This window comes from Chaetodon auriga, chromosome 10 (genome assembly GCF_051107435.1).
Source record: "Chaetodon auriga isolate fChaAug3 chromosome 10, fChaAug3.hap1, whole genome shotgun sequence".
In the NCBI taxonomy this organism is placed as follows: Eukaryota; Metazoa; Chordata; class Actinopteri; order Chaetodontiformes; family Chaetodontidae; genus Chaetodon; species Chaetodon auriga.
In genome coordinates, this window is record NC_135083.1 from 26639466 (window position 1) to 26711554 (window position 72089).

General features: G+C 39.9%; 4 protein-coding genes across 7 annotated transcripts; 3 read left to right on the plus strand and 1 right to left on the minus strand.

The window, feature by feature from the left end:
- Positions 1-2176: 2176 nt before the first annotated feature.
- On the plus strand, positions 2177-20152 carry LOC143326725 (protein-serine O-palmitoleoyltransferase porcupine-like). Its single transcript, XM_076740550.1, has 13 exons — positions 2177-2341; positions 2925-3067; positions 3415-3607; positions 4221-4264; positions 4921-5102; positions 5190-5320; positions 7813-7938; positions 10723-10823; positions 13044-13120; positions 13529-13592; positions 13870-13955; positions 19197-19304; positions 19715-20152. The coding sequence occupies exons 2-13, from the start codon at positions 2932-2934 to the stop codon at positions 19814-19816; spliced, it is 1350 nt and encodes a 449-aa protein (XP_076596665.1). The 5' UTR covers positions 2177-2341; positions 2925-2931; the 3' UTR covers positions 19817-20152.
- Positions 20153-21901: 1749 nt separating this feature from the next.
- Positions 21902-29304, plus strand: LOC143326727 (organic solute transporter subunit alpha). Of its 2 annotated transcripts, none has more exons than XM_076740551.1 (8): positions 21902-22036; positions 22127-22224; positions 22939-23090; positions 23238-23311; positions 23413-23568; positions 24852-24963; positions 26621-26873; positions 28330-29304. In XM_076740551.1, exons 2-8 carry the CDS (start codon positions 22158-22160, stop codon positions 28755-28757), a joined length of 1242 nt encoding a protein of 413 aa, XP_076596666.1. In that variant the 5' UTR covers positions 21902-22036; positions 22127-22157; the 3' UTR covers positions 28758-29304. The 2 variants fall into 2 exon arrangements, with proteins under 2 accessions (XP_076596666.1, XP_076596667.1); XM_076740552.1 differs by having other exon boundaries at positions 21973-22036; positions 23013-23090.
- A 2916-nt stretch (positions 29305-32220) lies between these two features.
- On the plus strand, positions 32221-44564 carry suv39h1a (SUV39H1 histone lysine methyltransferase a). Its single transcript, XM_076740610.1, has 6 exons — positions 32221-32240; positions 32779-32924; positions 34659-35318; positions 37513-37659; positions 38041-38170; positions 40096-44564. The coding sequence occupies exons 1-6, from the start codon at positions 32222-32224 to the stop codon at positions 40227-40229; spliced, it is 1236 nt and encodes a 411-aa protein (XP_076596725.1). The 5' UTR covers position 32221; the 3' UTR covers positions 40230-44564.
- On the minus strand, positions 39140-55975 carry gpr173 (G protein-coupled receptor 173). Of its 3 annotated transcripts, none has more exons than XR_013077706.1 (3): positions 55054-55975; positions 44587-51201; positions 39140-44555 (listed from the first exon to the last, which is right to left on the minus strand). XR_013077706.1 is itself a non-coding variant. In XM_076740612.1 (2 exons), the coding sequence occupies exon 2, from the start codon at positions 51013-51015 to the stop codon at positions 49831-49833; it is 1185 nt and encodes a 394-aa protein (XP_076596727.1). In that variant the 5' UTR covers positions 51016-51201; positions 55054-55975; the 3' UTR covers positions 39140-49830. The 3 variants fall into 3 exon arrangements, 1 of the variants encoding a protein (XP_076596727.1); XR_013077705.1 differs by having other exon boundaries at positions 39140-40311; positions 40784-51201; XM_076740612.1 differs by having other exon boundaries at positions 39140-51201.
- Between the last annotated feature and the right edge of the window lie 16114 nt (positions 55976-72089).

The following is a 72089-nucleotide window of genomic DNA, read 5'->3' on the forward strand; positions in this document are numbered from 1 at the left end:
TAAATGTTCCAGTGGATATGGAGAAGTCACTGTTTGCAGACGACAGGGCTTTGTTGAAAAGGGAGAAATGTTTAACACATAATTAAGAAAATGCAATATTGGAGTTGAAAAGAGGGGAACAAAATAGGGACTTTAATTATCTGTGGAAGTAAAACAACAAAACTATGTTCTTTACAAGAAAGAAACTCTCTCAATCTTGCCTGAAATTGTATGGAGGTAACTAAGAAAGAGATGAGAATTTGAGGATTTTGGGAGTGTAGAGATTAATATGGAGAGGACATATTAGACATGTACTTAATAAATGTAAAAAAAAAAAGAAAAAAGTGATTAATGTCATGAGATGTCTGACAGGATTGGTATGGGGAGCTGATGTTGTATCACTGAAAAATATTTATTTAGCCTTAATGAGATTATTAACATTAGATCATGGTAGTACTAGATACAGGTCAGCAGCACAATCTGCAGACCTGCACATAATGCAAGCTCAGGCTCTAAGATTATGTTTAGGAGCAGCTAGAACTTCAGCAGTGTGTGCACTCTAAGTTGAATGCTGTTGTGGTTACATCGGAAGCAACAAGTGGCTATTTATTGGGTCAAACCCAGGGGGGCTTGGAGATAGCCATCCCACAAAATGGGTGCTACCTGTATGTTGGGTATATGAGTATATGATAAAGAGTTTGCCGCAACTGTGTTGTGGACTGTCAGACCTGTTTGGGTATTAAAAAATCTGTGCGTAGATCTGGTATTACTCAGGATTAAGCACAGTAATAAGAATGATGATTTAACCAATGAATAGTTATATAGTTTTTAGATTTTGACAGATGGGTCAAAGGATCCACAAACAGATGTCACAGATACTGCAGTTGCTGGGCCAAATTACAATGTGAGATTTAACAAGAGAACATACTTATCTCAAGAATAGCTAGATGGTGAACAATATTACTTTAATGTGGCTCAGAGCACATTGGGGTATTCTGGGAAACGAGAAAGCAGAAAAAAAGGCAAAAGAAAGGAAAAGGCGTAGTATGGAGAAAGGTTAATAAACAGTGGCAACGGCATTGGGATAACACAATTAAAGGGAGACATTTACATTCAATCCATGGCAGAGCAGGTATGTTAAGAAGAGGGGGAGCTAAGTGGAAAGTATAAGTACACTTTTCATCACAGGGAAACATTCAAGGGGTGTTTGCGATCAATGCCATGAGGCTGAAATATATAGAAGCCCATAGGGAACTATATAACAATGATCATGTAAACTTGAAAATGAAATGTAATCTTACAACAGTATTATAATTTCCCATTTATGTGTGTGTTATTTGAGTAAAACTGAAAATGCAATAATCCAATTTGCATCTGACCTCCGCATGGAAAAACAAACAAGCCAGTTTCTGGGGACTAGCTACCTTGTACTCTTTCAGTCATATCCTTCTGAGACCCAGCCTATTCATTTGTGTCCTCTGTAGTGGACATTTGGTTTTGGTCTATATCTTTTGACTCATTTCAGCTACCCTATGAAATCCTGGTGTGCTCAGTAGAGCACATCCTGGCCTTTCCAATGATATCTCATGTGTTTGGATGGGATGAGGGAACCTTTGTTTTCATGCTGAGGCAAAGTGGAGACTACTGCAAAATGCAAATGCCAGGAAAAGAGAAAAGATAAGTCAAATATTATTAAGATACTGTTTTTTGTTTTTAAAACATGGTAATCATATATTTTCTTGTTTATGAACATGTCAAGAATCATAAAATTGGAATCAGAGTTCAACTTTTTGTTAGGAAAAATAACAGCAATGTTATAAATGTTAATTAATGTCAATTTTGTTCAGTAATTCAACAAAAGATACAGGCCAAATGTTCAGTTTCATTTAAAAATGGATTGACATTCTTGTTTTCTTGTCAGCCTATTATGATTTTGTTCTGTTTAATCCACTACAGTGGACATGCTGTAAAATCTTAACTAAAAATATTTTTACAAAACCCTCAATTGTGAGTTGTTGTTTCAGCTCCAAAGAGGCAGGAAATCACAAAAAAAAAAAAGAAAAAAAAAAAAGAAATTGAAAGATACTTTTTTCCTTGGTTCTCAAGAGGATTTTAAGGATTCGGCTTTACTATTGGCTCTGACATGTCCGAAATACCACCTTAAGGTGGCAGTAGTGCAGTAATGGACGCTAACTTCCATAAAACCACGAAGAAGAAGAAGAAGAAGAAGAAGAAGAAGAAGAAGAAGAAGAAGAAGAAGAAGAAACAAAACAAAACAACAACAGTAACAACGAGAAGAAGAAGAACCCGAGATCTAGACCAGCCACACTCCTGTCTCTCTGCGGGTCTGTCCAAACAGCAGGTGAGCTCGTACTGATAGGCCCTGCCACATATCACTGAATTAGCTCTGATTTGTTTTGCAGAACTAACGCGAACTAAATTCCGCCTAAGCTCGAATAACTGACGTTATAGCTAAGCGACATTAGAAAGCTGCTCAACTAACGAGCACTGGCTAAAATGTGTAACGTTAGCTTGGCAGCGGTTTTAACGTTAGGAGACGTTAAATGAGAACATGATTATCACATTCACTGATAATGTAAACTAATGTTAGTTGCAGCCCTTATTTAAAGTAAGTGAACCTACTGTAGAGCAGTGCACTCAGTAGACTGCAGATCTTTGCCAGGTGTGTTTGGGGCATACAGGAGGGGGACAGAGAGTGCAGGGCAGGCTGGGTGTGCAGCGTTATGCCAGGTGGAGATAACAATGCTACTTTCATCATCATACTTCACATCACACTGATGTAAATATTCTTTAAATCTAACCCTGCCATATTCACTGATTTGCACAGTTTTCCATAGTTTCCACAATAGTGTGTGTGTGTGTGTGTGTGTGTGTGTGTGTGTGTGTGTGTGCGCGCGCGCGCGCGCTCATACGTGTACATGCAGCTGCAGGATGGACATATCCAGCAGGCTAGCGGTGTGGCAGCAGCTGGCTGAGAGCTGTGGTCTCAGCACAGTCCAGCAGGGCCTGCAGCAGGTCTGGAGGCTGCTGGTGCTCTGTGTGATCTGCAGACTCTGCTTCAGACTGGGTGAGCTGTGCTGACTGCATATTAACAGATAGGAGCCTTCACAGGACTGTTCATCTTAGCTACGATGTTGATATTGACTGTACTGTAGTTGGAAGTAAATTTGGATGTTGCCTGACACTGATATACTGAGATAATGTTCCTTGATTTCAATGTTATTCCCATCTAAGATTGTATTGTGTTGCTTTTGCAACCTTATCACATAAGATAGCAATGACATTGATTTTGCAAACTAGTTTGTTGGTTTTCCTTGTCATAGACATTTATTACACCTTGTTAGAATCAACACAAATTCAACCAAGAGGCCACTGGACTTATTATCCAAGTGTTTTTGTGCTTGTCTTCCTCAGGAGGGGTGTCCACTGTGAAACATGTAGCATCAGTGTTTGCTGGGATGTACGGCCTCTTCTTGTTCTTTGAGTTGCACATGCTGTGGGTGCTGTCACTCGGTGCACTCTGTTACCTCGTTCTGCTCCTCAGCCGACATTCCAGCAGCAGGGGCATCTTCCTCTCGGTTGTCATCCTCATCTACCTCCTCATTGGGTGAGAAGACACTTCAAAAATCACATAGTGTTCTAGAAACGGAAATTTATTATCACAGCTTTCAAAACAAAACAATCAAAGTCACTTGTACTGAGGGAGGATGCCTCTTGTTCCTCCGACAAATGGTGGCAACATGACCCTGTGCAGCAGCTATGTCATGTTGTAAACTCTCATACACTATTTTCAGTTTGTGAGTGCTCTGTTCAGTTTTTGTTTGGCTATTGGTGCAGAGTAAAGACCATTTTTGTTCATCTAAAGTTAACAAAAATTAGATTTAAATATGGAGCTAGCTGTGTCCCATGGACAGCAGAAACTTTATGGCCCCAAAAGTCATGAGGCTCAATGCCCAGCCGTACCGACAAACCATCCGTGTAATAAAAGTAGTAGTTAAGTAGTAATGTTGTAATATTCTTTGTGCTGGAATGGTACTATGCCATTGGATGTTGAATGATTATACTGGCAATGTCTACTCTTCCTTATATAGTTTTACAATTTCCTCTGTATCTTTGTACAAATTCCCCATTGATTTATTTCTTAAGTAATTCTGCAAACCTTGTAGTTTATGGTATAGAATTCAAGTCTTGTTATATTATTTTCTACGTCTTCATTTCAGAGAGTTGCATTTAATTGACATGGTGACCTGGCATAAAATAAGAGGTAAATATTTCATTATTTCGTCTGAGAATACCGTCATGGAAGTTTTGTTTATTTATTTATTGATTGTCTACAATACTGCAGTGTTCCCACAGCTATTACTTTATGTTAGGCATAAAGCCTCTGCGGCACTTGGTGAAAAAAGAAAAAAACATGTGTTTTGACAGGTTATTTTCATGATCTTTTTCAATTAACAGATTTTTTTAACATTACACATTGTAAGAATGTTTTCAACAAGCAGTGTGATCGCACTGTAATAAGGACAAAATTATGTCTACTCAAAAAAGTCAGTCCCTTGTTCCAGTGCCTAATATGAGTCAAGCTCCAAAACCTCCTGCAATTCACATAATGCAACTAAGTAGCTTCAGAAAGTTCCCTCCAGAGCCACAGAAGACGTTAGGACAGTTTTTGTAGACCAGGTAGAATCATTTTTCGAGGCAGGTTTTCACCTTCATTGTATTCATGAAACATGTTGCGATATAATCAGAAAGAAAGATCAGTATGGAAGTGGTTCAGGATCAAGCTGCCGTGCTCTGTGCTGTTCCAACTCAGAAAACAAGGGATTCTGCTTTATACCGTTTGTCAAGCCATGATGCTAGTTGATCTCCACTGTGTTGTGTGTGTGCATGTGTGTGTGGTTGTGTGTTTGTGTGTGTCAGGCTCTCAGATGGTGGTGGCCATGAAGGCCATCTCCCTGGCATTTGACCTGGACAGAGGAACAGTGGGCACCCTGCCCTCCCCAGTGGAGTTTGCCGGTTATGTTCTCTTTGTGGGCACTGTTGTCTTTGGCCCTTGGATCAGCTTCTCCAGTTATAAGAATGCAATTGAAGGCAGAAAACTGGTGGGTAATTGATGTTTCATGCTTCCTCTGTGTGCATGCTATGCTTCATGTGTAGTGCTGTGGAAGTAATGAGGTATTGTTCCTCAGAGCTGGTTGTGGCTGCATAGTTCCTCCCTCAGCCTCATGAAGAGTCAGATCTGTCTCCTGGTCTCCACCTGTATTGCCCCTTACCTCTTCACTTTGTTCATCCCCATCCATGGAAACACAGTCACACAGAAGTAAGACACATTTTCATTCAAATCTTTGTTCCTCTCTACTTAGTTAACTAAAGCTTTTACAATATGCTGGTTTGAGAACATACTGCCTGTCTTTCTTTCCCTGCTTCCAAGGTACATTTGAGAAAGGTAAAGCTTGTTTTCAGGGTGAGAATGAAGAGCTTTTTCCCCACAGGCTGTCATAAGTCGACTGCAGAGTGTTTAACATAAGACATGCACAGGAGAAATTTATTATTGGATCATGTCTTTAAGAAAATGCTGTTCTGCTCCCATTATCACTATAGTCATACTGCTAGAAAGCATGTCACATCTCTCCAAACACCAGTTCAACAGGACTGTCCTTTTTACCAGTGGTGTGATCAGGGGCTCAGGCCTGGGTGTGTGCCAGATTTTTTTGGAAAGAACCCGGCTGTTCTGGCTGGAACACTACTGCCTTATTTTCAAGTAATTTTCCTACATTGTATGACTACTGCAACACAAAAATAAAAAAAACACACACAAATTAAATCACATTTTATTTAAAATGTTATTTAATCATTAAGAGCTCCAGTTCTCAAATCTATGGCACCAGTGTTCAATTGGTACTTTACTACTTTTTCTGTTTTTACATTATGTGACTTCTGAAATGTTTGATACTTTGTGTTGTACAGATAAAATAAACCGGCAGCCTGATAAGATTCAATTGAATTAAAACACTTTTTTATTTGTAGAACCATTTTGGAAATATCAGTGGTTTTGACAGTCTCACTTTTCTTCAAAATGTGTCACCAGCTCCACAAGTATTGCACATCCTTTAACACGTCCTGTATGCCTACATGGTCATGTATTACCAGAAACACTGTTCACAGCTTAGCCACCTTCTCTTGCAAAAATCTCAGAATGCAACCGCAGCAGATATGTTGTTATGGTTTGTGCTATGTTAGTCAATGAACCAGTGGTTCCAGTGAACCACTGGTATAGAACAGTGATTCTCAACTGGTGGGACCCGTTTTCAGTGGGTTGCAGGCCTTTGCCTGGGAAAAATAATGTTAAGTAATAAATCCTGTGTTTTTATTTTGAAGTGGATTTTTTATGCAGGGGAGTGCCTTCTTTTTCCCTCAATTTGGGTCGCGGCTTGTCATTAAGGGGTGATGGTGGGTTCCGAAGCCAGACCAGTTGAGTACCACTGGTTTAATTAATGCACCTGGCAAGTTGCAAAAATGTTGATAATGTATGTATCAGTAAAATGTTCACTGACAAAGTATTTCATTTGTTTTCCTCCAAAATAGACAATCGTGCAATCATTTTTATGTTTATGTTTAGGCAATGGCTAGCAAAGTCCTGTGGTTAAGGTTAGGGGAAGATCTTGGTCTGTTTTCATACAGGAGGAGTAAGCAGTGACTCGATCTTTCCGTAAGGGTTAGGGTTAACCAAAGTGCTTTTGTTGCCTAAATGTAATCGCAGACAGGAGTCTGGATGTGAACTCTGGATTCTGGTGTCACGATCCTTTTTATTGTACTTTTACTCAAGTACTGTATTTTAGAGTATTAATAGTCTCCTTTTTATGCAACTTATGCACTATAATTCTACTCCACGACATCTGAGAACCAATTATTGTACTTTTTACTGCGCTACACTTGACTGACAACTTTAATTGCTCATGTAATGGTAATGTAATAGTATCATAGCATAATAAGTATGTTTACTTTTGATACTCTGAATCAAATTTTGCTGATAATACTTAAATTCTTCAGTGAGATTTTGAATGCAGGACTCTTAGTTACTACTCCAGTATTTTCATAGTGTGGTATAAGTACTTTTAATTCAGTAAAGGGTCTGAATACTTCTTCCTCCAGCATTTGTATGTCCACCACCCACCACCCAATCCCCAGAAACCTGATGCTGACGACGCTGAGGAGTGTGATGTTATAGTAACCCACTATCGGGTATTTGACAAAAACATTCTCAACTCAAGGACCACTCACTAGCTTTTTCTGGAGCTTTCAACTGCATCTCATGGCCTTCATCAATGGATGGAGTGTCCTCAATTGTAATTGAGATGTTTGAAGTGTCATCATGTGAACTGAGTATGGAACTTAAAGGACCATACTAATGGTGTAGTGTTCTCAACCTACCCACATTACTGGCTGTCATTTCTCAATTTATGCAAGTTGAGTTGTGATTTTTAAATTTGTTTTTCCTACACTAATGTATTCACATGTCTGCACTGGTTTACATCACATTTACTTGAGTTTGAATAGTATTAAAATCACAAAGTGATCTGTTAATTTTACCTGGTGGTGCATTCAGATGCTGAGGAAGGTCTGATGACAGAACTTTGCTATTCAGCAGCAACATAGCATTACATTCATGTTAGTGTTAGTTTGATGTTAGTCAACTCAACAGCGAGTACAAATAATTCTCAGATATGAATGTTGTAAAACCTTTAATGGCTGACAAAGATGATTAGTGAAAGACATTATGTGTCTTTGACTTGTATGTGGTGTGTTGCACAGGTGGTTGCATGCATATGAGAATGCAGTGTCCTTCCACTTCAGTAACTACTTCGTGGGTCACCTCAGTGAAGGTACCAGCATGCTGGCTGGAGCAGGCTTTACTGAAGAAAAAGACAACGTCAGATGGTAAGTTTAACTGAGGCTGAGCTGCTATGAGTTTGAGGATAGTGGAGATATATCCTGCAATGTGATGTAGTAATGTATGTAATAATTAATTTTATGTATGAAGCAATTTAGCAAATATTTCAGAGTTCTTTATCACAACTTAAAAGGTCTGGTCATGTATCATAATTAGCCAAGTTGGAGGAGGGTCTCAGGTCAGAGAACTAACATATCAGAACTAAAGTCTGGAGCCTATTCCGCACACTGAAGGGTCTGACTGTCCTTTGGAAGAACAGTCTGCTCTGCCCCTTCCTTAATAGGGTGTCAGTGTTATGTGTTGAGTCCATTTTTTTATTGATTTAGACCCCAAGGTACTTGTGTCAGTCCACCCTCTCTGCTTCCTCTCCTTGGATGATAACTGGGACAGGGTGCCTATTGGTTCTCTGGTAGTCCACCACCAGCTCTTTGGTCTTGCTGATATTGTCTTTCATATGATTGCTGTTGCAACATATTATGAAGTTATCTATTGGTCCTCTGTACTTCTCCTTGTTGTCTTTGCTGATGCATCCAACAAGTTTTCGTGTCAGAAAATGGAACTGGAGTTTAAATGGAAGTCTGTGGTGCAAAGAGTGAAGAGGAAAAGAGCCAATACAATTCCCTGAGGTGCGCCAGCATTGCTCATAACAACCTCAGAGACTCCTGAGGCCAGTCAGGTAGTCCATGATCCTCATTAAATCATTAAATCCTCATTTAGAATTTGATGCCAGCAAAAAAGTTGGGACAAGATCATGTTTACCACTCTGTCGCCTCACCTCTGCTTTTAACAACTTGAACTGAGTAGACCAATTGCTGTAATTCTGAAAATGGAATGTTTTCCCATTCTGGCTTGATGTGCAATTTCAGCTGCTCAACAGTTTGGGGTCTCCTTTGTTGTATTTTTTACATTTCATAATGCGGCAAACATTTTCAATGGGCGATAAGTTGGGACTGCAGGCAGGCCAGTTTAGAACAAGGACTCTTTCACTACGGAGCTGTGCTGCTGTAATACGTGCAGAATGTGGTTTGACATTGTCTCACTGCAATAAGCAAGGCCTTCCCTGAAAAAGGCGTTGTCATCTTGGCAGCATGGGTTGCTCCACGATCTATATTTATCATTGAAAGTGTTCCTAAGGCCATACAGTAATATCCACCACGGAATCATATTTTGGGGGTACACCCATAACGAGCCGCCTATTAATGACAATGCTAACAACAACAGTTAATATTGATGATTCTGAATGTGTCGGGGCAACCGGCAAGGAGACTGAACATTTTGTTAATTTATTTCAACACAGTATAACATCACACAAATCTTGTTGTTTAAAACACAGAAATAGATAACTTCCAGCTTCATAAAAATAAATACTTGCAGACTTCTAAGAACAATGTATGATGGATACTTAAAAATTATCTTGCCACAAACTGGCTCCTCTGCCGCTTCACACCTCCTCTGTTCCCTGCCTGAACCCACCTTGTCTCTTTCTCAGTTCATTGAGAGGCTGCCGAGCTCACATCCATTGCATGCTGCCCTATCTCTGTTTCTGGTGCTTATTCTGGCACAGTTCCTGGCCAATATTCCCCCACCCAGGGCTTGAAAACTTCCCACTCTCTGCAGTCTAAATGTTCTGTACTTACAGTGTAAATACAAACATTCCCCCCAGTTAGCTGCACAGCTAACTGAGCTAGCTAGCAGCTACAGTTAGCATTGCAGCCATCCCCCTGACACAGTACTGTTCCTGCTCCAATGACAAGATGAAGCTCCTGATTGGAGTGTTCACAAGACATGGCTGTGTTTAGTTTTTCTGGGGTCGGGGGCAGCCCCACAGTTTTCATATTGCTTGAACTTTGTTAGGAGAGAGAGCATGATTGAAATCCCCACTCATTATTGGTAGGGCACTGGGATGTTGTGTTTGAAGTCCTGTGATGATTGTGTGGATGGCGTCACTCGTGTTTGATGCCACAGCAGATGGTGAAGTGTAAAGAATGACACCAATGGCACGTGAGGTACTTCAGTGGTAAGGTGGTATGGTTTTGATCCTACCGCCATCAGTTCAATATCAGGAGTTCAAATCCCTTCCTTTGCAGTCACATGTCCAGACCACTTGGAGTAAACAATGACAGCAAGACCTCCTCCTCTCTTCTTAACGTACTAGCACAAAGCTGGCTTGCTACTGCAGCAAAGTAATTTCCCAAATTGGGATCAATAGAGAAGCAGTCTAAAGTCTAGTGGGTGGTCTGATGTATTCCCATTCAACCACATCTTTGTGAAACAGAGTAACCCACACTCCCTGCAGGTACACTGGTCGTTCTACACGGCGGTTAGATCATTTGCCCTGTCGATGAGTAACTCCCTGTTATTCGTTGAAAGAGAAGCTTTAATAGTATTTAACAGTGTCTCCTTATCTCATTTGGTATATATGCCAAAGGAACTCCAGCTCCCCGCCGGTAGTCAATAGCACATCATAGGTGTAAGCGACCAGTCTCCAGGTAACTTGTACGCAAGAAAGTCTTCCTAAAACCTCACATACCCACCACTAGTTACACCAGAACTAAAAAATTGCGGTAGCCCAAACAGGCTTATCTAAAGTGCTTGAGATTCAGAAACGTGTGAAGTCGACAGAAGTTCAGAAACAAGGAACAGTAATAGCTTCTGCAACAGGTTGCCTGCCGTTTGGCACCCAGAAGGAAAACGCCATCCCATTTCTTGAAATGAGTGAATCCCTAATACCATATTCCCCAGTATTATGTATCTGTGTGTTTACTGTGCAGGGATTTAAGTGTGGTGAAACCTCTCAGTGTGGAAATGCCTCGCTCCATGGTCCTGGTGGTGACATCCTGGAATATCCCCATGTCCCGATGGCTGAAAACCTGTAAGTCCCAGCCCCCACTCTGTCTGATAAAGACATAAGCATTACTAAACACTGCTGACTGAACAACAAGCCCCACAGTCTTTTTAGCCTGCTAGATTCTGGTTACTGGTCCATCCGACAATTCCTACATATATTTGAATTTCTCCTGATCTTTCCTACTACTGCCATTTTCAGACCAAATTTTTCACATATATGCAACATCTACCTTTCAAATAGTAAGGACATAATGGTAATGGTAATGATGTCGCTTCTCAGCAAAAAATATTGTGGACCTCCTCAAGCCTGGTTTGTCCTTGGGAGCAATTTCCAAACACCTGAAGGCACCTTGTTCATCTGTACAAACAATAGTACACAGGTATAAACAACAAACAATAATTGAACAGCTTGGCCATGATCATTGTTATGTGTGGAGAAAAAAGGGGGAAGGCTTGCAAGCCGAACAGCACCATCAGATCCGTGAAGCATGAGGGTAGCAGCATCATGTTGGAGGGCTGCTTTGCTGCAGGAGGAATTGATGCACTTCACAAAATAGACGGCATCATGAGAGGAGAAAATTATGTGGATATACTGAAGCAGCATCTCAAGATATCAGCCAGGAAGTTAAAGCTTGGTCACAAATGCGTCTTCCAAATTGACAGTGTTTTTAGAGTGGCCACTACAAAGCCTTGGCCTCAATCCAATGTAAATTTGTGGGTTGAACTTGGAATTCGTAGTGATAGTGATAATAATAAAAATTATAGGACTAATAATAATAATTGTAGCAGCAGGCATTGAGCAGGAACATGGAGGCAGTCGGTCGCTTGTAATCACAGATCCAGACTTCAGCTCTGGAGCCAAAAATATGTCCAGAAAGCAGCAGGAGAAGAGAAGAGAAGAGAAAGCATGAAACTACAGGAGAGAGAAGATGTGGAGTTTGTAACATGCATTAAAACTGCAGTAGGTAAGATGGAGAAGAGAGCAGACTTAACCTGAAGATTTGAACCATCACAAGTTTCACGTCACTCTCCCTCCCTCTCCGCTGCACTCACTCCCTGCCTCCATGCCCCTCCTCCCTGCGGCATCTGCGTGGCTGGCGTGACAACCAGTAACGTTAGCCTTAGCGTCGGAAACAAGCTAACTCTGCCCAGCTGCTACATCACAATCGCTAACATACTGTATGCGCTGCGGAGTGTTACTGTAACAATAACCATAATAGCTTTATGGTTATTTGTTGTCTTAGCCGTATATGCTGTTGTTGGCAGCAGCGGTATGGGCAGTTTCACCTTTGCGGGTGGCTGTTGCTCCGCCATTGCTTTCACTAGCCTCCTGACGCCACTCACAGAGCTGTTTGACTGAGCGGCAGCCGGCAGCATGAGCGGAGGGAGTGGGTGATTCACAGCGTGTGTGAGTAGTGACTGACAGATGTCAGACACTCCCTCAGACATTCCACTGGCTCTGATTGGTTGTTTTGTGTCGGGCGCGGTGGATTCTTGCAAATGGCAGTAGGAGCAGTAGGTGGCACCAATGGAGCTGTTATTTTTTTCACAGATTACACGTGTCATGTACTGCTGTCTGGGCATAGGGACAGTTTTGGCAAATGTGACAAAAAAATTACTTTTCAACAAGTTACCTACTGCAGCTTCAATGAGATAAGAATGCATACAGATCAACATTTTCTCTCACTTTTCCAGTGTTTGCTGCAAAGTTTGATGTTTCTATTTCCTGCTGCTACAATTAGCAAACTCCTTGAATTCTGTGTTGTGTTGGTTCTTTAATCTAACAATAACACATTATTGTTAGATTATTTATTGTTGTGAAAGAAGCTACTTTTCAACCGTCTCTATTCTACTTTTGTCATCCACGCTTATCCTAAAAGAACTTCAAACTACTGACATTACTTCTCCTCTACCTACCTCCTCAACTGACGAGTTAAAGCCGCATCACCGTGAAGTGGTATAAGGTGCGGTTGTATTGGAGTAGTTTTACGATTACAGTTTTTGAGTATATGAGCACAGTACTGCACCCGATATCGATATTGGTATAGGTGCATTCCTAGATGCAGAACCACTGGTATTTACACAATTTGGCTGGTATTTTGTGGTTTCAATGAGTATCAACTCATTTGGTACACTAAAAGACTGACCATTTTTATTTACAAGTTTTAATTAAAGCTCCGTTAAAAACTGTATGTATTTTCATTATGTTGTATGTTTACTGTGTTCTGTTTTCCATGTTCCTCAGATGTCTTTAAAAATGCCATGAAACTGGGGACTTTTCCTGCCATTCTGGTGACATATACAGCCAGCGCCTTACTGCATGTCAGTAAGATGATGCACATTTTAATCCAGAGCTCTTTAGAGTGTTGGTGACCATTTTATTATACAGTATACTACAATCATGTTACAGGCAGTTATTCTTTTGTTGCGAGTCCATCTTTAGTCACTTCAATATGGGAACACATGATAAGTTATCTCCTGCCACCCATTTGTGCTGTGGCTTTAACAGTTTACTGATAGAATATTGGAGTTTAACACACAGGTTTCTGTACTTTTACTTTACTTTGTGGAAAACACTATAATATTTGAATGAAGATGCTGATGTTGTAATGACAATTGCATGTGAAAATGAATTTGGTTAGTGTTGCATATTGGCAGTATGCACATTTGTAAGATGCTCAATGAGTGCCAATCACTGCTTGAAATTAGTGTGCTGGTTATTTTCTCCAGGGTCTGAGTTTTCACCTGGGAGCTGTCCTGCTGTCTTTGGGCTTCATCACATATGTTGAACATGGTATGAATAACTTTTCAGCTTGAACTTTAAAAAGTTAAACCATTGACAGGGAATAATATTCTCTTTCACAATTTACAATACAAGATACAGAAATTAGACTTTTAATTTATTTAAGTGGACTGATCCTAGTCTGCTCTAAAGCAGGTGACTCTATGCCCCTAGCATTTGTGGTGCATACTCATTAACTGTTGAACTACTGTGATAGTGTTAATAAAAGCAAGCCAGTTTGTCTTCACACCCAATGAGCAACGTTGTTGATTTTATTTCTCATCCTCAGTTCTGAGAAAGAAGCTTGCATCCATCTTCAGTGCCTGTATCCTGTCAAGGCCTTGTACCTCTGACTGCAGCCATCAGCACAAGAAGGTACAACTTCAGCTCTACTCAGCTGATACAGCAAAGTCCAGTCGGCTGTGGAAAGCAATGAAAAGCAATCAGAACACACAGACATACATTAAGATGTCGTTGGCAGCCTGTATAAAATTCTTTGCATCTGTTTGTAATGCAGTTATGGGGGGCATGAAAGAAACGCCATCATATTCATATATACTGTTTTCAGACAGAAGTTTACAGTTGACATGCTGCTGTAGGGGAAATTTGATGTGGAATTTTACTGTATGTCTTCATATTTATATCAATTCAAAGTTACAGAAAACATAAAATGAAAGCTAATAACAGAATTTGTCTGGTCTAGATACGGATGACAGAACTGTTTCTGGTAGATGCAAAAAACCAGAGACAGCAGAAACATAGCCACATGGTGCAAGCTGGCAATGCACAAATATCACATAGAGTGTAAATGTAGCAGAAGTATCTCACAGACATAAACTCTGTGTTTGAGTCAGATAAGCCCTTAATGAGCAGAACACTACAGAGCTACTTCTGCCCCACAACAAATCAGACGTAAGGTTTGTATCAATACACAGAGGACTATGTGATTATGTGGGACATATACCAACTCAACCTCAGCAACGTCATGAATGACCAACTATATTTCACTCTGTGTGTGTGTGTGTGTGTGTGTGTGTGTGTGTGTGTGTGTGCGTGTGTGTGTGTGTGTGTGCGTGTGTGTGCATGTGTGTTGCTAGGATGTTAAAAGAGAGAGAGAGAGAGAGACAGAGAGAGAGAGAGAGAGGGAGGGATGAGTTTATTTAACTGCCAATGAGCAGTTTAAGTTTACACTTGCCAACAAAGTTACAGCAGTCACAGTGAAATGTGTATAGTGCTTTTAAAAAATGTTCAGCCCCTTGGACCTTTCAAGTTAGTTTTATTTATATACAGTGGCATGCAAAAGTTTCAGCACAGTCATAATTCTTCTAACTGTGAAAATTAAGTGAGTAGAATATTGATTGATCTCCAGAAGTCATAAAGTTAAAGATGAAACATCCTCTTCAATATTTTAACTGACTGACTGAAAATACTTACAGACTGAAAAACTTAAACTTTTTGGCTGCAATGAGCAAAGTTATGCTTGGAGAAAAAAGTGCAGAATTTCATGAAAAGAACACCTCTCCAACTCTTAAGCATGGGGGTGGAGCAGGCCTTGAGCTTGTGTTGCATGTGGTGGCATGGGCAACATTTCAGGAGTAGAGGGAAGAATGGATTCAATTAAATACCAGCAAAATCTGAAAGTAAACATCACACTGTCTGTAAAAATAGTGAATGTGATAAGAATTAATAAGAATTAATCAACAACAGATTAATGATCCTAAACACACCTCAAAACCAACAGTGAACTACCCCAAGAGGCGTCAGCTGAAGGTTTTTGCCATGGCCCTCACAGTCCCCCAACCTAAACATCATTGAAAACCTGTTGACCTCAAAGAGCAGTGCATGTAAGACAGCACAAGAATCTCAGAGGAGTAGAAGCCTTTTGTAGAAGAATGAGCGAAATCACCCAAACAAGAATTAAATGACTCTTAGCTGGCTACAAAACGTTTTTAAAAGCTGTGATAGTTTGCAAAGGCAGTGTTACTTAAGATTGGCCAAGCAGAGTGCCCAAACCTTTGCTTCAGGCTGTTTTTTGAAACTGTAAAAGATGGGAAAACACACAAAACTACAAACCAAATATTGCTTAAAATATTGAAGAAATGTGTTATCTTTTACTTTGGGAAATTAGGTTATGTTTTACCTCCTTCAGCTGTTCACAGTGACAGAAATTGTGTGGCCAAACATTTTCATGTCAAATCATAACAGGTAAGCAACACAAAGCAAGTTCCAAATACAAATGCAACTGAATTGTAGTAGGGTTGTCCAAATTGGCCAAATATTATGTTTGAATATTCCTGCTTAAAAAAACACATAGGTTGCGCATTATGTCCATCAAAGGGAAAACCAGTACAATGTGTGACAAAACTACTTGTATGGATATATTTATTTACAGAACATGTCTTTTAAAAGACTTACATACCGACACACTCATTACAAAATAAACAAAAAATGTCTTTTGTTCTGTACCGTAAAACTTAATTTCTCTCTGCCCTGTGGTTGGTGGGGATGCTGTCTCTCGGGGTTAGTCAGCATTGGTAACTGATTCCAAATTGGTATGTTATTCCATAGCCTAATTTTTATATAAGTTCATACTGGATTGAATGACCAATTTCATAATATTTTTCCATCATTGCTGGGCAAGAGTTTCCTGCAAAGAGAATTAAATATCCAGACTTCTGTCCCAATTTAGCCTGGTTATATTTACAACAACAAACAATAAAACCCTGCTGGACTATTAGGCTAGGCTAATTGAAGTTTAATGGTATTGAACAGGCATTCAGTGCTGGCGGGCACAGGCTTCACTGCTTGTGCTTTCTGCAGCTGCCACATTCACATGTTTCATTTCCTCCTATATCACCACCTGCACCTCAAGCTTTTGTTCCTCTTTGGAATGAACAAGGCGATGGAAGTGTGGATCCAGATAACTAGCTTTGTTCAGCAGCATAAATGTGCCCTTTTCCTTTCAAGTACCTTTGCCTTTATCTCTGTCAGTGCTGGTGGTTCAGGTTGTATGGCATTTGCTTGTGCAGTTGACAGAGAAGGTTTTTAAAAGAAGTACAGCCAAATGCATAATGCGTTAATATTAGGACAGATTTGCATTTGTCTAGTAAAATTCACACAAGTAGGCCTAAGTAAACAACAAAAACAGGGCCACCATTCTACCAATTTTTAAAGACTCACTCTCAGCACTAAGCCCAAAAGGCAAGGCATTTACACTGAGCTGACCTTTTCCAAGAAGGACCATTCGCTCGTGGTCACCATTGCTGACAGTTTTTTTTTCTCGGAGATGACAGCTGGCACAGCTGCTTGCCGCTCCGATGCCCCACAGATCACTTTGTATGTACCATCCATTTTCCATCATGTTAGACAGTCATTAATCAGTGTCTCCATTTTCAGTCTCAAGAATGTTTGCTTCTCTATCCTTGTTGGCACGCTATCAGCGCAGTGATAGTGTGCCAAGTGGCCATTGAGTTTGAAGGTGGGCCTTAAGAAGCTTCTGTCAGACTAATTCACATAAGTTGAGTTGATTGGAGGTGTACCTGTGGATGAATTTTAAGTCATAATATCATTTTATAGAACTTTCAAAGCTGTTTAAAGGCCCAGTCAACTTAGTGTATGTAAAATTGTGACCCACCGGAATTGTGATATTTTGAATTAGAAGTGGAATAATTGGTCAGTAAAAAATATTTCATTCGCAAAGTAGATGCCCTGACTGACTTTCTGAAACTATAGTTTGTCAACATGAAATCTGTGGAGAGGTTACAAAAAAGTTTAATGATTTAAATCTAAGTGTATGTAATCTTCTGACTTCAAATGTATCATTATTGACATCCACATGAGTATTGAAATCATCTAGAATAATTACTTCATCTGTTTTAAGGACTAAACTTGATAAAAACTCAGAATTCAGTTAAGGATTCAGAATATGGACCAGGAGTGTGCTACACTATCACAAATAGAATTGGCTGGCATGTTCTTTGGGTTGGGTGTGAAAGACTAAAAACAAGGACTTTGAATGAGGTAGAATTGAGTTTGGTATGATTAATAAGCTACTTGGGTTCATTAATGGGCTTGAGTTGAAGATGGCTGCAACTCCCCCTTCTCGGCCAATGCCTGGAGGAATGTGAGCATTAAAATGACTTTGAGGGAGTGAGTTCATTTAGACTAAAGATAAGATAAAATAAATCAATATGATAATCTGATATTAAGTAATTAGATCTGATGTTTTAAGAGTCCACATTTAATTCTCCTATCTTGTTGTTCTATAGGTTGTTGGCATATGACGTTGCATCACTCTTTTGTTGTGGGGCGAACAGCAGATGGAGGGCCGGAAGTGATTTTCTGCATAGAAAGCACACACACTCAAAATGCCTATGTTTTGTTTGGTTTGCGGTTGCTCAGTTTAATCATGCCAAAAGTTGAGTACCAAAAGTTGTTGTTCATAAGAGTAAAAAATAAAAGAAATTGACCGAAAAATGCTGGAGAAAATGGCTCATTAACCGTCTGTGGTCAGGAGGACCGTGTCAGATAATGGTGGAAATAATGTAATAGGAGCTATTGTTTTAAATCTGTGGTTGTAGATTTAAAATAATAGTTATGTGCAACTTGTTAAATTGGCGTTAACATTTTCACACAAGATAGGTGAACGTATCCTGCCTTGTTTCTTGACAATCTATGTCTTTACTGGCATTTTAGCAGACCTTTGTGAGTGGTTTGGAATTTCTCGCGGAACTAATAAAGGAATATTGAATTGAGTTAACCTAGCAAACAACCATAACATTCAGCACCAACAATAAAAGTTACTCACCCAAGCAAAAACAAAACAACAGTCATCCTGGACCACTGAGGTCATGGACCCAACCGCTAACAAGAGAGATGTATGCCTCCATACTTTTGCATGTTTTCATTTTGTCCTGAGAGAAGACGGACATCTGAATGACCAAGTAGTTGGTTATATCCACTGCTTCAATAGCAGGCAAATCCTTCAGTTCAGTTGCAAAATTACAAAAAAAATACAAAAGACCATATACTGTATGATATGTATACCACAACAGCCAGTGGTTGGTGACATGTGGCTATGAATGTCATCACCTGTGAGATTTGTCATATTTTATTGTTTTATAGTTTTTAACCCTGGGTCCTTATACATGTTTTGTTGTCTAAATGAGTAATGGGTAGAAAAGGTTTTGGAATTGTGGAACATCTCAGCCATGATACTGGCTGCAAATAAAATAGAACTGCTGTTTTTAACTGTTGGATATTTGTTACAAGTCAGATGCTTTGCACATCATTTTAGATAAGTGTCCTGGAGCTTTAAAGAGTAAATTAACACCAGGTTGAAAGATGTGTGTGCTGACCTCTTTGGTTGAAAGTTTCAGCCCTTTTTCCCTTCTGTCAGAAATGTGTTTTGTTGTACCTGCAGCCACAGGCAGTAATAATGTCACAGGGTCCAGGAGTAAACATCTACATTCACTGCAGCAAGGTGAGATATTAAACCACAGGGAGTCAGTAAAGACAAGATTTTCAGGATGTATTAAGGGTTAAAAAGATTGAGAGGCATAATGAAAATGTTCTTGCAGCTGTTTCACGGTTTATTCTTTTTCCTTTGTTCTGTAGGATTGTTGGGTGATGTTGGTGAACCTTATATTCAGCTTCCTGGTCATCTTCCACCTCACCTACCTGGGCTCCATGTTTGATCCTGGAGTTGAACAGGAAGTGGAAGAGGTAAGGGGACCCTGAGGACTGAGCCCAAGGAAAAAGGAATATTTACATGCCACATATTAATGTCAACAAGATATAGTGTAGGATACTGATGTACATTGGGTGGGATTGCCACTCTACAAAGCCATTCTACAAAGGGTGGGATTGTGCCCTCAGAGTTGCTGAAAGGCCTTTAACATGAAACATCTGTGCAGGAAGTGTTGAGTTTAACTGATGGAAGCTGAACAGTGATCCAAAATGAAAGTGGCTACAAAAACATTAAATGAAACAGTACTAGAGATGAGAAGTTAGAGCACCATACACCACAGTGATCAGGCCTGCACAGACTGACACATGAGACTGAGAGAGTGTCTTTTGGCTTACAATTCTTATCCATATGGGTGTTTTTTTCCGGGGGGGCCTTCTGTTTGCAGGGTTACGCTGCCATCCACACCATCCAGAGGTGGTCTGAACTGAACTGGGCCAGCCACTGGGTTGTCTTTGCCTGCTGGGTCTTCTATCGTTTAATTCAGTGACGCAATTCGAGCAGATGGAAAGGCCAGCTGACACCAAATACTTCATGATGCAGTGGGTTTGTGTCAGTGAATATCAGAACAGGTGGATAACTGCATCTGTGCTGATGCGGTTTTCACAGATGGACAGAAGGTGCTTTGGATGTGAAGATGGAGTTGATAAACAAACCTCCTCAGACCTGTTTGGGATTGAGAAAGAGCGATGGTTAGATGGAGAGAACATAGCACATACCTCCACCTTTTTTGTTTGTTTGTTTTTTTTTACTGCTGCTATCTCTTTTGTGTATTTTTTTTCTATTAAATCTTTCTGTAAATGCAAACAAGCTCCTGGTTTGTGATTATCTGCTGCCAGACTGACTCCGGTGTATGGAGGCTGGAGGGTTCAGGCAAATCTTTTTTTTTGTTTGTTTGTTTGTCTGTTATCATGGATGTATTGTGAGAACTAGATACTGGTCACTTGACTGAAAATTGTTCACCTAGCATAAGCCAAAAAAGTTTTATAGCATCTAAGTTTACTTAATAATGTGCAGCCCACTGCACATACACTTTAGTGATTCGTCCCACCCGCCTGGTGTCATTACAGGTAGCAGGGACACCCTCAAGTTTATCATCATTTTAGATCTTAGTGTAAGATTTCTAATACAATTACTATTACCAAGAGGGACACTGTGAACCTCAGTGTGCCAGGTCCTAAGATGAGTTCTACCAGTGCTTTCTAAGCTGTTGGTGTATCCTGTATATGTAATGTACCTCTCATTACTCCACTGTGGCCAACCACAATGTTGACTTACAGCAATGTCTTGTACCAATACACATAGAGCTGGATAATTTGACACTCCTGAGCTCTCTGATATGCAAGATTTTGTCTTTTTAAGTATTGACTTCCTCCGAGTCAAGCCTGACTCCAGCATTCTAACTACTATAGGAGGCCTCCACTAAGCAAGGTGACATCTGTTGACTTGTAGAGCTGCTGCTGTGTTGGTGAAGAAAGTACATACAAAAATGAAAAAAAAAAAAAAATCTTTTCAAAAGAACTTAAGGAAACTCCTTAGTCAACAAAAGAAAACACAGTAAGGCTGCTGGGCGGGCTAGCAGCTAGATCTGTACCTGAGCTGAACCAGCTTCCCTAAGGAGCTTCTATGTATTGCTTTTAAACAGTAGATTCCTCCTATAGACAAAACAAACTTGGCTCTTAATCGATGAGACAGCCAAATAACATTTCTGTGTAAAAACTATTTCTATATACAAATATATTCTTTACACTATACTGTAAGCACTATTTTATTAGCACATGCAACAAACATTTGGTTGAATTGAACATAACCAATAACTTTGAATTTAAAATGACAATGTGAATGTTGACAGTATGCACACTGAAATGATCAGAAATATCTTTTGTTAGTAGATTATCATGCTATACCCAGATTCTAACATTAGATTCAGAGGCCTGACCGACACAACTGTAATAGTAATAAAATTACAGAATATGCTTGGTCAGTGTGCACCCTACTCTTATAGGGTGCAGGTTAGAACAGTGACCAGTCCAGTCAGAGATTATTGTCCAACAGTTGAATATTGAAGCTGAGATTGTGTAGATGTACAGTGCTTAAGTCTTTATATCAGGATTCTGATGTCAGGTCACAGTCCCATAGATGCTTTTCACACCACCATTATGGAGTAATTCATGGAATGAGAGGTGAATGGATAGAGAGAGAGAAATAGATGCATTAATGGATGGATGATAGAAGAAGGTGGACAGATGAAAAAAAGATAGTGCTTATTCTTCAATACTTCCATTCATCTATCATTCTAGTAAAGGTCTTACCAGCTTTTTCAACTGCATACTGCAGACTGTAAGATGATGTATGACATCTCACTGTGAAGACCAAAATAGCTTGTGGAGCTGTGGTAACTTCTGAGGGCACATTTCACCTTACACATAGTCATTTGGCTTACTGTTTACATAAGAATAGTGAGTAGTAGTGCGTTAACTAACCTATATGGTTGTATTTTTTTTTAATCAATTGCTCTTACAGAAGGTGAACTAGCCTTGTGCAGGATGGACTTGGATCCCCCTCCTATCCTCTTGCCTGTACCTAGTCAATCATTAATGTCTCTAATCAGACAGGGATTGTTCAGATCAACACGGAAATGACAGGACAAAGGCTGTGGAAACTTCCCAACACCACAACCCCTCATCTTCTGATCCAGGAGATTTACAAGGTTTGTCTGGTGTTGTCTCATTCAGGTAACAATTAATCAAAAGCAGGCTGACTGTGATAAAGTTGCTCCTGTTTGTCTGTTGTGTGATAGGTAGACAGCATCGAGTAATATTAGATATAGAATGGGAAGAGGAGCCAACTGTAGCTGGATTGGACCTGAGATCCCTCTGTCATCACAAATCTTCAGGGGTAAGTAAAGTTCCTTGCTTACTCAATACTTGTGTTAATATGGAGCGATAACAAACAATCTCAATTCCAGCACTGCTTGGCTTTGGTTTAAGCATTTAGTGTTTTTTTCCTGTCAGAACATTACTACACCAAGTGTGACTAGGGCTAAGTAATAATGGCTGAATAATATGCCACCATTCTGGAATGTTTTGATTATATACTGTATGTTATGCAGTTTGACGTGTTTCTTTCATTCTATGGCTTTAATAACTACCACTAAAGTTTGCAGAGTATGGTCTTTACCTGCTCTATATGGAAAGTATCCTGAGACAACTTCTGTTGTGATTATAAAATATAAATAAAACTGACTTGAAATTAAATTGATGTAGAAATAAAATCTTTGCTTGTATGAATATCATTTAGCATTTTTAACAAATTATTTTTCGATACCTGCAATTGAGATATGGTATGCTATAGTCTCCCTAGAATAAAAACAACATATGATGTAGATCCTTTTGTTCAGTTTCTCCTCAATATGTGTGATTCTATAAATGTGGAAAAATCAGAGAGAACTGGAAAACCATTCTGAACAGAACTAAATAAAGTAAAGCAGAAATGGGAGAAAGAATTGGATACTTTATGTCTCAATGTCTCATAGTAGCTTGAAATATTTGACATACGCCCCAGCCCTCAGTGTGTTTTTCGATGAGACTGTGTAACTGTGTGTTTTGTTAGCCATTAAAGATGAGCTCTGGCTCTTTCTCATCCCGGCTGGCCTGGCTGTCATTTTATTGGGGGTGTTTCTGGAGGAGGTGGGCTTCTTCGTGCGCCACGTTTCCTCATCCAGACGAAAACAGCTGTACCTGTGGATATTAGGAATGTACCCGGTAACATCAACCTCCTCATTTGCACACTTAGCTCCTCCTCTGGTAGCTGGACTGAACGAGATCAGTGACCACCACAAATCTAAAGTTTCTTTGGTCCAAGATCTGCTTGCATTGTGTCTCAATCTTTGACTGTTCGCTTTATCGTAGGTATTTGCAGTGACCTCCCTCATAGCACTGTATGTGCCACGCTCTTCCTCACTGTGTAATTTCATCGCTTCACTGTGAGTTAACAAGTCGTGACATAAATTTACGACCTAAATGAAAGGCAATAATCAGTTCTGTTATTGACTGTTCTTTCACATTGGTGTGTATGTCTGTGCAGGTATCACTCCATCACATTGCTGAAATTCATGGGACTGATCACAGACTTCTTTGGAGGGAAAGGTCGTATGCTGGCTGTTTTGTCTGGACAGCAGGTATCTCCAGATCCCTTTCCCTGTTGCTGCTGCTGCTGTTTTCCAATGGTGGCCATTAACAGGTATGCAGTAGACACAAATCTGCATTGAATGCAGGAGTTTTGAATAGATTTCAGTAGAACCAATGATTGTTTTTGGAGCTAAAATCTAGAGGCCAACACAGATACTTCACGTTAAGAATTGTGATGGTGGCAGTTTGTTTCACTTAACTGTGGTAGCACTTGTTAGTATCAATGTGTAGCATAGTTATCTATTGCCTGCACCTTTACCTGCAGTTTGCAAACATTGGCAATATCACAACGAAATGCATGCACATATGTGCACTGTTCCAAAAAATTAAGGGAACACTCAATAATCATACTTGGGATCATGATGAATGAATTATTCAAGCTGAAAATCTTTACTGACGTACATTGTATAATTTGAAAAATGATGTAACAACGGTCAATGGAAACCGAAATCATCGAGGTCACATCACAGGCTGATCCAACATGCATAAATTTCATCACGGCAATTCATACTGTGACTCGGTAGCGAGTCCAATAACATCTGGGCATGCTCCTGATGAGTCAACGGATGGTGTCTTGGGGGATCTCCTGAGGACACCACAATGCCCCCCTCATGGAATCTGACAGTTTGGTTAGAAACGTGCACACCAGTAGTCTGCTGGAGGTCATTTTGTAGGACTCTGGAAGTACTCCTCCTGTTCCTCCTCGCACAAAGGAGCAGAAACCAGTCCTGCTGCTGGGTTGATGCCCTTCTATGGCCCTGGCCTGCTCTCCTTGTATATCTCCTACATGCTCTTGAGACTGTGCTGGGGGCAAACCTTCTTGCCACCACACGTATGGATGTGCCATCCTGGAGGAGCTGGACAATCTGTGCAACCTGACTGGGCTGCAGGTACCGTCTCATGCTACCAGTAGTGACAAGGACACTAACAGATCTCAAAAGTAGAGAGGAATCAGTCAGGAAGGATAAGGACAGAGCAATTGTCTGTGGCCACTACATGCAAAACCATTCCCTTTTTGGGGGTTGTATTGCTTTTGCCTCTCCATTGAACCTGTTGTCACTTTCATTTGCACCAAGGCTGGTGTCACTGAGTCACAATCACTTGTGCTTCCTAAATGGACAGATTGATATCCCTGAAGGTTAACTGACTTGGCGCTATGCTGTGATGATTGAGTGTTCCTTTCATTTTTTTTAGCAGTGTATGTTCAGCAGTGTGTTCTGATTGTATTGATATAGAGTCCTCTTAGTTGCATGATTGCATAATATGCAGTTTGTGGGTTATGTGACTTGACATGCTGCTAACATGTCAAAGCTTCGTCCCTTCTCTTGTGTGTAGCAACAGCCGTTGCTGGATGATGGCTGCTGTGCTACAGCTCTCTGTTGTCCGCAGCATCTTGTTCTTTGTCACTCTGGTCCTGTGGACGGATGAACAATACAACTATGGTAATGTAAGTCTTCTCAAACGTGTTAGTCAAAGGTCCACATCTGATTTATCCAGTGTAATGTTAATCTGTGGACTTAGCAGCAACAACACGCTACACTCTCTCCACACTTAACATCACCATGTTAATGATGTCAACGATAGGGACATCAGCCACATTAAGACCACATTCATCTGGGGACAGGATCACTGTGAATGATATCCAGTTACACTGAATATTCAGTGTCACAAAGAATAGAAATAGAAACGTTACACTTCATTACATTTTGTAGCCTATTCATAGCTCCTGGTATGGCAGAGGTTCTCCATTACATTAATCCAAAGGCCACAGTTTTTTTTAAGGAGGCACTGTTGGGGCAGGACTTTCACATACAAAAAAAAAATCACATTTCTTTAGGTTTAATTAACCTTTTATTAGAATTTTTTTTAGATAGTTCTTGTTTAATATTTTCACTTTCTTACAAAATTAATGTTATTTATGAGGCGATATCAGTCTGAACAGACTCAATATTGATAACTAGATATTCAGCTAGGAAACGCTCTCAGACCTCCGCTACGCATGCAAACAAACAATCCAGCAAAAATAAACCCATGTTGATTAATAATCAATTGATTAATATTCTGCTGGCTGGATGTGACCCACATGTCATAATATGACCAGGATCTGGATTGACTTGCTGTTCTGGACTGAGGTTCGCAACAGGTGAGAAGCCATGATTTTAACACGCACGCATGCACACACACCTGCACACACAAATTTTCAGTATTTTCATACTTTGTTATCACAAGACATTGTTCATTGTTTTTCAGTGCTTTACCATGTGAAAATGTTTGATTTTTTTCCCCCAAAACTGAGTCTATATTTTAAAACATTGTCAAAAAAGTATGATTTACCAAATGTTTACATTGAAAGTGTGAAAGTAACTTGTTTAAAGCCATGTGTAGCTATGATTGCATCCTGCAGCTTCTCATTCACAATATCTTTTTGACCTTAATTGATTACATTAGAAGTCTTTGGAGTTGTTCAGATGGAAACAAATGCAACATTCCGCAAACAAGACTAAAGGCCTCAATATACTTCGAATGATCATCTAATGCATCTCAAATCCCCTTTCCAAATTGGCCTTTTTTTTTTTTTTTTTTTACTTTTCAAAACAATTTAATGCTCACTTTATGCAGTGATTGACCAGGTGTGTTGATGTCTGAAAGTATGCAGGGGTTTAACTTGAATTCAAGTTCTTTTTTTGATTCTTCACACGTCTACTTTAGTCACTTGTGAACAACAGAGTGCCACACTGTCAATGTCTTTAAGAAGAGAGTGTCTGAAAGTGTGTGCTGTTATCTCTATTTGTACGAGAGGCAGTGGGATGGAGCAGGAGGACAGTATGCTAGCAGGCTTTTCACTTCACCTTCCAGTGTGGACATTCAGAACAGGTAGAAACATTTTGACTGCAGACTTGGTCAGATGGTTCATTTAAGGAAAACTGAGACTTGAAAGATTATAGCCCTGCTCACAGCCTGCTGAAGCTGCAATGTTCACTCCCTTAAAACAAACAAAACTTGAAATGATCTGCTTTGAGTGGATTGATTGTATGCTCTTGGGCAGGACCTGCACCGACAACTTTAGAAATAAAATCAGTGACAACCGCCTTCTTTTTCTCCAGGTGGACTCAGTCAACCCAAACCTGTATGTGAACGCTATCATATGTGTGTCAACCTTCGTGTCTTTCTACGGTCACCTCCTGTTTTACAAAGCCACTAAGAGTGCATTACATGGCTATGGACTAAGAGCCAAGTTCATCTGCATCATTGTGGTGTTGGTGTTGTGTGGCCTGCAGAGTGGCATCTTAGAGACCATAGGTGCTCTGGAGGTTATCCCCTGCACACCACCTTTCTCTGTCCTGACCAGATCTCAATGTAAGTCACAGCACATCTAGCCTCTTCCAATCTCAGTCTCAAATTGTGTTTACCATTACCACGCTAGTTAAGGAGATCAACTAGCAGGTCTAGTGTAACTTGCTTAGATGCTTTCTCTGATATTCAATTGGTCTCATGCCAGTTTTCGTAAAACAAAAGCTAGCCTGAAACACTAGAAAATGGTTATTATCATTATTGTTGTTAATTCCATTCAGTCACATGTGAGGCTGATGAGCGTTGATATAGGTTGCATACTTTAAATTTTTCCTTAAACATTTTGCCTAATAAATTATCACAGTCTGGGTTATTAAATAATGAATTAAAATTCAGAATATCAATAACTACAGATGCAAATTATGAATACATATTAGAAATGTATTCTGCCAATTGAAATGGTTCCTGTGCCTCTGAACACTGCTCTGAAAACCCACTGCTCTGTGATGACTGTATGCCTTTATTAGTATTAACACAATGCACGTACAGACAAAATGTATCAAAAGTCTCTACAGCTGTTAAAGCCAACTGACACCTGATCCAGTTGCTTCATGTGATGTCTAAAAACAGATTTCCTCTCTTCTCTCCTTGCATGGTTTCCTTGCATCTCCTCATGCATCCTTAGTGGGAGGGAGTAAGATGCAAGGAAAAGATGCTAGTGAGGGAAACATGGATGCAGTTTAAGAGACTTGGCGATGAGATGTGGCTGGCAGCCTTAGGTGGACCTTGAGTTTAGATTATTTTGGCACACACTTACAGCACAAAGCAGGAAATGTTTTAGTGATCCAAAACTTATCAACCGCTGTCACAATGATGTTACCCCCTTTGAATTAAAGAGCAGAGGCATACCATGGAAATGGTGGAAAACCCATCCAACATACTGGTGCTATCAAAATATCTGGGTTTTCCTGCACTTGCATTCAGGCAGATGATGGATGTTGTCCCATTAACTCCCATTAAGCTAAGAGGGCTGCCCAGTTTTACCCACTTCCTTAAATCTGCAGGTTGCAAAATTGATGTCACAGGGACCCTCATGAAACGCTTCAAAATATAATTTTAGCATCATTTTCTGATCTTTACTCTGCAAAGGCACTCTTGGAAATATAGGAAATCACTGACTTAAGTAGAGGAGTGTACAAAAAAGGAAATCAAGTACTAAAATTGTAATTTTTAAAAGATGACTGGTTCCTTTAGTCACCTATAAAATAGAAGAAAAATAACAAAAATCTAATAAAATGCTTTTTATGAATGAAAACTGAATTGCCAGTTTTAACAGACAAGTTGAAAAGAAGGCAAGGATACATATGGCTGTTTCCTTTGTAATTAACTGTTTGTAATTAACTGAACGGTGTGTCCATTGCATTGCCAGGATATAAAAAAGGCTTTCTTATGACATGTAATCATATAGATGAACTGGTGATACCCTTCAAATCTGTGTCTTCTTTTCTCTGTCCACCGTCAGTGATCTACCACTACTGTGTGATAGTGGAGATGTTCTGCGTTGGCCTGTATGCCCGCCACACTTTCCGTAAGGTGGAACTGAGTGTGGAGGAGGATGTGGAGGGGCCTGTCGGTGTCTGGCAGATGGAAAAAGCTGTTCAAACAGACGATGGTCAGATGTCTGGCCGGCTGTCAGAGGAAGCTTGGCCCAGCCGCTGCCTCGCCACCATTTCCAATCCCAGTTACAACAGTAACAACGAGGACAGCCTGTGCAGAATAGAACACGCACCTCTGGACGGTTTTCCTTTCCCTCAGGCCAGAAGTCAGCTGTCACGCAGGCCAGAGCCAATGGAGCCCAGTTCTGCAGAGGAACCTGGTGTAGATCTCAACCACATTACTGTCAGGGCTGATATTAACTATCAGGACTCTAAGGATGTCACTGTGGTTTGACCAGGTATTGAAGACCCTTAACAAAGATTAAATACAGTGTAAGTTATTCAGGCTATAAACTTAACCTCCACAAGAGCAAACTTCTTCCAATCAACTCTCTGGCCAGAAATATACCCCCATCTTTTTTCCCTTTCAAATATGCTACAGACGGATTTAAATATTTGGGGGAGCATATTACGAATTCAATTAATCAACTTTTCTCCAAAAATTTCTCTCCTCTCCTTGGGAGGTGTAAATTAGACTTTGACAGATGGTCCAGTCTCTCACTATCCCTAGTATGCCGTATAAGTTTAGCTTAAATGGTTGTTTTACCCAACTCTTTTCACATATCCCTGTCCTTATTAATAAGTCTTTTTTTAGTTCGCTCAACCAATTAATAAATTCCTTCCTCTGGGGCAATAAAAATCCACACATGAGAAGATCAGTCCTACAGCTCCCAAAGACTCTCGGTGGCCTAGCATTGCCCAATTTCTTACACTATTACTGGTCCTGTAATGTTCAGAAACTCTTATATTGGATTACTAACACAGTAGATGAAGAGCGCCCTGCATGGGTGGATATGGAATTAGCATCCTCTAAACTCTCTCTTCACTCCCTGGTTTGCTCCCAACTCCCTTTGACTGCCTCTAACTTTACCTCAAACCCAGTGGTAACTAACTCAATTAGAATCTGGATTCAAAGAAGGAAAAGCCTAGGCCTCCATAGGGCCTCTGACCTCTCCCCCATTGTAAACAATCACCTGTTTCTTCCCTCTTGCATAGATTTGACCTTTCGGACTTGGTTTGACAAAGGGATAACTAAATTTAAGGACCTTTATAACCAAGGGACTTTTATGTCCTTTTCTGAGCTTTCAACGAAATTTGAGCTGCCAAAATCCCATCTATTTCATTTTTTTCAGACAAGGCATTTTATTCAGAAACAGAACCCCAAATTCCCGAGTCGCCCCCCGGAAACCTTGGTTGACTCGTTATTGGCTCTTGATCCTGAATTTCTAACATCTATAGCCTTATCAATTCTACTATTGATACCCCAGCGTCCGGTCCCAAGGACTCCTGCGAGCAAGAGCTTGGAGCCACACTGCCTGATGATTATTGGCAACAAGTTTTACGGTGGGTTCACTCCTCTTCAGTCTGTGCGAGGCACAGCCTCCTACAGTGTAAAGTTGTATTCAAAGTTCAATTACACCAATTTGAGGGTATCTCGGATCTATCCTAATGTAACTGAAGCATGTAATAGTTGCAAACAATCCCCAGCCGACCATTCCCATATGTTTTGGTTCTGTCCCAGGCTTGCCACATTCTGGTCTGAAATCTTTGAAACTCTTAGCACGGCATGTAACACTACTATCTCCCCTGACCCTCTCTTAGCTTTGTTTGGTGCTCCTCTGCAGCCCTTTGCCTCTAAAGTTATGCAAACTGTTCTTGCCTTTACCACCCTGCTGGCCAGGTGACTCATACTCCTTAAATGGAAACATCCTCAACCTCCATCTCACAACAGGTGGGTGAAAGAGATGTTACTTACCATTAAACTTGAAAAGCTTAGATTTTCCTTCAATGGCTCTTTCAACTCATTTGAAAAGACTTGGAGACCTCTCTTAAATTATATTGAATCTTTGACATCTCTGCCAGATTGTGACGACTGAGCCCCCCCCCCCTTTTTTTTCTTTGTTATTTTTAAACATTCTTACTTCATTTACTTATTTCCTTTATTATGTTCCTTTATTTCTGTATTTGTTGTATGTATTCTGTACTGTTTACATTCGATGCTGGATTTACAGAACTGTTCTCCTTTTGGTGGGGTGGGATTGTGGGAGGGATAAAAAGATTGGGAAAAAAATTATTGAATGGAAGTCTCTCTGTCACATTGTACTGTCATGTTGCTACCTGTGAAATTGCTTCCAATAAAGAAAGTCAATAAAAAAAAAAAAATACAGTGTATGGACTGAGGCCTAAGGACTCGTTTGGACACCCTTTACCATGATAAATAGGGCTAAAACTGACACACATTTGTTAACACAGGAAACTGTTAGTTAATATAGGAAACTGTGCAAGGGTGTCAAATTTTCCTCTCTACCTGGTGCAGATTCACCAAACATTTTTAGCTCCAGTTTTACGGTTTGAACGTTCCAAACTGCCCCAAGCTGCTGCAGAATGAGGGAATATTCACCATATGGTCTGATTGATGTGAAAGTCATGAGAAATGTTGCTGCTTCTAGTTCTTTAAAATCCCTAGATGTGTGTTTTGTTGCATATTCTTAATAGTTTTTCTTTTGCAGTTGTTTATTCCACACCAATGAATTGTGATAATTTGTTGATGACTTGATGAATGATATATGAGAACATATAATCTAAGGATTTCTAAGGGCTGAAACTGTTGCACTTTGACATCCTGTGCCACGATGTACAGATTCATTGCATCATTGCATGTACCTTCAACATTGCTTCTCCTTACTCTACTGTGGCTTTGATTGTACCTCATTTATACATAGCTCTGGACAAAGGTGTCAGCTAAAATAGCCCCCCCCCCCCCCCCCCCCAAGTATAACAGTTTGTACATTAGTTACAGTAAAACTGAAATTAAATTGCATCTTTGCTTTTGTGCTACAACATGTGCTAAATCACAAAATTTAAAAAAAAAAAAAAAAAAAAATTATGCACAAGAGAGAAATGTACATTCCATACTGTTTTGGTTTCAGCATTGTTCTCCATGTATATGCATTCACCTGTCATAATGTGGTTGGTTCTTTGTGTGTCTGCCACTCAAATTGTTCATATTTAATGCGTTTGCATAAATGTGATGATAATCACACTGACTACCAGCCAGACAGCAGAAAGACAACAGAAACCTTACAAGAACTCTTTCATTCCCACTGCAATATCCATTTTATAGAAGACCAAATAGATGGTTAGCTACTACTTTTTAATGCAACTTTGCACACCTTATTCTTTATGGAAGTGTTTGTATTTTAATGCAGTTTTATGTGATTATGTATACACATACATACATATAGTATCAGTATGTATGTGTGTATATATGTATATACACAAACACACACACATATACTATGTATATTTACATGTATAATATATGTATAGTTGTTACTATACAGTACAGCACTCACAGCACTAAACTTGCCATTACGGCTGATTTTTTTGTCTCACGATGGAGAAGGAATGACCCACCATTCTCTGTATCTCTTATCCTAAACAATCTCGCGTCTCATACCTAAACCCAACCAACCCAACCACCACAAGCGACGAGTACTACCATTCACAGTCTAAGAGGGCGGATTATGACTTCGCCATCCTGGGGAAAGTCTTCTGGCCGTCCCTCCAGACTCCATCTGAGCCAATGAGAGGACTGACACATGACGCTCATCCAATTAGCAGCCGTTACACACCACTCTGCAGTAGGATCCTCCCCATCAGTATAGTTTCTTCTATTTTGGCGGCTGTGCGGAAAACATGGCGGAAAATTTGAAAGGTAATTCATGATGACTACATGACTTTATATTTCATTGTACGTCCATTTATTATTGCTATTTGGTTTAGGATAAGTGTAAATCTTTAAAGATCTCGAATATGCACGCTTTTTTGTCATCAAGTTGACATAATATTAACAAGAGCGATGGGACTGTATCGTGGTGCCTGTCGGAAACGAACTTAGTTGTTTGAAGCACTTCGGCAGTTAAATGCAGCCTGTTTTGTTAGGAAATCCTCCGCTTGTGAATTCAAAGCACCTTTGGTTAAGATTAAATGTATTCGGTGTATTTTAAGAAGCATTGATTATTGCGTTTGTAAAGTTTAGCCCTATACATTGAAGGGACAGGCTGCATGGTTTAGCGGGCAAAAAAAAAAAAAAAAAATAGCGTTAATAGTTACTTGTCAAGCTGCACGCGCCATGCAGCGCCACATAATATTTAAACGGATTATTTGTGTTTCTCGGTCGTCTGATGTTTCCTTGAGGTCTTTGTAGTCCTACACGACAATTCAAATTGTAAAAGCTGGAATTGCTGTGTCAGATTGCAGCGTGCCCTGTAAAATGTCCAGGGACGAGCTGGAAGCCCTGTGTCGTGGAGAGAGGCTTCACTGTAAACAGCTTGGGGTCAGCAGAGCCAACATCAATGACTATGAGGTGGAATTCCTCTGTGACTACAAGAAAACTAAGGTAAGGTGTCAGTATTGTAACACATGACTGCTTACTGCTACTGAGAGCTCCTCTCGTCCGTGGTACATTGCAAGTGTTACGACATCTGCATTGTGTGCCTATACACTGTACATTGACTTAGTTATGTTCTGGACACTGTCTGAAGGTCCAGGTCACTGTTATTCCATTCTCTGTCTATCTATCTATCTATCTATCTATCTATATTGAAAATAATAATAATAAACTTTATTTGTATAGCACCTTTCATACAGGAGTTGTAGCTCAAAGTGCTTAAGATAAAAAAAGGCAGAATGGACATAAAACATAAAAATTAATGTAACAGAAGATTGAAATAAGGATCACAATAAAAATAAAGACAATGCATCAAACCCCACAGTAAAATATCAAAATCTAGGTAAAAATAGAGTAGAATAAGGGTAACAGGATGGATGTAACAACAGATAAAAACTGAATGTAACATTGGATGGAATAAAGACAATCCATAAAACCAAACAACATTTTAAAAGAAATGCAGCAGTGTGTAAGCGCGAGGCCAAGCACAAAACTTTTAGACCTGTATCAGGAAGTCATAGCTAGTGAAAGGCTTAAGTGAAGAGATTAGTTTTTAGTTTCCTTTTAAAAATATTCAGTGAGCTGCTTCCCTGATATCTGTAGGTTGTGTTCCCGAGCTTTGGGGCGTAATGGACAAAGGCTGTATCCCCAGTTTTCTTTCAGCTGTTGCTGGAAACCTCCAGTAGACCAGCAGCAGATGATCGCAGTGTTCTTGAAGGCAAATAGTAAACCAGGGAATTAGAGATGTAGCTTGGTCCTTGGACAAATACCTCTTCACCTCAATCACCAGTCATTAGTAAAATAAATTGGAAACAGCATCAGAATCTCTGTAGATTTGATTAAGAACAGGTTCCTGTTTCAGTGTCAAGTGCACAATAATGCCTATTACAAGCTGGAATTAACCGGTGTGTTTAAGCAAAGTTATGCTTCAAAGTAAAACTTCAAAATATAAATAGAAAGTTAGTGTAGGACAGGAGTTCTCAGACTTATTACTCAAACGTCTGTATACAATTTTTATTCAGAATCAAAGGTCTGGAATAGTTGGTGAAAATCACAAATAACATTTAATCAGCTAATTAACGTCATGTCTCTTGTGATTGGGCCAGCACAAAACTGGCTCAGACAGTCAGTCCAAATTTAATCATGACTCAGACATATCCTTCTAACTACATTTACAGTAGTTTTAAAAATAATGTAAAAATTGTAAATGTCTGGAGAAAACAAGACTTATGTATCTGCGATTTAGGAGCTGATAGCAAATTTTTCTGTGTAACATTAAGGTGTGAGCTCTGCAACAACAACAACACACAAGACTCCGGCAGTTAATGCTGCCATGACAACAATAATGTAAATAAGCCACATTAAAACCACATTCATCTGGGGACAAGATCACTGTGCAATTATTGGCCAATAATTTGTTAATAATAAGGGCTAGAATTTTTCTGTGGGGGCACTCTGAGGGCCAGACTTTTTTTTCACTGTCATACAAAATTGATATTTTAATGAGCCTATATCAGTGCGTAGTCAATTTTGACAGCCCTACTGAAATTAAATTACCTTGAGCCTTGAGTGCCAGTTTGTCAGAAAGCTTTGATCTGTTGTCTACGTTGATGTACAAATAAAGATACATAAATGAGAAAGAATCCAGTGTTTGTCTCACATTCAAGTTGTTGTGTGTTTTAGGAGGAGGAGTTCTATTTGGTGAAGTGGAAGGGCTTCCCAGAGTCGGATAACACGTGGGAACCTAAGAGGAACCTCAAATGCCCCAAACTGATGAAGCAGTTCCACCTGGATCTGGATCAGGAGCTGAGGCGCCACAAGAGACGCTGCACCCCTAAAAAGCTGGATAAGGAAGTCACCTCATTCCTGATCCAGAAAGCCAAACTCCGCCAGAGTCTGCAGCGCTGGGAGGCTCATTTGAACCAGACTCGCAACCACCCAGGTCGCATATTTGTCATCAATGAAGTGGACTTTGAGGGCCCTCCAAAAAACTTCACCTACATCAACAACTACAAAGTAGGACAGGGCATTGTGCTAGATGAGATGGCTGTGGGTTGTGAGTGTAAAAACTGTTTAGAGGAGCCGGTGAATGGCTGCTGCCCCGGGGCCTCCCTGCACCGCATGGCCTACAATGACAGGGGTCAGGTCCGGATCCGGGCAGGGAAGCCCATATATGAGTGTAACTCCCAATGCAGCTGTGGCCCCGATTGTCCCAACAGAGTGGTGCAGAAGGGCATCCAGTTTGATCTGTGCATCTTTAAAACAGAGAATGGCCGTGGATGGGGTGTCCGCACACTGCAGCATATCAAGAAGAACACGTTCGTCATGGAGTATGTGGGAGAGGTAAGAGCTGGTGAAGAACCTTTTTTATTTCATTATCAGCAAATTCATTTTTAACGTTTTGGCCTAATGCAGCTTTCTAACCATGGAAAAGCCATCTAGTTCACTAAAACAGACCAAACAGACCTGAAGTTCACAAAAACTGCCACAAAACCACAAATGATATTCGTCCCCAGAACAGCTGACAGCTGAAATTGGTATTGTTCAAAAGCTGTCATGTTAAAATTGCATGGCTGGCTTACAGTTTTATTTTATGACTTGTGCAGATGTCCAAACCCAATCCTCATTTATGGATGGATTGGATTGCTATTGGCTATATACCTTTTTTTTGTTTGCTGTTTGCATGTCACAACATGCCCTATCATAATTCATTATCATTAGTGAGAGAAGTGCAGGGCACACCAGATGAACTGCAGCCAGCATTCTCAGTTAATGATGTTACAGAATGGATGTGGTAGAGCAGCATTGGGTTTTTAAAAACTGATCACGTCTGCACTTCAGCAACATGTGAACAGTGTGTGAACCACATCACTGACATGCTGCTATTGGTTTGAAAACTATTTGAATTGAAGGTGAGTATTTTGTTCATGCTTAAGTGAAGGGAGGCTGGAAGAGTCCCATCCAGAGTATTATAAAAGTAAACATCTGTCTCTGAATCAGTACAGTACTCAATATTGAATCATTTGATATGGATTGATTACTGAAAGATGTGATAGGATGTCCCTAATAACTATGCATGTGCTAAGGTTTTGCAATGAAAAGAAAACAATTTTTATGAGAAAGGTTGTAGAATTTATTGGTTTTTGGATAGTGGTTGAAATTGAACTAAAAATTCTCCTTTGTTGTTCTATAATGCCATGGAGATTAGAGTTCAAGATGAGTTATCAGTAATACTTGCACGAAAAGAAGCATTTTGATATAAAATAATAAAATATAAAAATGTTTTTGTTTTTTTTAACGCATATTTAGTATTTAACAAGATAAATCAGCAATTTACGCTGGAACAAGTGAATAAAACTTCAATAAGTTCTTTTAAAATTGGATAAACACTGGGGACTGATCTGGGCATATTTTAAAGGATTGGTATTGGTTAAAATAAAGCTGATCGAAATCACTCAATCACTAGTAACTAATTAATCACTACTCAACTCTAAAAACACACCACTCTCTTTAATAGCAACCAGGGTATATAGTGCAGCATTTCTCAGCATATGAGAGTGGCTAAATATATATAGGCTAATAGGCTAATCAGTGTTAATTTTGTGAATAACGATGATGATGATGATTGATGACAAGCCATTATTAAACTTGGCTCTTGTTAGACTTTTATGCTCTCTGAAACCCTGGTTTTGTATTCATCCAAAGATTGTTTGAGATGAAAGCAGCATCATTCTGTAACAGTACTGTACAATGTGAGTGTTTCTGAACTTCCAACAGCTTCAACAGAGTAATATGTATTCTCTCTAGCTGATTGCTTGACAATCAATGAGGCTTCACCATCATCCAGTTAAACTTTGCCTAATATCGTCATCAAAATAATTTAATGACAATTCAGGTATATATAGAAGTATTGGATATGACTCTGTATCAAATATACCCCATAATAAGGGAGTTGGATCAGGATCAGGGGCAAATATTTGCCTCGGACATCCTTATCATTGACTGTTATAATGTCAGTTTTGTTGGCTGATGATAAAACAAATATGAACAGTGAATTCTTGTCATGACTAGTCATTTCGAATTAGGACACAATGGGAACCAGCAGATTGTGCCTGCCCAAGGCTTCAAGGTTTTTTGCCTGTGCTTTTTAATGAGGGGGAAAACACTAGAAATACCTTTTTGATATATTCAAAACAAATATGACATCTCTGATACTGTCAAGAAAACGTGAATCCACAGAGTTTAACAAAGGTATGATTTATTGCAGGGCTCTTCTATTAAGTTGCACAAGGATATTTTTTTTTGACGCTCATCCAGTTTTGGGCAGTGCTGATGCCACTTTCATTCTGTAAATCAGTGGTACTCAACATCAGTTGTTTGTGTCTGAGCTTGTCTGTACCAATATTGATACTTTCAGTACAAATCTGAAGTTGGCATTTGAGGCGTTTTTTGAATTAATCTTTATTTTGTGTCGGATCCAAAAATGATCAAACACATTGAGAAGTTGATCCAAGTAAAGTTCTGTCTTTTCCTCCAGATCATCACAACAGATGAAGCAGAGAGGAGGGGTCATGTGTACGACCGCCAAGGCTCGACATATCTATTTGATCTGGACTATGTGGAGGACGTGTACACAGTGGATGCAGCTCACCAAGGCAACATCTCCCATTTTGTCAACCATAGCGTGAGTGTCTTCAAACTGTAAAGAATATAATGCAGGCAGCTTGGCTGAGAGCTCACTCTGTCAGCAGAGACGTGTGCATGTCAAACTTTTGTTCTACTGTATTACTGCCGGACATAACTTTGTCTTTTTTCCCGTGAGACACAGTCAATAATTGGAATTGTGAATGAACAAAAAATAGAAGCACCATCATCCTTTTTCTGTGTTTCATTATTTATATGTGTATGTGTCAGACTGGAGAAAGTTTTTTACATGTATTTGTGTCTTGAAAAGGATCCTTCCTCACCATATACACTTTAGAATATGCTGTTGCTTTTGTTGTTTGGTATTATAAACCATAGTCAGTGTGGATGAAAAGCTTGTGACAAATGTTGTGTTCTGCAGTGCAACCCCAACCTGCAGGTATTTAATGTGTTCATCAACAACATTGATGAGAGGCTCCCAAGAATTGCTTTATTTTCAACACGGGCTATCCGGGCAGGAGAGGAACTCACCTTTGACTACAAGATGCAAAGTAAGTGCCATAGATTCAGCAGATTTGAACTTGAACAAGCTTTTAGGGACAGTCAGAGGGATCAAGTTCAGAATCTAGACCTGTGTGATCATCAGCAGTCTGAAAGAGCTGGCTGGTGACAAGACAGCTCTAGTCTAGATGCTGGTAGTGGGTGTATGACGTGGGATTCATGTATGTATTCGTCAGATTTGATGTTTTCTGTCTACTTTGATATGTGTATGTATTTGTGTAAGAAGCTGGAAACAATTTTCCTTGCAGAAGGACAAATAAATCCAAATCTAAATCATATAGTAAATGAAATGTTTATTATTGTGTCAGGCATATATCTATGGCCAGCTGGCAGGGGTTTATGAGACACCTTGAATTCATACATGCCAGGACCAGAGTTCATTGTATACAATTTCAAACAACAGAGCAAGTCCAGAAATAAACAGCTAAAGCATCTTTCATAATCAATTTTTCAGACCATCATTGTGTACAACAGAATTCAGAAATCACAGACAGAAACCTTTACTGTGTAGTTCTGGACAAATATGAAAAGATACTAATTAAACAATCCATTTAGTCTTCTGTTTCAGGCTTTTGAGATAAACTGTACAACTAGATAGGCCTGTAGTAAAACGAGCTATAACGGGATTCAAGGCCAAATCTTTGTTTGATATACACATATGTCTTGAGTTTAGGCTTTGACAAAATGTTTCGAACCCCGTTTTTTGCCCCTGGACAACTGTGATTTGCTCCACATAAACACCTTTTTATATATTTGATCCTCTTTCATTTTGATTGGATGGTTTCACAGTTGGATTATTTCATATCGTGTATGGTAAAATATGAAAGTCGACAAAACTATCAAAGTACATTTGCCTTTGTTTGTGCAAGTTCTAACAATGTATTGGATATTGTTTCCCAACCTTTTTGAGCCAGGGCACATATTTTACATTAGAAAAATCACACGGCACACCACCAAACAAAAATGTCACAAAAAGTGTATTTATTGAAATATAATGAAAATCTAGTCTCAATTTACTTACTCAATGTGAAACCAGGGCCTGTGTAGTTGAACACAAAGCTGATATTTTTGCAGGAATTGAAGAAAGACACACAGGAAGATTTCACCTGATTGGTGCTCTAAGCCAGTGGTCCACACCCTTTTTTGCGCCATGGACCGGTTTCACGTAAAGCAATAATTTGCCACACTGGCATAAAAACAAATAAAAACAAATTATCAAAAACACAACTCAATATTACCCTGTATGTAGTTGTAATTAGTGGGAGCCCTGCACTTGTTTCTCTTCTTGTCATCTTCCATGGCAGACCTGATTATTTCTCATGGCACACTTGGTTGGTTGGGAAACACTGGAATATTGAATGTATATGAGCAATACAGCCTTGTGTCTGTTCAGTTGTGGGACAGAACAATGGACAAAGAGGCATTGTTGATTTTCTGTTGATTTTTCTGTCAAGCTGACATGACCATGAAGTACAAGTTTACATACAGTACTGGCAGAACATCCAGCTCCCTACAAAGGGCCAGCATAAGGCAGGCACAAAACACTTTGTAGTGTCTGATGCAGTGTTTTAACTTATGATGGTGTTTTGACTTTCTATTTTTTTCCCCCACATAATTTTTAGTAGAGTTGAAAGATTAATGTAACACTAAATCTACTTCTTAAGTACATAACTTTTTATAGTCTGACCTATATTATACTATTATTTGATCCTGCTTCATTACAAGAGAAGATAATAGCTTTCTTACAGAGAAAATCCAGTCATATTGTCATTCAGACAAAATATATCTGAAAAATACATTAGCCTTGGTACACCACAGCCCAAAATTGAAGGGCTCCATTCTCTATTTGGCGGGGATTAACAACAGCTGGTTTGTCAACTGAACCTGTTCTAACCCAACTCTTGTTTGTTTCCAGTTGATCCAGTCGACACAGAAAGCACCAAAATGGACTCCAGTTTCAGTCTAGCAGGGCTCCCCAGCTCTCCAAAGAAGAGGATTCGAGTGGAGTGTCGGTGTGGATCCGACTCGTGTCGAAAATACCTGTTCTGACAAGGGACTGCTGGGAGCACAACAACTTTATCTGTGTAAGGATGTGGGAAATTGTACAGATTTGTAAATGAATTTTTATTTTCTTTTTTATGAAAGCTGAAATTCAGCATCAGTTTTTTATATGTGAACATGACAGACAAATCTGATATACGTCAACAGAATGTAGAGCCTCTTGATTTCCTCTGAACTGAGGACTACATCGGTGGATTATGAGTTCCCATATTTTTAAATATCTTCCTCCTGCTACTTTACGTCTGTTTGCAAGATAGATAAAAGTGGATGCATGTGCCTGTATATTAGCCCATCCCTACAGAGTGCAGTTCAACAATGACTGAACATTTACTTTTTGAGTAAAATATTTTCTGAGGTTGCTTTCTCTGTTCTGAAAATGTATTCTGGAAGTACAAGACATGGGCATTTGTCCAAGCCTCTTCATCTACTGTCAAATTATTATTCTGGTTTATTATATTACTCATTTTCGTTTGCCAATCACATCTACCAATGACAACATTATACTAACCAAGTTAATAGCTGAGATCTGGGAACATAGCCACATGACTAAAAAGTCTGATGGGTCAAGAAACATAAACAGGCTAGAAACAACCCTCCATGTTAGCCAACTTTATTTGGCAGAGAAAATGTAGGTGTCCAGTAAAATTAGGATCCCCCTGTCTGTTGTAAACAACCACCACAGTTAATAGCCCCAGTTGCCGCTTCAACTTTGACCTGCTGTAGTGTACTTTGCAGTAAGGGGTTGTAAGCAACATTTCACTCGATTCTCATTTTCAGTAAAATGGTTTAAGAATCTGGATAAACTGCTGGTTTGTTCTTGACCTCTTGGGATTTATTTTACTGTTCCCAGAGCTCAACTTTTCACTTTGTGAGTGTAATGCCATAACTGATAGAAATGCTGATGATACAAAACCCACCGTTTTAATAAACTGGAATAATAAAAATGTGAACAACCCACAGTTTTAATGGTTCGCCTTACCACTCCAATATTGTTCTCGCACCCATTAGCAACCTGTTTTGCTGCTTCAGAGTCACAACATTTACAGTGTAAATGTCAAACTGCTGGCAATTGACTCTCTGTCCTTCCAGCCATAGTGAGTGTCAGTGTTTGGACTTGCTTATACAAACTGAAGAGGATTTGGTTCAGTTGTCTCTACTATCACCTCACCTATCTCCCCAGTTGCTGCCATCTTGCTTGTTGCCCATTGTTGTCATCTGTTCCTTTGGCAGAGACATGTGTTTTGTGGACGTAGCTGTCCAAGATCAAATGTGATTTTTTTTTTTTTTTTTCCCCCTCAAAATTGAAGTTGTGTTTATTGTTTCTTTTACCTTCAGTCTTGTCACTTGTGCTTCACTGTGCTCCTGATGCTTAGTTGATGAACAGTGCATGGTGGTTAAGGTGTCAGTACGCTTCAAAAAAACTGTTTCATTCAATGTGTTGTCCAATTACCAAGTACTACTAGCTGTTCTGAATGTCCACACTGGAAGGTGAGGTGAAAAGTCTGTTCTCATATTCTCCTCTTGACTGTATCCCACTGGCACACGCATCTACCCACCACATGGCTTACTATGCAATGAACTTGAACCTGCAGACCTGTGTGTGTGTGTGTGTGTGTGTGTGTGTGTGTGTGTGTGTGTGTGTGTGTGTGTGTGTGTGTCATGTATTACTCACGTTGTGGGGACAAAAATCTGTTTACACAGTCACGTGGGGACAAAATCCTTACATTTTAGGGTGAAGACTGAGGATAGGGTTACGGGTTAGGTGAGGTTAGGGTAGGTATAGGATTAGGAATAGGCAGATAGTGGTTAGGGTTAGGGTAAGTCTCCAGGAATAAATATAAGTCTATGTAATGTCCCCACAAGTGATGAAAAACCCCGTGTGTGTGTGCGTGCGCTCTGTACTTCCTTTCACCAACAGCAGCAGAGGTGAAAAAAGGTCAGGGCAATACAACAGTCAACTGCCGTGTTTTACACCTAGATATGTCTTTGGTGTCATTGTGGAAAACTTGGTATGAGAAAAAAAGATATGAGAGACTCAATATCACAACTGAGCATGTAACACATGCGTGGCCAAACACTTTTCAATAGAGTGTGAGTGTGAGTGTGAAAGATTATGGTGAACTTACTCTTTAATGGTGAAATTAGGGGAGCTGTAACTTCTTTTTCCCAATAATGTTCCTTGTGGCTGTACAGTATATGTTGTCAAATAGCTTATTTTACAGTGTGTGTATATTTAAACATTTTTGTTAGTACTTAAGTAGGTGTTGAGCCAAAACAATGTAAATAAATGGTTTCAAAATTATCTCGAGCTTTTTTTTCTAAATATGCAACACTTTTAACCACTAGATGGTGCTTTTGAACAGCTGTAACTCAGCCACATCATACAGAAAATGTTTGGAGTCTTCTATTTTAATAACAGCACAATGCTTAGCAGTTATATTTCTTTGTACTGAATAATTCTGATACAGTATTCCTGTGCAGCAATCCTGCAACCACCTGCCCTATATTAGAAAAATACATTAACTAATGCAGTACTACTTAAAAATGACTGATGCAGGAGTTGGATAACCCTGCAGAGATTAAACAAAAAATCATTTCCATGTGTGACCAATTGATTTGAGGCAACCAACGATTGATTTGGGTCATACAAGTTTACATACCAAACAACCTTCCATAACCAAACTTCCCTTTTATTTTTGGAAGCAATTAATTGTCTTTGTGCTTGACCAAGTAAATGAATCTGAAAGAGGGAGTCTTGTTTCTTTATTGAATTTAGAATGGTATTAACTTTAGATTCAGAGACCACCAGAGTAGATAGTTTGAGAGCTATCTAAGGATGATGGATCTAGAGGTCCAGTTTGATTGATGTGAACTGTACATAGGGTTAGGGTTAGGGTTAGATACATACATACATACACACACACACATACATACATATCTATATACACACATGTATGTGTGTGTGCGTGCGTGTAATGTATGTATGTATATAGGGTATGTAAGGGATCTAATGATTTGCATAAAAGCAACCATCATGACACCAAAGTCTGGCCTAATTATGTCGTTGTGCTTGGTGACTGTCCTGTCAGTGCTGCACTGAAAGCTCTTTGGGTGAGAATGTAGGTCAGAGTGGTGTTGAGTGTGTCCTCAGTAAAAGCCAATCATCTAACCATAAGAGTGTCTACCTCACCTAGTGTGTCAAGGATTGCTTTGGATTTGCTGGATTTGTGGAGGATCAGGACTTGACTTAACCATCAGGACCTGATGTGAAGGGACTCAGGTGGGTGAAGTCAATGAAAGGTGAACAAGCCACATCAGCCAGATAGCTTGTCTAGATCACATATTACAGTATGGATGACTTATTTGCTGACTGAATGGTTTATAGTCTGATGTTTGACTTATAAGAATAGATTCTGTTTTTTCCCCCAGTCTTTCTTAATATAATACTTGTTATTCTTGCTGTCTGTAACAAGTAAATTTCCCCGGCATGGGATCAATAAAGTTTTATCTTATCTTACCCATGTTCATATGTGAACTGAAGAACAAAATCCACACTTCCTGTTCAGTGTAAAATGCAAGCTAAAGGTTCAGCTGGAGCTAGTATGAGGCTTCAACAGTCTGACTTATTTAAATCAGCTTTACAGCTTTACTGCCTCCATCTGGGCGAAGTACACTCCAATCCCAGCATTCCTGTGCTCCACAAAAGCACATTTCCTTCATGAAAAATCTTCATGGAAACCATAACCATTTTTAAATGCAAGCTGTACAAGTTAAGATTGGATGGATTTACCATGATTATCCCACTTACAGGATCAAGTGTTGAATTTTTTAGTTGTATGAGCTCTGAGGCAAAAATGTCAGAGGCAGAAAACAGACACAAATAAAGCCACATAAATGTTCATGGCTAGATACCACCAGAGGTCTGTGAGGTTGTTGTAGTTTAGGTGAAATGACCTTTTACATTACTGGAACAATAGTGCTGCCCCATCATACTCTACCCTATCATCATCATCATCATCATCATCATCATCATCATCATCATCAACATCATCATCATCATCATCATCATCCAGCTTCCAAAACAGGATGTTAAATACATATTCTTATACATGTTCTATGTGCACAGTCTACACAATCTAATTTTGAAATTGATACACCATGGTGCCCAGGAATTCTGGAGAAAACCTCCCATAGGTAATCATAATAATGTTCTCATCATTTCAAATGAAATTTATTTTCATTACAAAACTGACAACAAAAACCAGAAATCACCAGAGACATGCGTAATAGCTCAACCACTTTTTTTTTCTTTTTCTTTTTCTTTTTTTTTTTTTTAAAAAAAGACAGAACAAAGGCAAACTGCAGCATCTGCCTCCATGATTTTCAGTGGTCATATATTCCTTTCACATCCTTAGAACCTTTAGTATTTTTTATGTGTCTTTTAACCTTTGACATTTAATGTTTGGCTTTATAACTAAACAGTTTCTAGAGAATTCACAGACACTGCAATATTTAGAGTTACTCCCAAAGATCAACTATAAATACCTGCTGTGAGACCTTGTTATTGTGTTTGCTGTTACTCTGCATGTAACACAGCAGAACAGAAGACTGATTTAAACATTCACTCGTCAAATTGTTATCTGCCTCCGAATTTGTCAGACTGAAGGTAAGTGCACCCAGTGTCAGTAATAATCCTTCATTGAATGGAAAAACTGAATTTAGTAACTCAGGTCAAAGTTGAGGCAGGAAATGGGTTTGTAAACTGTTTTGTATAGAATTTTACTATTCATCTTACAACTACCCTGATGGTTTGTTTCCAACCTGTGTAATCATCTGACTGCTCATGCTTTTTGACCCCTCAGACTGTGGGGCCACAGTTCACAGTGTTATTAATGCTGATAGGAATAATGGAGAAGACCCAAGCTGAATAATAACTTGGTGTTATCCGCTTAAGAGAATAGCAATTTGAGTGCTGATTTGATGTCAAAGTGAAATGTTGTGTATATCTAACTCTTGTTTTTTTTTTGTAGTTTGACATTCAGAGAGAGGCCATTGTATGTGGTCACATTTGGCCTATCCAGATGTTTTATCTCAAGCTTTTTTTTCTTTCTTTCTTTCTTTTTTTTTTTTGTTACTGCCATTATCCCTAAATATGTACAAAAAAATCCAGTCCAATAATAATAATCCATCACGTTTTACAAAAGGGACTTTCAGTAAACTTCATTGGCTTGAACACATTCAGATCTTTGTGTCAGGAAAAGGGTCAACATTAGAAATACTGAGGAAGCGTATGCAGGAATGATATCTTCTAAATGCAGTATGTATCTGGTCAGTTTTTTCCATCTCACTTTCCTGTCTCATCGATGTAACCATCCACATATGCACATTCATACCTGCCAATAGAAACACACACACACACACACACACACAGAGTAAAAATATGATGATCAGGAACTCTTCCATTGCATTTCAAAATTTGTTTGCTGTCAATATAATACACACTAAATAGTACAGAGGTCACAGTAAATTTACAAAAGATAATTTGCCTGAGGCAACTAAAAAAGCACTGTCAGGCCTCTCCTGCATGAGCCCCCGAATACACACTTTTCTCTGGCTTTGTCTCAGAAATGAAAATGGAAAGACATTTTTCCTTCATTCCTCAGATTGAAATCCGAGAAGGAAAACAACTGAGAAAAACAATCCCACAAAAATTCCTGATTCACTCAGGGTTCACTCAGATAATCATTCTGCAACAGAGAAGTCACTTCTAGTACTTTGAATGTTCTCCTTTTTTTCCCCACTTCCCATCATCTGTCCATGATCACCGTTCCTCCAGGTTTAGATGGAAAGAGCAAGAAGTCTTCCAAATGTCAATAGTGTACATATTGTTCTCTTTCCTCCTTTTGAGTGACTTCAGCACATACAGAAGACACATTTGTCTGTTCTTTGTTGCAATGCTTTGACATTTTTATGGAGTAAGGCCATAATTCTGATAATAAAAACAAGATTAGCGATCTTCTGTGGCATCTTATTGTTGGGTAAACAGCATGCCACGTCAGCGACAAAGGGGCACCTCAAAGCCCCTTATTTCACTATTTGCCCTCACTCTTAAGGACCGTGTCATGTTTCCAGACATTCACTGACAAATTGCAACCTCTGTGCCCTGTCCATTTCCTCCACTTAAAATCCACCTCAAGTTTCAGCTCATTTTTCATAGTAACAAGAGAGAAGCACAGTTAATTGATTTATCTAGATTTGTGCAAAAGTAAAGCAGCAGATGTGCCTTCTACTGCATCCTCATACCTCCAGTACTCTCTGTGGAGTCATGATAATGATTTAGGTTTCATTTCTACTAGGCTCTACTGTACAAATAATATTAAGCTGACTTTGACACCAGACACCATTTATCTTGGAATCTTAGGAGCTGGTTGAATCTTTCGATTTTCATGCCAGCCATCTCGGCTCCATGTTGTGATAGGAACAACAAAGTTTTACTGTTTTACCTTGTAATCATCAAGATGCAGGATATGATGATTGCCACTGTGACTTTCAAGAAATATGATGACTAATCAAACATTGATTTATTTCACAATTTTGACCTAAAAAGTAATGATTATGACATCTCAGAAAAGTCTATTTTGACTATTATTCTCCTCATTTTGATTTTTACAAATGAAAAGACTTAGTATCTCAGCATTTGGACATGTTTAAAAGCCAAATTTTGAATTTGAAATTTTGCTAACTGAATGGCAGAAATGGGCTTCCGTATCATCAGCCATCAACAAGTGGCTTCTGCAAATGGGTAAAGCGCATTTTCCAGCAGTAACTCCAAGGTATTCGATCAAGCCCCCACGAGGCTGTGGTAACACCAAAAGAATCCTGGTGGCTTAACTCAGAGCAGACAGAAACTTGATGTGCATGAGTAGAAGACACACAGTGTTTAGTAGCCACCCTCTTGTAACTTAAAGCTCCAGTAGGTTGTACAGGAGACAGTCTGGCCTTTGCTTCGGTTATATATTGTCACATTTCACTTGGCATCAACTGTTTTTCATATGGAGCAAATGAGGCTTTGAAAAAACTGTCAACTGACTGTAAAGCTAGTTACAGTTATCAGTGCCCAGTTTTTTTTTTCAAGATTTCTTTAGCAGTTTTCTTCAGAGAAAAAAAAAACTGTTTTACAGCCTGTGATAACCTGTGATTTGTCTTTTGTTTTCCTTTGAGGTTTTGTCTGTAGGTGTATTCCAAGCCTGAAAAGAATTCCTTAATGTATGTTTTCATTGCACAAGTGAGAAATAGCAATGAAATGCTTTGGTACCATCACAGATTACTTCCACAGATGCAAGTTTTCTTTTCTTTTCTTTTTTTTTTTTCCCCCCACTTGGAGTGAAAAGGTGCCAAGAAGAGTCCTCACATTGCTGGCCTTTAAGGGAATGGACCAGACTGCTTTGCCAACATTTGTTGGGAATTACAGGCATAAGTAAAACCTGTTTTCAGGTTACATGGTCAATGTGGTAACAGTTACACTGCAGCTTAACTGGTTAATGACTGAATGTAATACACTAACAATTTGTACCAAATAATGAGTTACAGCGGAAGGAAAACTTTAGCATTCCTTCTCTTGTTTCACAGACTTCAGAGATGTGACACAAACAAGTGAAACAAGTTTTGCTGTTTGTACGTAATGACAAAGCCGTAACAAATAAAATTAATCGTGACAATTAAATTGTCAACAAATACAGGCATTTCCATTCATTCACAAGAGATTTTTCTGCTTCGGAAAATGTGAGCTGTTCTGGAAGAAATAGAGTGGGTGCAGAACGATAACTGAGAGGATGAAAAGAACCATGAGTGAGATGCTGGGCTCACGTGTCTGGTGAACACCAACAGAATGGCAGTGGATCACCTCTGGCAGCGGCATCGAAGCTTTGTCTGTGGACATGGGGGTATTGTGTTATTGGATTCTTAAAAATTCTGTTCGGGGCATTTTTGTTCCATTGTGGAATTTTATCAGGCCATTACATACAGTATCCATTTAAAACTTAGAAAAAAAACATTCAGACACTCAAAATGGCGTAAAGTAAATAAAGTGCACTAAGTGGCCAATGGGAAGTGATTTCCAGCACATCCTCAGTATTTGACCCTGGTTAGAAGAGATCTTTCTCGCACCAAGTGCAATGGTCAGATAAGGAAAATTTTGCTTTCTAAAAGAAGCATTTTATGCGACTGGGTACTGTGTTCAGACTCAAATCATGAGCTATAACAAGCTGCTGTTCATCAGAATCCCCTGCTTACTATTAACTGATCAGGTCTTATCTTTTGTCTTCAAACAATGCACATAATTAAAAACACACATGTATCAGTGGTGGAATTTGTACACTGCCATCTGCAGTCACTTTTTTAGTTGACATGAATGAGTAACAAATAGAGAAACAATAGACATGGATAACTTGTCAACAAAGATCAGACCAAAGAAAACACATGTTCATTGACATAAAAGCTGGTGCATACCACTTGTAGGTGTTCCCGTGTGTTCCACTGAAGTGTTTGCTTCAGACACAAGAAACAGGAATTTCATGTTCCTCATTCAGTGAAGGGCATTCATAGGAGCCTTTACATATATTTCACTACAAACCTAAGATTAGTTAAATCATGTGACCAACATAATATTCAGGAACTTTTTAAGGCTGCCTATGTTTCATCTACTGAGCTCAAGAATGCAGTGTTTCCTCCACTTTCTAAAGACTTAACACGTTTGATTTTAAAATCATTTTCAGGACAGACCTGAACATAATGTATTACAATGTGAATTGATCCCTGACTTTAAAATTAGACAGACTCTAAAACCTTAAAGTCAAAAAAAAAAAAAAAGAAATATATATATATATATATTTCTTTTTTCTTTTTTTTTTTTTCTCTACAACTAAACAAAACAGACTTTTGATAGTGTTGTGTTAGAAAATTAAAAATGATAAGCTGATGACAACTGGAATTAGATTTTTTAAATAATGTTGTCAAATACTAAAAATCAAATGAGAGATTTGAGATGCAGTTTGGGGTCATTAGTTAGTGCACCTTTTTGCACCAACCGTAAAATTGTTATACCTATAGCATTACCTGGATTTGCTAACTAATCCAGCATGTTAGTAAAATTTTGAAGTTGCTTCTTTGTCCTCCTTATAGATCTTTTTTTACTTTTTTTTTTTTTTTGTCACCAAACCAACTCAAACATCCTTTGTGTCAATCAAGGACTTCTCTAATTTGCCACTTTCTGAAGCAGCTTCAGTAATTTGTTTGTGGCTATTTGTCTGGCTTGGTTTCCACAATGAATGCATTAGCACTTGCATGTTTTGCTATTATTTTTCTCTCCTCAAAGGTCTGAGTCCACATATGCCGTTGTTTTGAGTGAAAAAGGGGTTGGTAGATGGAAATGCATGCTTACCATTCCAGAGTTACCATAACACTCACTAGTTTACACCCTCTGCTTAATTGTAGCTTGCATTTTATCAAAATCCACAATAACAAGTAAACACTCCCACAACATGTCTTTTGGCTGCCCCTTGGTTTTTCTCCATGTTTACATCATCTATGCTTACATGACACAATAAGGCTCTCGTGGCAGATGAGGTTTAGTCCTGCAGCAGGCTGGTAGGTGGGAAAGGAGCCCTTTCTTCAAGTCTTTGTTAAGGAAGAAACAGACAATTGGGTTGACCCCGGCTTGGGCAAAACTCATCCACACAGTGGTGGAGAGGTACCGGTGTGGTATTGTGCAAGCCTTGACAAACACCCTCCAATAGCAAGCCACTATGTACGGAGACCAGAGCACCAGGAAAAGCAGGGTGATCACATAGAACATCCTGCCAAGCTGCTTCTCTGCTTTGAACTCCTCCATACCCAAAAGGCGCCGGTTCTGGTTGTGCAAGTTCTGCCGGATTCCTAGCAGAGTGGGCGGCATTGGACCCCTGCCAAAGCCTGCAATCCAGTTGGCTGCTGCTTGGCCAGTAGCCCCCGGCCCATGGAAGGTCCAGTTCTGACTGATGGCCGGCACCATCTGGACAGGCTTCATCTTGCGGTGCTTGTACTCAAAGAGGAGTAACTTCATGTAGACAACATGTGTAGCTAGAATGAGCACAGCCAGCATTAGCATGAAGCCTAGCGTGTCATTAGCCTTGAAGTAGCGATGCTCAAAGATGCACTGGTCCTCCTCACGAATGAATTTGTAGGTGCCCACATCAAAAACAGGTGGGAAAGCCATTGCCACAGACAGGGTCCACACCATGCATACCACTGCCACACATGTCCAGAATGTCATGCGCTTTGAATAAAACCGGTGGTGTGCAATGGCCATGTAGCGTGTTACGCTGATGCAAAACAGCATGAAGGCAGCATGAAAACAGAAGAGCACTGCCATGAAGGCCACCACCTTACAGCTTAGCACACTGTAGGTCCAGGCTGAGCCATTCTTTATAGATACCAACACAAAAGGGAAGCAGATGGCTGAGCGAATGGTGTCTGCCAGGCACAGATCCAGCAGGAAGTAGTAAGGTGCCTTGTGCAGAGCCCGGTCCCGCAGTACGAGCAGAGATACCACCAGGTTGCCCACCAGGCTGATGCAGATGATCAGCCCCAGTAGTACCAGTTTGACATAGGTGGAGACAGCAGAGGAGGGACTCTCTACTACCATACCTCCTGTGGTAGTCACCACTGCTGCCATGGGCCCAGCAGGCCCTTCACTGCTCTCATTTCCATTCGCCATCCCAAATGCTCCACCACCCATACCACCTTTTCCTCAGACACCAAAGCCACCACTCCTCCACTGCCTCCTCCGTCTGCTAGTCGTTCCTCCGTCCTCGTGGTTGCTTCTTTTCCGCAGTTCACATGGAACAGGAACACATCAATCCACATCGCCCCATTTCAAGCAGGGTGCTTCTGTCTGTGTATTATGTTGTCTCAACTTCTGGTCCTAGACAAAAAAAGACAAAGGATTAGTAGTTTGCATGAGTCTCACAGTCATTTCAGTCATCTAGGTAGAACAGCACCAGATAAAAAATTAAACACTAGACTTATTGTAAAATTATGTACTGTCTTGCTGTTAATGAGAATGTTTTAATGAGGAAACCTTCAGCCATCTTGTAAGTGAGCATGTTTCTAAGACCACACATCATAAGTATGATCTGTGTATGTTTATATTATTTATGCAAGATCATCCTGTAACCATAGTATGTATGCAGAACTGTGAGTGCATGGAGTTTTACTGATACATTAAAGAGTTAAAACAAAGGTGTGTTGAGTATTTTAGTTGCTTGTTAAAATGCAAGTAAAACAACTGAAACCAACAACTACAAAGTAACTATCCCCCCATAATATTACAGTACAAAAACTTTCTAGTCCCATTTGTGTGTTTGTCACTTCTCATAACAGCTGTGATCCAGTTGCAGTTTTGACTATTATGAACAAGTCCTTAATTTTTTAAAAAAGTGGAGTATTAAAAAAATGTTTGAGATATAACTATATATTTACAAATCAACAATCATGTAGGATCATCCTGATCCTAAACACCAGCAAGACCAGGGAGATGATTATTGATTTCCGAAGGAAACCTTCCCCTCATACACATCCAGGGCTCGGTCATTGACATGGTGGACTCATTTAAATACCTGGGTGTTCACCTCAACAATAAACTGGACTGGACAGACAATACTAACGCCCTGTACAGGAAGGGCCGGAGTCGTCTACACCTGCTGAGGAGACTGAGGTCCTTTGATGTGTGCAGGGCTCTAATCCGGACTTTCTATGACACTGTGGTGGCCTCTGCAGTGTTTTATGCCATAGTGTGCTGGGGAGGGGGCAGCACGGACAGAGACAGGAAGAGACTGGACAAACTGGTTAAGAGAGCCAGCTCTGTCCTGGGCTGCCCACTGGACTCCATCGAGGAGGTGGCGGACAGAAGGTTGTTAGCCAAGCTGACATCATGGACAACTCCTCCCACCCCCTGCACCACACTGTGAGGACCCTGAGCAGCTCCTTCAGCACAAGACTTTTACATCCCCAGTGCAGGAAGGAGCGGTACCGCAGGTCTTTCCTGCCCACAGCCATCAGACTGTACAACAGTGCACAATAACATCCACTCAAATGCAAGTTGAACTGATAACCTGATCACATCTCACATTTTTCCTCTGCTTTCATGGGAAATCGTCATTTTCAAATCACCTCAGTGTGTACGTATTGTATATACTGTAAATTACCATAATGTATATAACACTTGTGCAGTATTTTCTTTTCTTCTTGTCCTCTGACTTCTTGCACTCTGTCTTGTTGCTGCTGTAACATGTGAATTTCCCCCATTGTGGGATAAATAAAGTCTATCTTATCTTATGTATGGATTTTTAATGATACCCAAGGTTGTATAGCTTACCTGTTGACACGAACCTTTAATTTTCTTTTACTGGGGCACCACATAACTTTGATTAAAGAAGTTAAAGTAGTGGCAATAAAAGCAGATGAGAGGAAGATACAAGATCGGACAAGGAAAGAATGCTAATCAAAGTGAAGACTGATGATGAATTATCACAGGCAATAAAAGAGTTTTAACCAGTTAGGAAAACACCACTTCATTGACTACAACATCTCAAAAAATGGTAGAGAAGGCAGCTTGTGCCAGTTTCAGTTAATTACACTTTTGATAACCTGACACCCATTAATTGTTGACAAACTGGTTAATTCTGAACTGAGGAGAACACTGGTCTGCATATCTCAGTCAGCACTGATGAAGGAACAGGTAGCTGTGACATAGCTTTCATTTGTGAGAGTTGTCCAGCTTGACTTTTAGCTCAGGCTTCTTCTCCTCTAAATGCTTTTCAATCCATTTAGCTACAGCTCTCAGTTGTGTGTGTGTGTGTGTGTGTGTGTGTGTGTGTGTGTGTGTGTCTAAGCAAATTTACCTATAGACCAACATGCATTACCGGTCAAAAATATACTTGGTGGTTAACCAATTAATCTTTAACTGTTGACATCCCTGATCACGGCCTTCAACAATGAGGTGTTTCTCCTGCACAGGACCCAAAGACCACACACTGACCAGGGACAGTCAGATAATTGTCTTTTTGTCCGTCTTCATCATCTCGATGCAAATTCATAAATTCACTGTGCCCACTTTCAGTTTTTCATTGAATGCATTTAACAATGTTGCACCTGGCTGTACACATGAAAAGTGACTGAAGTGATTGTATGAGTGAAAAAAGAGAAGTTCCACCTGATGACGGTTCATACCAATGCTTGCCTGGTCAATCACTGCATGGCATGGGTGTAAATGTGGGACAGTTGAATACAAAAATTGTCTGATGCAGTCCCCCATGATACAGAAGCTGCCATCAGAAAGAGGATTTCATATTCTGTTAGATGGTCTGACAAACACTTTTTGTCAACCGTTAAGTGTAATGCAGCCATCTTTGATGTTGTCTGGTACACCATTGCTTTCTCTGCTATGATAAGTCAAAATGTCAGCTGTGAGAGGCATATTACTAGATGGGCATTGCACGCATCATTTGCCACAGTGTCTTATGTGAATGAGCTACTGCATAACATTAATTTATTTCTTCCAATTGGTGAAAAATAAACAATATAACCATATAATTAGAATAGAATAAGAGGCTTCAGAAAGATTAGGATTGACATCCAAATACTGAAAGTCAGGCAAGGCTATAAATTAGAGAGGAAATCATTTTACATTTGGCAGAAAGTTATCAGCTGCTTTTCACTAACTCACATCTAACAAAGACATCTCAGGTACAAAGCCTCTGATCACTGTGACCCTCACTCTCAATCACACTGAATAAAACAATACAAGCACAGTGACTGCAAGGCAGCAGTCCCCTCCTAAGGAGGATATCAGCTGTTTGGGGAGTTGAGGGATAGCCTTTGAGCGAATTTCATTTGAAAAAAATCAAACTTGAAGAAATCACTTCGTGTTCCTCTAAAAGACAAGTGTGAATAATGAACAATTAAGATGTTTAGCAAATCAAGATCTAATTTACCAAATCAACCGTGTTTATCAGGTTATTTTCGGAGTTGCAGCCTCATAGCTCCACTGGCTGGGAGCTATAGGGAACCGTGAGAGAGGCTGAGTGTCTTGAAGGAGGGGCTTTGCGAAGCTGGAAGTTGGTTGGCGGCGGAGGGCAGAGTCACTGTCAGGAACTGGGTAGCAACAGCAGCCCAATACCTCTGGCTTGATGTCGGTGGGAGGAGGCGACAAAGCTCACTGGATGAGATGTAGACAGAGTTGGTGTCTGACAGTGGGACACAGCGTCAGGCCTTCTCACATGGAGTCTAACTTACAGGTCTGGTGAGGACTGGTCAGCCATCAGCTGCTGCAGCATTAAGGAATCAGGATGGCTTAAAATCCCATAGCCTGTATTCCTTCAAGAGGTGGCGATATGTTCTTTAAGGGTCACATTACAGCAAGTGATAGTAAATCACTTGGCTGTCCCAGTGTAAGAGGTCCTACAACTGCTGGAAATGCTGTATTATTTATCATCAACACAAAACAGCATCACACCACTGTATGCTGCGGTGATGCATGCATCAAATATTACGATTTGCTATGCATAATGCGCGCCCTCATTAGATGATCACCCTGTAAAGTCTGAGGCAGCCGAATGGACACCAGTCCCAGTAAGGTGCAATAGTCTAGGCCTGCAGGAAGCAACCAGAAAGACGGCAGCAGGGGCTCATTAAACTCAATAAATGGCACGCAGAATGCAGAGGCAGACATCGGGGACCTGTAGGCAATACAAAATGGTAGTCATGTGCTGCTTACCTGCTGTGGGCTGCTTGTCCTCCAGGCAGGCCCTCTGTTTCAGTCTACATGAAATATGGGCTACAGCGATCCACTTGGCTGTTCCCTCAGAAAGATGAATAGCTGGAAACAGTTGGTAGGCCTAAATAAGAAAGACTGCCGCACCTGACGATGTATTAACAACTGTGTCAACGGTCCAAATCTTTGTACAGAGTGTTAAGCGAAGCCTGTTGAGGACTCACTTTAAGGAACAATGGCTTTAGAGAAGCCAAAGCTGCGTTTGCTCTTTTTTCTTGTGCATGTTATGTCTCCGTGTTTTCCACAGAAGCTCGTGCCGGTCGCGAGGAAGCCCCAATCCCGGTGACACCATCACCGTTCAGATGGGCTCTCTGCTGTCTGGTGTCAACTCCTATATCCGCTCTTGATTTCAGAAAGAGCAGGTCGTGTCCTATAGTAGCATTTGTAAACTCATCTTTTCCTGGCGCTGCCAGACACCAGCAGACGCCCCGTGTAAATCCTGTCGATCCACCGCCGCACTTCCTTTCGCATTGTTCCAGTCAAGCCGAGGGAAACCTCGTTTCCTCTAGCATGCCAAAACAATCCAAGGGCGTCTGGTCAAAAAGAAATATGATTTCTAGCGAACATATTGAGGCCAGAAAGCCCCAAGCAGGCAGGTTTGAGCTGCAGGATGACACCGAGGCCAATCCTCATTCTGTCCCGCAGCCAGTCAGCGGCCAGGCGTCTGCCAAACAGGCGGATATGTGGGATAAAAGTGTGGATGGAAATACAAGAAATGAGATGTCTGCTGCTCCGCTGTCGCCGGCAGGTGGACGCGCGTCTTCTTTCGGAGGAGAAAGGCAGGTTTCGGGAATAAGCGCTGCACCCAGTCGTCAGAGCAGGCAGCTGCTGCTGGTGTGGCCAGTGATTGTAATCCCGTCTGAATGCTTCATGGACAGTGGCGGCCCCAAGCTTTTTGGGAGACGTGGGCAAGAAGTCCAGCAGAGAGTCCCAGTGCTTGTTGTGCTCAAAGTGAGGGCTTGCTATTTAAATGCCTGCATTTATTTTCAAATACATTTAAACGTTTTATTTAAAATAAAACAGATAATGAGGCAAACTACCAGGTAAAAGGCATCTCATAAAAATCAGGGTTACAGTGTTCACAAACTTTCTTATTCCTCATAGAATAATTTAATGCTGTTAAAAGTCTTTGGATGTAAATCAGTGGGCACAGTTAAGCATAGAATTGTTTATTGGTATTTATATCCATTTTTTGTAACACTTTCTGATATAATATAGTATAATGCAAATATCATTTCTTCTATGGATGGCATGTCTGTCTGTCAGTCAGTCCACCAATCTTGTTCAGACTGAAGTATCTCAACAAAAAAGTTGTTGACTGCCATTGGACTGCCATTTTTTACAGACATTCATGTTTCCCAGAGGATTAAACCCTTTGACTTTGGTGATCTTCAGATCTGTCTGCTAGCACCATCAACCCTGCTGTTTTTCTGGGATTCTCCGATATTTCACCCTTCTCTCCCTCTGTCCTCCAGTAGTCCTCCAATATTTTCCTGTAAATCTCCTGTATTTTTAACCATTCTACAAAAAGAAAAAAAGTCTTGACCGCCTATTTGCTATGTTTGCTAAATTCCCCTCCAGTACAGCAGGTGGCAGTATGTAGAAAATTAGCTGTAACATCTGGTGACAAGAAGTAGTAGAGGAGGAAGCGGAAGAAGAAGAAGGAGGAACACAGCAAGGATGGAGTACCTGTCAAATGCAAGCAACGTAAGTCAAATTCACGCATTTTGTTAAAAATATCACTCAGATTTTAGTGTATCACACGGAGGGAGAAGCAACTAATCAAAAACAACAAAACATGCTCCACCAATGACTGCATTTATACTATCTCTGCCATCCATTTCCATAATCACCCTCTTGTAATTGTATCTCTCGCCAGTAGCTTCTCTCAAAGTCGCAACTGAGTCACACTGTGTAAGTGATGTGTGCATATCCTTCAAGTCATCCTTAAACTATGTGCTGAATTTATATGTCCTTTAGTGGTTTCATTTGTACAATGCAGAGATGTTCACAGCACTTCACTTTCAGATATCAGATCAACATTTTGTTTAGTCATTTATGAACCAAATACCTGACATTCCCATCAGGCTCAGCTGAACTGTGTGTTTAGATTTAATGAGCAAATATTAGCATGCTAGCACGCATAACTATGACGATGACCATGGTTAACATTATGCCTGCTTTACATCAACATATGTGCATATTCCATTTACAGGATACTTTGCATCTAGCTCAAAGTGGCACTCTCCCAAAGTAGGCCTACAGCATCTCAGCATGTTTGTGGACCCTGAGTCTTGTTTTTAAATATCCAGAGCAGAGCAAAATACTCTGACATCAAAAAGAGTTTATGTTCAATCAGACAGCATGGTGTCTTGAGTAGGGATGTAATGATATTTCAAATCTTGCAATATCACAAAAGAAATATGTTTCAATACCGCTGTGGGACTGTGATGCTATCTACCCTGACGTTACATGGTTATTTATTACCTCGAAAATAAATTGTAATGTTTTTCTTTGAACAGCAGAGGGCGCAATCATAGCAGTCAAGACAGACTCCTGTCATCCTTTGCATGCAAGCCAAGTGCTGCTAAAATTAAACCCCATGAGAAAATGACGGATCAATGTGCGATAAAGAAATATTGATTGAGGATGCTCCATTGACTTTTAAATCCAATGTGTGGCAGCATTTCGGTTTTCCTGTTTTGCAAGTATTGCCAGACAACGGTCAACTATGCAACAGGAAACACAATAAACATGAGAAGCCATTTGACACATCACCACCCAGAAAAACTAAAATCACAACATACTGTGCAGAGAAATCTTCAGCCAGGCCAAAGGAGCCTGACTGAAGCATGTGCACCATGTCTGCTTAACAGTCTCAGAGCTGAAAAAATAAGAAGATGCATTGGTGAATACAAAGCCAGACTTAAGGCCGTTTTCTGTGGTCAACAATGATGAATTTGGAGGTCAGTAAACACGCTATAGCCAAAGTATACAGTAACATCAAGGCCACACTTTAGAGGCACAGTGATAGCAACGCTGTACTAAAAGATAAAAGCTAAAGTGACACAGCGCCTCACAGAACCAGGGTGCATCTCAATAACCACGGATGAGTGGACTTCATGAGTTAGTCAGAACTAGATTACAGTCACAGCTCATGTTATGACCAGCAATGGGAGATGAGTCTGAGAGATTCAGCTTCTTTTTCAATCACACACTGGACTCAACATAGCTGAGGTTTTGAGATCTGCTTTTTTACATCTCAACATGAATAACAATCATTACGGTATTACTGTCAGTACGGACAATGCACGAAATATGGATGTAGTGGTGAGAGAGCCAGAGTCTCCCCACACATAAAGTGTTTTACACATACTTTAAACCAACGGGCTTGAATGTTTGCTGCTCCAGCGGCCATCTGCTTAGTTGAGTGAGGCGTGTAGCGGTGTTTTTTCACTGCTGTTCCACTGCAACAGCTAAGCTAAATGGTAAATGGACTGTATTTGTATAGTGTTTTTCTAGTCTGATGGCCACTCAAAGCGCTTTCCCAACACAAGTCTACATTCACCCGTTAGCTCACACATTCATACAGTGGCTAAGCCACCTGCTCATGAACATTTTCATTCAACCACACTCACACACCAATGATACAGCATCGGGGCAAATTTTGGGGTTCAGTATCTTGCCCAAGGATACTTCGGCACGTGGACTGCCGAGGCCAAGGATCGACAACGACTACTCTACTGAGTCATAGCCAAACAGAGACTGTTAAACCTGCCAGTACATACACTGATCCTGAATGTGGTCACCTGATGGAACAGCTCTTACAAAGGGACTACTGCTGACTGCTGCATTGATTTTGTTTTGAAATTGTACATGGTTAAATCATACTTTGCCAAAGGCAATTCATGCCAGTTTTTGCACATGCTTCGGTCATGGCTGGCCAATTGTATTTTATTTTATAAACGAAGGAAAGCAGAAGCGCTTTAAGTTAAAAACAAAATTTCATATGAATAACAAATGCCGTATACAGTAATTTATTACAAAACGGCATTTTTACAAGTAGTTTTTCTTTTCTTTTTTTTAACATCGCAATCAATATTGTGTCATGGTCTTATTATTGAGGTAATTGTACCATGGGTTTTTGATATTGTTACATCCCTAGTTGTGAATTAATGATCAGTACACCATCACAAAAGGAGTGACTGCCAGATGGAGGCACTGGCTGCAAACCACATCCTTCACACCATAGATTGATATTGATCTTCTTATCTCACAAGCATAAAATGTTGAACTATTGTTTACTTTTTACATCCTATTTATGTGTATTCTTTTCCCATTACGTTAATGTAATGTCAGGATTTTATTTAATTATTAGTCAGCCAACACTGTATCCATACAGTCCCACCTTAAGCATGTGAGACTGTTACTGTAGTGTTGATGATGATAATGAACGTTGTGTTGAGTGACGAGGCAGCTGCCGTGGTGGCATGTATTTTAATGGCGGTCATGCAGGGCACTCAGATCTGTGTCTCCAGCCCACTGGGTTGGAGTTATCCAAGGTCATGGGAACATGTGGCAGCGGTGATGACATAAAAAGCTTCACAGTATGTCCTGGATCACTGCCTTCCTCATGGCTTTAAGCATCAACAGCTGTCTGCTTTGCTGGAAGTTGGAAGCTGGATACTGCAAAATGCTTTGCACAACTGCTCTTTCCTTGAATAAAGCAAATGTAGTGTCCTGCACAATCTATGGTTACATCATTATTTGGAGTATAGATGGACAGTAATGTGTTGGGAAGATAGAACAACATTGTGTATTTTGGATGAACTAAGTTGAGGAATGTTGTACTGATTTATTGCCTTGTAAAACTTGAAGAATGTTGTCAGCGAAACAGTAAAGACCCTGGTTAATAGACATAATGAACATGGGACACAGACATCAGCTGTCAGTGAACACTAACCAAAGCCAATCACAGCATCCACAGGGAAGAAGTCAATGGTCATTGACCAGGAGTCAGTGGACGATCAGAGAAACACCAGGGAAGACAGTTACATCTGAGACCAGAGACATGTTTGAACAGAGACAGGAATTATTATCTCCCCCCATACCCAACCGGTACTGAAATTCAATACTTAGTGTAGCCCACATACTGACAGCTGATGAGCAACTCCATTCACTGAGGAACAAAGCGAAAGTGCATGAAATCTCTAGAAAAAGTATGTTTTTGGCCCTTGTTTATTTTCAAGTTCACCCTTGGTGAACATGGTTCTGTATCTGCTACATATGGATAAAACATGGAGAGCCTGTTTTCCCTAGCAGCAGGCCTTGTGAGCCATGTTAAATGGGCCATTTCATTAACTCCATTCTGTGCTTCCCTTGAACTGTTGGTATACGACTTAACACCTTGATAATTCATATGAACTCCAACAAGCTCAACATCAAAATGATACCAGAGCGAGTAACAAAATCCTGCTTATTTTCACTTTCATATAGTTTTGGTTCATTTGATTTTGAAAAGGGAATTTTGAGGTGTGACTCACCTAATTGTCTTTGTTACCACACCACCCACGGGCCAATATTTGACCCAGAAATTCAGAAAAAGGCTAACTGGCTCACTCAGCAACACAGTAGGCAGTAGGCAGCCAGTGTGTAGCCATTTAACCAAGGATTTAAGTCTCATTCGTATAATAAAATCATTATTTTCACACCCACCAACACTTATAAATATATACTGTGTATTACTGTGTACTGTATATACATACATACACACACACACACACACACACACACACACACATACATACATACATATACATATACATACACACACACACACACACACATATATGTCAACACACACAATCCCAGACACTTGTTTTTTTCTTCAGTGTTTTCTTTTCATGCCACTTTTTCCTTCTACTCCACTACATCTCAGAGAGAAATATTGTATGTATATTGTTGTATTCCACTACATTTCTCTGATAGCTTTAGTTACAAGTTACTTGACTGATTAAGATTTCTGTATATAAAATATATGCAGGATTTATAAAATATGATGTTTAGTAATGAATTCAGCTAGCCAAAGGTTTATCCAAATGCAGCTGAAACAATTCATTAATAAATTATGCAAATATTTTGATAATCCTATGAGACATTTTTCAGGGTTTCAGCTTCTCAAATATGAAAATTTGCTGCTTTTCCTTTAATTTTAATGACTTCAATGTATTTGTAATAATTTTGAGATTTGGACTGTTTGACAAAACAAGTTTTAAGAGGGTGTACCTTTAGCATCTGGGTAATTGCGATGGCATCTCTAACTATATTCAGAATTTTTACAAACAATCAACTTAATAATCAGATGAATCCATAATAAAACTAACCATTTGTTGCATTTCTATTCAAAATAGTGCAGAATGAGCCTCACCTCAACCAACTAATAAAAGCCTACATTTATGCCTGACTAATAATAATAATCAAATAACAAACTTATGCAAATCAAACACAAGGCCAAGATCATTGGCCTCCCAGCGCCCAAACTCCCATATCTCAATCACACAGCCACTGCATGCAGAGCACACAACATAGAACTTGACCCCAGTCATGCCCTTAACCCACACTTTGTGCTCCTCCCATCTGGTCACGTTTACGGGTAGCTGGCATGGAAGAAAGTGAAGTTCAGCAGGAGTTTTGTCCCCTCTACCATTACAGAACAGAAAATCCATACTGTAATGTGCCTGAGTTTGTGTGTTTGTGTATGGGCTGGTTGTGGGTGTATGGTGTGGGATTCATATACGTATTTGTTGAGTTTGATGTATTCTGTCCAGTTTGATGACGTAGACTTCAGACTTTAGACTGCTTCTTTATTGATCCCAATTTGGGAAATTGTTTTGTTGCAGGAGCAAACATACAGACAACACAAAATGTATACAAGAATTGTTTAAACAGAAACAAAAAGTAGCAAAAATATAGACAGGTTATCCATGATGGATAACAGTCTGTCCAGTGTCCTCGTCTTCGTGAGTACTATGTTTGCTATCTCCTGTCCTTGTGAGTTGTGCTAATGTTTAGTTTGTTTGCACTGCCACTTACAGTGTGCTCTGTCTTTCAGTTTGTCTACCTGCTGCATCAGTGTGTGCCTTGCCTCAGAAAACCTGATTCATCGGAGCTCCATTTGTTTAATTCCACTTCTTTTGAGTGCACTTTGTATTACCTTGTCCACTCCTTTTGAATGCGTTTTCTGTTGCACATTTCTTGTTTATAATAAATTATTTTGTTTTACTAAATTCCCTCTCTAGTCTGCATCTTTGGGTCCTAAAGAAAATCATTCAGGCATTCTGCCCAAAAATTAGTGCACTTTTCCCTGCTTAATATTTGACTAGCTAGCCCCGAGATCTAAGCTGAGATCCAAGTTGAGGATCTTTTCAACATGTCTGTCCGAAAAAAAAATCTATAATGTTACGATTTGAATCTATTATTAAACCCTATTGTGTTTGTACTTGTTTATTAGCGGTCCAAGTCACACATGCAAAGCAGAGCGTTGCTCCTACTAGCAATGCTGGGAACCATATTGTAATTAGTCAGATTTTTAGGGACCTAACTCTGATGGGGCTGGGGTCCATGTGAAGCAGCACGTGGCCTATGACCTCACCTGCACACATTCCCTGAATTTAGCTGAATCTTGATATACAGGCAACACCCCTTTCTTTCTTTATATGTTTTCTTTTTTTTTTTAAATTGCAAAATATGCGAACTCTGTTTTCCCTTTCTGTGCTGAATCTGATCTGCACAGAACTTTGCACATACAATCTGTGGTTTTGGTTATTAAAAAAAAAAAATCACTTTTTAATAATGCAAAAAAAAAAAAGTGCAGCTTACAAAACAACAACTTCCTGTAGGTTGCCGTCAGAACAGGAAGTGTTGCATATCTTAGCAAAAATCACTGTTATTAACAAGAAAGCAAAACTTATGCCAACCAGCCACAAGGGGGGGTCACAACTATAAAAAGTTCATGTCTTGTATTTGGCATCTGGTTTGCATGATCTGGGGTCATGACTCAGTCAATGGCAAAAATTTTGGCAGAATGTTTTCAGCACATTCACTGAATTGTGACAAAGGCTTGCCTCACTGTAACCTATGGTAAATTCAGAAGTTTGTAACCTTATATTTTTTTGAATATGTAAAGTTAAAAAGATGTATATTGGCAGTCTTCAATCAAATGCTAGCAAAATTGATACATTCTCTAGATGAGGTCTTCTCAAAATCTGGACCGAATGACAAGTCAATCTAGCCCATAACTCTGTGGTTGTGAACTGGCAGCCAGCAGGCCGCATCCGTCCTGCAGAATACTGACAAATACAGAAAATGCGCGTATCTAACATTACTCAACAGTGGAACAGGTTCAGTCTGTCCTGAGAATTATCACTGATTAGTTTTCTAAGTTCACCTGTTCACCAGAAACAGATTATTGTCCAACTTCATGCCCTCTGACTTGTGGACCCATCATCAAACCACTCAGCTGTCATGCTGGTCATTTCCTGGAGTGGACAGCAGCGCACTGGTCAGACTATGGGCAGTAGCTCCAGAGTTGTTGGAGAATTACTAAGATTTAGCCATCACTTGGGTTTTGTTGGCCAGCTGTTGTATCCCAAACTGTGTATTTTTGTTTATTTACTGGGACTCTGAAGATGAGTTTTTTGTTGAGATAAGGAATCATTAATTGGTACTTGAAAAATGGGATTTGTATTGAGCACTGACTGCCTCCTTGGTGGAGGTCTGGGGGAATCTTAAGTAATCTCAAGTTAAATATCTAGTTATTATGGATTTTCCAAGTAACATTCATTTTGTAAGAAAATAGAAATATTAAAGGTTAACTAGGCCTAAATATACTGTGTATTTTTTTGTTTGAAAGTCTTGTCCCCACAATGGAAGACAAATTAGAAAAATTTTGGCCTTTGGACAAATGTGCTTGAGGACCCCTGCCATACCTTGTGTTACCAATGTTCTACAACATATCTTGAAGTGCAACATTTTCTATTTTGAACAATAATAATAATAATAATAATAATAATAATAATAATAATAATAATAATAATAAATCTACTGATCAATAAAAAAGTGATGTTGAATATTCAGTGTAGCTGGAGATCATTCACAGCGATCCTGTCCCCAGATGAATGTGGCTGATTTCCCTATTGTCAAGTGTTGTGTGTTGTTGCTGCTGAGTTAATTAATTTTACACCAGAGAATATGCTATCAGCTCCTAAATCACAGATACACACTAACTACTAACTACTAACTAACTGACTAAGTGTTTGAGCCTTGTCTGCCTCAGTTTCATGCTGGCCCAATCATGAGATGTGACTTTAATTGACTGATTAAATATTATTGTGTTATTTCCAATTGTTCTGGATCTCTGACTTTGAATAAAAATCGGACCTTTGAGTGATAAGTTTGAAAACCCCTGCTCTACATACATCAAATATTTTGAATGGTGTTCAGGTTGGTCAAACATATTCAGTATCTTGCTGAAATTTGAACTGTATGCACAGCATTTTTTATTTTATCTATTTTTCAAACAAATTGTGATGTTTTTGATGTGATTTGTTATTTTGTCTTGTGACATCACCTTCTCTACCCTCTGAGAGCTTGAAGTGATGGGGGAGGTAGCCGAGGTCTCCTTGACCCCTCCCCCATCACTTCAAGTGTCCCACACAGTCAAATTAACAACAACATCAGGGAACTGTTCACCCTGTCTGTATGGAGTGCCGAATGTAAAAATTCAGTCACACTTTTCTCGCTGATATATTTTGAATATTTAGTTCACTTTTCTCACATTTACCTCACTTTCTTCACATTTGAGGTAGAAATTAAACGGGAAATCTAAGTGGTAAATCTAAATCTAAATCTAAATCTAAATGTTAAATCCAAATCCAAATCTTAATCTAAATCTAAATGTTAAATCTAAATGTGTCGCCAAGTGTAAAACTAAATATTTAGAAAATATGCAAATAGCCCATGCCTCTCAGCACGCACAGACCCGCCCACACCTCTGACCGCTCGTGCGGTGGATGCGGAGGTGAAGTGAGGGGAAGCACCAAAACATGGACGGTTCTCTCCAATTAGGAGAGATTGAACGGGTGGTTATGGCAGGTGTGCGTGCTGCACTCCAAGGTGCACTTCCGCCGGTACCGTCCACATCGTTAACGGTAAGTTTCTTAGTTAAAACCTTAACTTTTCACTGTGTTTGTGGGGAAGCTACTGCTAGCTAACCAACCTAGCAAGCTAACGTTTGCCAGTGTGACTCGGGTGCCAGCTAAGGTTTTGTGATTCGCTGAAAGGAGTTTCAGCGACTGTTATTCGGAAAGGTAACTTAGTTAGTGATTACCGGTTGGAAAGCTGACCGCGCTGCACGAATCTTAAGCTGTGGTAGCTTATGGCAAGCCGTTCCTGCCAGAAATACGCCACATTCAGTCACGTTTCAACTTCATTACGGCGTAAAAAACGCCGTTTTTTCAGATTTTACGCCGTTTTTTACGCCGTTATGCGCAAAAAGAACGCCGCTTTTTACGCCGTAATGAAGTCCTCCAAGAACGCGTGTAAAAAACGCCGTTTTGCGCATCAAAACGCGCGTAAAATACGCGCGTTTGTGCGCACCATAACGCGCGTAAAAAACGGCGTTTTCCTAGTATGATAATAATCTCCACCCTTCTTTTCTCTCAGCCACTGAACTTGAAGCGTCTGCGCCCAATCGCTGATCAAGACAAGCAGACCAAATCAGTTCAGCACAGATCACATTCCATAAATTAACTTCGTCGTCCTCTCCCTTATTTATTTATTTATTTATTTATTGGTCAACGCTTCTATGTTATTGTTGATTTTCATTTTCTTGGTCAATGCTTCTATGTTGTTGATTTTCACTGGTTTACTCCCTGGCCAATGAAGTGAAGAAGTGGTACAGTGGTTAGAGCTCTGGAGACACACACACGTATGTATATGTATATGCAGCCAAAATATATGTCTATATATCCTAACAATGCATGGAAGGGGAGTTTAAACAACGACAGAAATGAGAGGAAGTACAAGTACACACAGGCTTCTGCCACCATGTTTACTAACACAGGGCTGCAAAGTCAGTGGGTTTACATCCAAACAAATACATACAATACAAAGGATTCGAGTAATTAATGCCACTCGCACCTGTAAGCTAAAAGGTCTCTGTTTCAAAGTCCTGAGCTCTAACCACTGTACCACTTCTTCACTCCATTGGTCATGGAGTAAACCAGTGAAAATCAACAATAACATAGAAGCATTGACCAATAAATAAATAAATAAATAAGCATGGCAGAGGGCGACGAAGTTATTTTATGGAATGTGTTCCTGCCTATCACCCAAAACTACAAGAGAAACTACAAGGTAAGTCAGGACAAACTTTGCCACAAAGGAGATCTGTGCTGAACTGATTTGGTCTGCTTGTCTTGATCAGCGATTGGGCGCAGACGCTTCAAGTTCAGTGGCTGAGAGAAAAGAAGGGTGGAGATTATTATCATACTAGGAAAACGCCGTTTTTCACGCGCGTTATGGTGCGCACAAACGCGCGTATTTTACGCGCGTTTTGATGCGCAAAACGGCGTTTTTTACACGCGTTCTTGGAGGACTTCATTACGGCGTAAAAAGCGGCGTTCTTTTTGCGCATTACGGCGTAAAAAACGGCGTAAAATCTGAAAAAACGGCGTTTTTTACGCCGTAATGAAGTTGAAACGCGACTGAATGTGGCGTATTTCTGGCAGGAACGGCTTGCCATAGTAGCTAAATTATATGGCAAGCCGTTCCTGCCAGAAATACGCCACATTCAGCCACGTTTCAACTGCAGATTTTACGCCGTTTTTTACGCCGTAATGCGCAAAAAGAACGCCGCTTTTTACGCCGTAATGAAGTTCTCCAAGAACGCGCGTGAAAAACGCCGTTTCGCGCATCAAAACGCGCGTAAAAAACAGCGTTTTCCTAGTATAATCTCCACCCTTCTTTTCTCTCAGCCACTGAACTTGAAGTGTCTGCGCCCAATCGCTGATCAAGACAAGCAGACCAAATCAGTTCAGCACAGATCTCCTTTGTGGCAAAGTTTGTCCTAACTTACCTTGTAGTTCCTCGTAGCTTAGTATTTTGGGTGATTGGAGGGAAAATATCCCATAAATTAACTTCGTAGTTATTTTAAATTCCTCCTCCATGCATCGTTTTTTTTTTTTGGTCAATGCTTCTATGTCATTGTTGATTTTCACTGGGTTACTCCCTGGCCAATGAAGTGAAGAAGTGGTACAGTGGTTAGAGCTCTGGACAGACACACACACACACACACACACACGTATGTATATGTATGTATGTATTTATTGGTCAACGCTTCTATGTTATTGTTGATTTTCATTTTCTTGGTCAATGCTTCTATGTTGTTGATTTTCACTGGTTTACTCCCTGGCCAATGAAGTGAAGAAGTGGTACAGTGGTTAGAGCTCTGGAGACACACACACGTATGTATATGTATATGTAGCCAAAATATATGTCTGTATATACTAACAATGCATGGAAGGGGAGTTTAAACAACGACAGAAATGAGAGGAAGTACAAGTACACACAGGTTTCTGCCATCTTGTTTACTAACACAGGGCTGCAAAGTCAGTGAGTTTATATCCAGACAAATACATCACAATATAGCAACGTGATGTATGACAGAGTAAAAAAACAAAACAAAACAAAATGCAAAGGGTTCACGTAAACAATGCCACTCACGGGATTCGCACCTGCAAGCTAAAAGGTCTCTGTTTCCAGTCCAGAGTTTCATTGGCCAGGGAGTAAACGAGTGAAAATCAACAATGACATAGAAGCATTGACCAAAAAATAAATAAATACATAAACGATGCATGGAAGAGGAATTTAAAATAACGACGAAGTTAATTTATGGAATATGTTCCTGCCAGTCACCCAAAATATTAACCTACGAGAAACTACAAGGTAAGTTAGGACAAACTTTGCCATAAAAGAAGGGTGGAGATTATTATCATACTAGGAAAACGCCGTTTTTCACGCGCGTTATGGTGCGCACAAACGCGCGTATTTTACGCGTATTTTACTCTCTGCAGTCATTCGGTCTGCAGAGAAGGTGATTGGCTGCAATCTACCATCTCTTCAGGACCTGTACGCCTCCAGGACCCTGAGGCGTGCAGAAAAGATTGTGGCTGATCCCTCTCACCCCGGACACAAACTCTTTGAGCCACTCCCCTCTGGCAGGAGGCTGCGGTCCATCAGGACCAAAACCTCACGCCACAAGAACAGTTTTTTCCCGTCTGCTGTCAGCCTTACCAACAAGGCCCGGAACCCCCCCTGACACTCTTCACATTCCACCTCGGACTCATTCTGTCACATTGAGTGATATAAATATAACTCTATGCGTTACATTAACGCTCAACTTGGACTTCTTTCTGAAAAACAGAACTGTGTTTCTAACAATAACAGACTTGTGTATATATATTTAAATTGTTATTTTTTATGCTCTTATTTTAGTAGATGTGTCATATTTTAGTAGATGTGTCATGCACCAATTTCACCAGAAAAAATTCCTCGTATGTGTAAAAGCATTCTTGGCAATAAAGCTTTTTCTGATTCTGATTCTGATTCTGATAAAGGAGATCTGTGCTGAACTGATTTGGTCTGCTTGTCTTGATCAGCGATTGGGCGCAGACACTTCAAGTTCAGTGGCTGAGAGAAAAGAAGGGTGGAGATTATCATACTAGAAAAAAGCAGTTTTTTTACGCGCGTTGTGATGTGCACAAACGTGTGTATTTTACGCGGGTTTTGATGCACAAAACAGCATTTTTTTCGCACGTTCTCGGAGGACTTCATTACGGTGTAAAAGGTGGTGTTCTTTTTGCTCATTACGGCGTAAAAAACGGCGTAAAATCTGAAAAAACAGCATTTTTTATGCCGTAATGAAGTTGAAACGTGACTGAATGTGGCGTATTTCTGGCAGGAACGGCTTGCCATAAAATTACGCTATGTGGCTAACTTTCTCAGAAAGCTAACGTTAGCGCGATCTCTCATTACATTTGGCATAACCAAAGTGAATTGAAAGCTGTCTTTAAACCATTTCCGGTAGAGGCATGTGTTGGTCTCTTTTGAGCTGCAAACAGATGCCTGTAGGTGACTAATATCTCGGACATATTAGCTGGAAAATGCAGTCCATTTTCAAGACATTTGATTAATATACCACAGAAAATGAATATTTTATAAAAATTGCCCTCTAAACGTTTGGGCATCGTACAAAGTAACTAACTAGACCTTTATTTGATATAAGTTTATGGAAAACCCTTTTTATATGGAAGCACATTGGGAACTACTAGTGTGTATGCAGCTAATTAAATTGCCATTAAAGGGATATTTTGCCGATTTTCAACCAGATCTGTATCAGTTTAATGTGTGTAATATATGTAAATAAAAGATGGTAAACTTCCTTCCATGTTGCCTGCATTTAAAGACCCCTGCTTAAAGGTTGGTAAAACTCCTCCAGGTGATGTAAAATGCTTCATCTGGCAGACCTTTGGTGACCCTCCAGCGGTTCTTCAAACTGTATCGTGTACTTCCACAGGTTTGTGTTCCCTTCTTCACGGACACAAAGATTACAGAATCAGATTCAGCCGCCCTGCTCTCTCGGTTCAAGAGAGAGCCGGCTCACCAAACTCAGATCAAAATGTCAAAACTAAGTGAAAAGTGCCTTTCGTTTACACGGCGACGGCGCCGTCGAGGTCTGAAACCGCAAAAATCTGAAGACGCCTTCCAGAGTGCAGAGTTTTGAAGACGACTCGGGTTGCGTCTCCGTCTAAACGGCAAGAAGCACAAAACCACGTCGCGTCACGTCACGTCGCATAGCAACTACACCTTACGTCACACTCAACGCGCCAAGCCGGTAAAACAACAACAAACAATATGTTTGACTACGTGGATCCCACCGATGTTCAAGCTGTGCTGGCAGCTGTAGTCAACATACAAGAGTCATTTCAACAATTGTATAGAATGTATACGGATACTATAGGCGAACAGAGACGTGTATACAATTACATGTGTCAAATTTTGGATGCCCCAACACGTCGTAGGCGCTCTATCACAGTACCACCCTGCGGCCTGGCATGCATATCCAATCGAATTCACCCACTTTTGCTTCTTCGTATAAACAAACAATTCCTGCTGAGAACGCTCGTCTAAACGAGGATAAAAAATTGCATTGCATTAGAAAAGCATGTCTTTGTGGTATTTTATTTTATTTACTGATGCATAGTTAGATTTTCCAATAAAATAAAGTCAATAATGACGTTTATTGTGTTTTCTTTTTATTTGGAAAAGTATCGAAAAGTATCGAAATACATTTTGGTACCGGTATCGATACCAAAATGTTGGTATCGTGACAACACTAGGTTGCCATACTGTTTGTACCCAGCTCATCGTATGTCACTGACCAGCGGGACCATAGACATAGTATACGTAGACGCCTCATAGACTCACGCTGCCTATTGGAGCTGACGTATCAGCTCGGCCGCCATCTTGGATGGGTCCCCCATGAGCCCCCGGTGCATTTATTTCTACGCAGGAAGGTGTATGCCCAACTACAATAATCATAACTCCCCGAATTTTTACCCGATTTTCACATGTTTTGGTTTATTACAAACGGCAGAGATGTAGTTATGATACAGGACGCTGTCACACATACAAAAATACATAAATAAATAATGCTTTCATGCTGAAATACTTTGTCTTTGTTAAAGAGCATAATACAGACATGTGGTATGACATATTAATAAATGTATAAATGAATTAATTTTATATTTTAATAAAGAACACACACACACACACACACACACACACAAAATCATGTGTCTGTACACACCAATAACACAAGAATTTCTTCATATTTTTGTTTTTGTGCACTGAGTATATTTAATGTAACTATTTCAGGCACAGCCACAGGCACATGCATGCGTGTGCGCACACACAACACACACACAAAAACCAGACATCTCATATAACCTGTTGACATGTGTATTAAACTTTGAGTAAGTTTTTTACTCAGTTGTGTTGGAATAAAACTTCACCAGAACAAACTGTCGAAACGAGCGAGGTTTTTTCTTTTTGGCCACCTCATAATGTGTGTTGGCTCACAGTCCACTGCTGCTTTCAAACGCACACATGTACACAAACACACACAACTTCTGGCCAGACATTTCTAACTTTAAACAACTGTTCACAGGCTTTAGGATGACATACAGATATGAAGCTCCCACATATACCTGCTCAGTACATTTTTTTTTAAAGGCCTGGAAAAGTAAGCTTTAAAATTCCAGGTCATTCCAGCGTACAAAATACTGCACAAAATACGAGCATAGTTGCTCTCTTTACATTGACTTCGATTGGCTAGTAGACCCAACCAATATGGCGGCGATGCTGGATTACGCTCCAGCACGTAATGAGGCTTCTAGTATATTATGTCTATGAGCGGGACCATTTACTGGGCTGGTATGGTGCAATGCATTCTGGGTGTTGTAGTTTTTCTACCTTTTGAATAAAAGAGCCTTTTTTTTTCTGTTTTCCCCTGGTCATGTAGCACCAGTTTCAAAACTATTTGCATCTTTGTATTGCAGAGACAGCTCAGTTTTATGAGAAGCCCATCTTTCCAGCAGTGGAATACCCCTTCAATTATTAGTGTTTTAACTCTGTTGATTTCTAACAAAGGTCTAAGTGGTTGTTATTTGTTTGTTCCTAAAAAGTGTTAGCAAAGTTTGCATGCCCTCTCAGATTTGTGACTCTTCAGGCCTAGTAGGTCAGAAAACTATGATTATTAGTTTGTTTCTATTCCAAAAAAAATCTGTTATAGGTTAATGGTATTCAGACTGTAACTAAGGTATCTTGAATGATAATTTTTTACCATGATGGCAAAATGT

What these genes read in the sequence shown, in the direction of transcription:
- LOC143326725 (XM_076740550.1), top strand. Translation starts at nt 2,932, where the DNA reads ATGGACATATCCAGCAGGCTAGCGGTGTGGCAGCAGCTGGCTGAGAGC. An exon ending in CAATTGAAGGCAGAAAACTG is followed by an intron (nt 5,103 to 5,189) that starts GTGGGTAATTGA and finishes ATTGTTCCTCAG; the next exon opens with AGCTGGTTGTGGCTGCATAG. An exon ending in GTCCCGATGGCTGAAAACCT is followed by an intron (nt 10,824 to 13,043) that starts GTAAGTCCCAGC and finishes CATGTTCCTCAG; the next exon opens with ATGTCTTTAAAAATGCCATG.
- gpr173 (XM_076740612.1), bottom strand. Translation starts at nt 51,015, where the DNA reads ATGGGTGGTGGAGCATTTGGGATGGCGAATGGAAATGAGAGCAGTGAA.
- LOC143326727 (XM_076740551.1), top strand. Translation starts at nt 22,158, where the DNA reads ATGGGAAGAGGAGCCAACTGTAGCTGGATTGGACCTGAGATCCCTCTG. An exon ending in GGATATTAGGAATGTACCCG is followed by an intron (nt 23,091 to 23,237) that starts GTAACATCAACC and finishes GCTTTATCGTAG; the next exon opens with GTATTTGCAGTGACCTCCCT. An exon ending in TGTCCTGACCAGATCTCAAT is followed by an intron (nt 26,874 to 28,329) that starts GTAAGTCACAGC and finishes GTCCACCGTCAG; the next exon opens with TGATCTACCACTACTGTGTG.
- suv39h1a (XM_076740610.1), top strand. An exon ending in CCCATTTTGTCAACCATAGC is followed by an intron (nt 37,660 to 38,040) that starts GTGAGTGTCTTC and finishes TGTGTTCTGCAG; the next exon opens with TGCAACCCCAACCTGCAGGT. An exon ending in CTTTGACTACAAGATGCAAA is followed by an intron (nt 38,171 to 40,095) that starts GTAAGTGCCATA and finishes GTTTGTTTCCAG; the next exon opens with TTGATCCAGTCGACACAGAA.